General features: G+C 40.7%; 6 protein-coding genes across 7 annotated transcripts in view; 3 read left to right on the top strand and 3 right to left on the bottom strand.

Moving 5' to 3' along the window:
* Positions 1–5,170: 5,170 nt before the first annotated feature.
* LOC119798210 (olfactory receptor 8A1-like) lies at positions 5,171–6,680 on the top strand. The gene has a single exon (XM_038307559.1). It carries the CDS (start codon positions 5,718–5,720, stop codon positions 6,651–6,653), a length of 936 nt encoding a protein of 311 aa, XP_038163487.1. The 5' UTR covers positions 5,171–5,717; the 3' UTR covers positions 6,654–6,680.
* Positions 6,681–8,504: 1,824 nt separating this feature from the next.
* spcs2 (signal peptidase complex subunit 2) lies at positions 8,505–13,644 on the bottom strand. Its single transcript, XM_038307582.1, has 5 exons — positions 13,555–13,644; positions 11,583–11,666; positions 10,492–10,652; positions 9,924–10,058; positions 8,505–9,534 (listed from the first exon to the last, which is right to left on the bottom strand). Exons 1-5 carry the CDS (start codon positions 13,591–13,593, stop codon positions 9,348–9,350), a joined length of 606 nt encoding a protein of 201 aa, XP_038163510.1. The 5' UTR covers positions 13,594–13,644; the 3' UTR covers positions 8,505–9,347.
* A 3,325-nt stretch (positions 13,645–16,969) lies between these two features.
* rnf169 (ring finger protein 169) lies at positions 16,970–25,380 on the bottom strand. The gene is made up of 6 exons (XM_038307577.1): positions 25,012–25,380; positions 19,267–19,337; positions 19,100–19,192; positions 18,930–19,030; positions 18,765–18,858; positions 16,970–18,688 (listed from the first exon to the last, which is right to left on the bottom strand). The coding sequence occupies exons 1-6, from the start codon at positions 25,292–25,294 to the stop codon at positions 17,612–17,614; spliced, it is 1,719 nt and encodes a 572-aa protein (XP_038163505.1). The 5' UTR covers positions 25,295–25,380; the 3' UTR covers positions 16,970–17,611.
* Positions 25,381–27,985: 2,605 nt separating this feature from the next.
* On the top strand, positions 27,986–34,684 carry lipt2 (lipoyl(octanoyl) transferase 2). Its single transcript, XM_038307565.1, has 4 exons — positions 27,986–28,076; positions 29,413–29,727; positions 29,798–29,924; positions 34,318–34,684. Exons 2-4 carry the CDS (start codon positions 29,419–29,421, stop codon positions 34,569–34,571), a joined length of 690 nt encoding a protein of 229 aa, XP_038163493.1. The 5' UTR covers positions 27,986–28,076; positions 29,413–29,418; the 3' UTR covers positions 34,572–34,684.
* Positions 34,685–37,449: 2,765 nt separating this feature from the next.
* pgm2l1 (phosphoglucomutase 2-like 1) lies at positions 37,450–55,222 on the top strand. 2 transcript variants are annotated; one of them, XM_038307592.1, is made up of 14 exons: positions 37,450–37,733; positions 39,150–39,317; positions 44,835–44,941; positions 45,697–45,781; positions 45,945–46,028; positions 46,185–46,381; positions 46,482–46,671; positions 46,754–46,845; positions 46,928–47,108; positions 47,419–47,512; positions 49,178–49,307; positions 52,222–52,411; positions 53,842–53,975; positions 54,048–55,222. In XM_038307592.1, the coding sequence occupies exons 1-14, from the start codon at positions 37,626–37,628 to the stop codon at positions 54,148–54,150; spliced, it is 1,863 nt and encodes a 620-aa protein (XP_038163520.1). In that variant the 5' UTR covers positions 37,450–37,625; the 3' UTR covers positions 54,151–55,222. The 2 variants fall into 2 exon arrangements, with proteins under 2 accessions (XP_038163520.1, XP_038163518.1); XM_038307590.1 differs by having other exon boundaries at positions 37,452–37,733; positions 46,751–46,845.
* A 3,431-nt stretch (positions 55,223–58,653) lies between these two features.
* Positions 58,654–59,205, bottom strand: part of LOC119798222 (olfactory receptor-like protein DTMT) — a 1,282-nt gene continuing 730 nt past the window's right edge. Inside the window, exon 1 of the mRNA XM_038307571.1 lies at positions 58,654–59,205. This exon is cut by the window's right edge and continues 730 nt beyond it. Coding sequence (XP_038163499.1) covers positions 58,654–59,205 — 552 coding nt within the window.

The following is a 59,205-nucleotide window of genomic DNA, read 5'->3' as shown; positions in this document are numbered from 1 at the left end:
ACCACCACCACCAGCCTGAACCGTTGATACAAGGCAGGATGGATCCATGCTTTCATGTTGTAGACCCCAAATTCTGACCCTACCATCCGAATGTCGCAGCAGAAAGCGAGACTCATCAGACCAGGCAACGTTTTTCCAATCTTCTATTGTCCAATTTCGATTCAATTCAATTCAATTCAATTCAATTCAGTTTATTTATATAGCGCCAAATTCACAACACATGTCATCTCAAGGCACTTTACAGTTCAACCAGATCATACAGTCAAATTGATACAAAGTTTTCTATCTAAGGAAAACCAGTTGATTGCATTGACTCATTGACTCAAATACAATCCCCCACACTAAGCATGCTTGTAGCGACAGTGGAGAGGAAAAACTCCCTTTTAACAGGAAGAAACCTCCAGCAGAACCAGGCTCAGTGTAAGCGGCCATCTGCCGAGGCCGACTGGGGTTCAAGGAGACAGAAGCAGAGATACAAAAAGCAGCTGTAAAAGGCGGCCCCGTCCAGGAAACACACAGCCAGGCAGACGAGCTCCAAGGCAGCTCCCATGCCAGAGGACGAAGAGAGCACATCCACTCAGTCACGGTCAGAGAAACAGGACCACACTGGAAAACAGGCCGATCTCCAACATCTATTAACAAGGGTGTTGATAGAAGCAGCACAGCTGATGTTTTTTCCAGGATGACGTCACAGCCAAACAGGAACAGACGAGGCAAAGCTACTCTGAGGAAAAGCAGAGAGAGCAGAAGGTTAGAGATTGAACTAACAGATTCTGCAGAATAGGAGAACAGAGAGAGAATGAAGCAGAATGATGAAATGGGGGTCCCTATGTCCTCCAAAAGTCTAAGCCTATAGCAGCATAACTATAGAGATAGCTCAGGATAAACTGAGCCACCCTAACTATAAGCTTTATCAAAAATGAAAGTTTTAAGCCTAGCCTTAAAAGTAGACAGGGTGTCTGCCTCACGGACTAAAACTGGTAGTTGGTTCCACAGGAGAGGAGCCTGATAACTAAAAGATCTGCCTCCCATTCTACTTTTAGAAATTCTAGGAACCACTAGTAAACCTGCAGATTGAGAGCGAAGTGCTCTGTTAGGAACATAAGGAACAATCAGATCTCTGATATAAGATGGAGCTTGGCCATTTAAGGCTTTATATGTGAGAAGGAGGATTTTAAATTCTATTCTTGATTTAACAGGAAGCCAATGAAGAGAAGCCAGGATAGGAGAGATATGATCTCTCTTTTTCATTTTCATTAGAACTCTGGCTGCAGCATTTTGGATCAGCTGAAGGCTTTTAACTACAGTTTGTGGACTTCCTGATAGTAAAGAATTACAATAGTCCAGCCTTGAAGTAACAAATGCATGGACTAGTTTCTCAGCATCACCCCTGGACAGGATATTTCTAATTTTTGCAATGTTCCTCAGATGAAAGAAGGAAATTCTAGAAACCTCTTTGATATGGGATTTAAATGACAGGTCCTGATCAAAAATAACACCAAGATTTTTTACTTTATTATCTGAAATCAGTTTAATCCCATCCAAATGAAGTGACTGGCTAATCAGTTTCTTTTTCAGAGACTCTGGTCCAAAGACTATAACTTCTGTTTTGTCTGCATTCAGAAGCAGAAAATTAAGAGTCATCCAGGTTTTTATGTCTTCAAGACATGCCTGTAATCTATGTAATGGGTTAGCTTCATCTGGATTTATAGACAGATATAGCTGGGTATCATCAGCATAACAGTGGAAATTAATCCCATGCTGTCTAATAATTCTACCAATTGGGAGCATGTATAAAGTAAAGAGAATTGGTCCTAGCACTGATCCCTGTGGTACTCCACAGGTAACCTTTGAGCGTGTTGAAGATCTATCATTAACATGAACAAACTGAATTCGATCAGATAGATAAGATTTAAACCAGTCTAGTGCTGTTCCTTTAATTCCAACAAAATATTCAAGTCTTTCTAAAAGAATATTATGGTCAACTGTATCAAATGCAGCACTAAGATCCAACAGAACGAGCACAGATACAAGTCCATTATCTGAGGCCATGCTATCGATGAGCTTGTTCAAATTGTAGCCTCAGTTTCCTGTTCTTGGCTGAAAGGAGTGGCACCCGGTGTGGTCTTCTGCTGCTGTAGCCCATCTGCCTCAAAGTTCGACGTACTGTGCGTTCAGAGATGCTCTTCTGCCCACCTTGGTTGTAACGGGTGGTTATTTGAGTCACTGTTGCCCTTCTATCAGCTCGAACCAGTCTGGCCATTCTCCTCTGACCTCTGGCATCAACAAGGCATTTCCGCCCACAGAACTGCCGCTCACTGGATGTTTTTTCTTTTTCGGACCATTCTCTGTAAACCCTAGAGATGGTTGTGTGTGAAAATCCCAGTAGATCAGCAGTTTCTGAAATACTCAGACCAGCCCTTCTGGCACCAACAATCATGCCACGTTCAAAGTCACTCAAATCACCTTTCTTCCCCATACTGATGCTCGGTTTGAACTGCAGGAGATTGTCTTGACCATGTCTACATGCCTAAATGCACTGAGTTGCCGCCATGTGATTGGCTGCTTAGAAATTAAAGCTACAGTGTGTAATAATTACAGGGATATAGTCAGAAATGTAATATATTATACATAACTATGTTATTTATCATCATCTACGAGCTCAGCCTCTTAACCTTAATATTTGCATTGCCTTAGAATTCGTTATTTATAATTACATAGGAGCGGGTCTCGCAGCCATGGAGGCAGACATCTTTGCGCTACGGCAGTGCAGAGCCAGCAAACTAGCGATTGCGAGATCGCCAAAACGTCTCAACGATGTAGAAAAAATAACGGGTATATTTATTATCTTAAGTCTACATGAAATCTATACCCTACACAGACTAATGAAATACTATCTGTAAAATTATCTATGTAAACAAACCTAATCACTTGAGAAGGTAGGTGATGCGGACGTGTTGGAAGACATTTTGTCCTGTAATGCTCGCCGTACTGTTGGGGGGGGAGAAGCGGCGGGGGGGATGTTCATGTTGCTGCAGTCTGCAGTCTGACCGCTAGATGTCGCTAAAAGTTACACACTGTAGCTTTAAGTGTTAACGAGCAGTTGGACATGTGTACCTAATAAAGTGGCCGGTGAGTGTAGATGCTGGAGATCGGCCTGTTTTCCAGTGTGGTCCTGTTTCTCTGACTGTGACAGGCTGGATGTGCTATCTTCATCCTCTGACATGGGAGCTGGCTCGGAGCTCGTCTGCCTGGCTGTGTGTTTCCTGGACAGTGCCGCCTTTTACAGCTGCTTTTTGTATCTCTGCTTCTGTCTCCTTGAACCCCAGTCGGCCTCAGCAGATGGCCGCTCACACTGAGCCTGGTTGTGCAGGAGGTTTCTTCCTGTTAAAAGGGAGTTTTTCCTCTCCACTGTCGCTACAAGCATGCTTAGTGTGAGGGATTGCATTCGAGTCAATGAGTCGATGCAATCAACTGGTTTTCCTTAGATAGAAAACTTTGAATCAATTTGACTGGATGATCTGGTGAACTGTAAAGTGCCTTGAGATGACATGTGTTGTGAATTTGGCGCTATAGAAATAAAGTGAATAGAATTGAATTCAATTGCAGGGTATTTTGCTGGTTATTTGATGTTCCTGGGTAAATCTGTATTAAAGCCAGGGCCACGTTTTAGATGACCTGGGGCCCTTAGGCAAAAGGAACGGTTGAGGCCCTACACATGTGGACAAAGTTGAATTTCTCAAAGTTGAATTACTCCTTCAGAATGTCCCTGAATGGAGTAATCCCAAGGGGTAAATAAAGTTGTCTAGTAGCCTTTTTGTTATTCTGAGAAAAACCCAAAATGCACAAAGGTATAACTTAAATCTAACAAATATAAAAATAAAGAATAATTAAGAAAAATTCTATAAAAATTAACAAATAAAAATCAGACAATACTTTCCAATAATACACAGAGAGAGCCTCTCTTGCTAAAAGGCAAAGCTTCCCTGAGCTAAAAGCTTTAACCCAACACAGCTCCCCGGATGCCGCACAATTGCAGCCCACTGCCACATCCAAGAGAATTTGTTAAATGCAGAGTTCATTTTGTTGCTCTGTGCTTGTGACAGTGTAATGACAAAAAAAGTCTGAAAAAAAAGTAATCAATCCTAAGTAAAAAAAAAAATAAACACATTTTTTTTTATTGTCATGGTGGGATATTATTCCTTTGATCTTGGAGATGTTCTTTAGGTGATAGAAGGCCGACTTTGTAACTCTCTATGTGCCTCTGAATCAAAATCTGAGTTAGGGAGGGCACGTAGATGTTGAATAGGATGGGGTCCTAAGATGGGCTCTTGGGGAATGCCAAATGTGATTTGGGGGAATTTTCATATAAAGTTACCTACTGACACAAAAAAGTAGGATTTAAACCAGTCCAGTGCTGGACCAGAAAGGCTGACCCGGTTTTAGTATTGCAAATTTTGACTGTGTGTGAAGAGTAGTTTATGTGCATGTGTTTTAAACAACACTGTTCGCATGAGTATTTATTACAAAGGTCCACTTTTGGTAGAACTCTGACTACATATATTCTGACTTCATAGCACAGCTGGAGCTGCGACAGTCTTCCTATTGGAGGTAATATTGTTCTAAACCTTATGACCATTTTACCTCATTTCAAATGTACCAACATCTAACTTCTTGTTTATTGTTTGACTTTGTTTCTGATTAACAATTTTACCTAAGAACCTATTTGATACTAAAAACAAAGTGTGCTTTTAACACACTTTGTTAAAAAACACACAAAGTGTGTTTTTTCAACAACTTAAAGGGTTAAAGTACTTTAATGTCTTGAGCCATCCAATCTGCTTGTCTTTATCAGCAAGCCAAAAGAAAAGATTAACTTTCACATTTCTTCACCTTTTTAAACTTTCAACTCTCTAAACTGTCTAATCAGTGCTACTTTAAAACTTTGAAAGTGTTGAAAGGAGTAAAGTGTGATGTAAATGCGGTGGGCGTACTCTTCCTCAGATGTCTCTTCCTTCCATCTTCAGGTGAATAAGAGCTGCAGTTCATCTTCAGCTTGTTGAGTGCTGCTGCTTTCAGGCTGTTGTTGATTTTCCATCAGTTCGTTCAGTCTTAACTAATCTATGTAACTGAAGCTGATGATCTGTCTTATTTACATTTAAGCTTTTCTTTGAGGCCCTTACAACTTTGCATTCATATTTTTATCCATAAATATTTTTTCCACTCTAGAGAAAACCTCCATGGACTCATGAGGAAAGATTTAAAGGGTCTATCTGTGTTTTGAAATGTTTTCCTATTGGTTCCTTAGATTATGGGTCTAATGTTAACAGTTTTTCTTTGAGTAAATAGGTGATTTTCTCTGTTGGTTCGGAAAATGTAAAAAAAAAAGGTTGACTCAAGATCTTTGCACAAGCTGAAATATCTGTGTGGAAGCAGCTTCTAATAAGGGTGAAATGTGTTTTCTTAGTTAATGCTGAGTTAAATATTTGCATCATGAATGATTTGGACAATCTTGCTCTTTTGTTGGCGGGTCCTTGTGGTCTGAGTAGTTTGATGTTTATCTGGTAAAGTTTAGTTTTTTAGGGAGAACTTGGACTTATTTCTGCATACATTTCAGCAGTCATCATGTCATTGTTCTTTTTCTGCAATGGTTTGGAGCCCTTATGAATAGGTAGGGCCTGCTTCTGTCGTTCTAATATTTTCAGAATATATTGGACATGAATGAGAACACAAACGCTGTGTTTGTGCTCCAGGGTCTGAACGACTCACTGACGAACCGTCAGATCTACTTCGCCCTCGCCCTGACGTCATACCTCTTCACCATCCTGGTGAATCTGACCCTCATCCTCATCGTGTGTCTGGATAAAGCCCTGCATCAGCCGATGTATGTCTTTATGTGCAACCTGTGTGTATCTGGGGTATGTGGAGCCTCCAGCTTCTACTTGCAGCTGCTACTCGACCTTCTGGATGATGCTCATATCATCTCATATGCTGGTTGCTTGGCACAAATATTTTTCACATATACTTACATCTTCTGCCAGTTCAGCAGTCTGACCGTCATGGCTTACGACCGCTACCTGGCCATCTGCCAGCCGCTGCGTTACTGGGCTCTCATGACTGTCCAGAAGGTGGCCCTGCTGTTGCTGCTTATCTGGTGTCTGTCACTGCTGGAAACAGCTGTTGGCATTGTCTTGATTGCCAGGCTTCCACTCTGCAGCCACACCATTGCCAGAATCTTCTGTACTAGCTGGGAGGTGGTGAAACTGTCCTGCTCTGACACCACAGCCAACAACCTGTATGGCATCGTGCTCATGTTTCTGCACTCTCTGCAATTCTTAGTCATCATAGTCTCTTACATTCACCTTATCCGAAGCGCCACCCGGTCTCAGACAGACCGCAAGAAGTTTGTTCAGACCTGCATGCCTCACCTCGTCTCACTGCTCGTCTTCTCTGCTTCAGTGTTGTTTGACACACTATACTCTCGTTATGGGATCAAATCCATGCCGGCTCTGCAGAACGTGCTGGCTGCAGAGTTCCTCGTTGTACCGCCCATCGTCAACCCCATCATCTACGGCATGAACCTGCAGCAGATCAGGACACGGATCCGCATCTGGTTCAACTTAGAAAACCCTCAGAGAGCATTCTTTAAGTAAAGAACACAAGGATAAATAATAATTTTTTTTAAATGTGGCATCCTGTGTTCATGGTTCTGCTGGTAGAAAAACTGTTACAAGACCGTTTTCAAAGTGAGTTACAATAAATACAAGCATATAAAAAAAAACGTTTCACTGTCTTGTGCTAAAATATTTATTAATGTTATTTAATGTTTAATCAAATAAAATTTGGTCAGCCCTATTTTCTCTTGTTAAAAACTGCTCAAATAATTTATGTAAGTATGTAAACATATTTTTGTCAAACACTGTAACAACAAGAACCGATCAATTGAAACTACTAAGCAAAATTTGATTGAACAATAAATAACGAACTTATTACACATAAAGGATAAGAGCACAAATAAAAAAATATATATTGCCAATAAAATGATGCTTTGTTAGAATCCAATCTGGATTTCAATGTCGGAGAATGAACAATTTGTTCTAATTCAATTAGCTCTCAGCTAATTTACAGCAACAATTAGTATTTGTTCAAACCATTTCAAAAGGGCAATTAGTGAGGTAAATAAATATCTATATCTATATATATATCTATATATATATCGATATATATATAGATATATATATATATATATCTATATATATACTGTATATAAATAAAACAGCAAAATCCTCCGTCTTCTTTACTGTCGACAGGCTGCAGCCATGTCCAGAATTCCTCGTTTTCTGGGCAATTTTGTTGAAATTGGCTGAGGTTGCCTAGTAAACTAGCCAGACCCGCCAGCGGCCAAAATCATTTTTACCTGAAATGAAATTACACATTTAATCTCATGTTTAGTCTGGTTTATTACCAGGCTAACGTACTCTAGCTTTTTCTCCGCCTCAAGCTTCTTTTCTGAACATATGGCTTTACGATCAACCTGAAGTTGGACAATTACTAAACTGTTTTTATAAACATTTTTTAAAGCATTTTAAATGCCATGGTAATCACATTTAATGAATTTTAATGCAAATTAAGGCCTTAATTTAAATAATAATTGAACGACTTTTAATGACCCTCAGAAACCGTTTTAATAATGACTCAAATATTGAGATGATAGCTTCATGATCCAATAAAAAACTATTTCTAACAGATTAATTTATCAGTTTCACTATTTCTGATTTGATTTAAACTTTTAATTTACATTTAAGATAAGTTATAAACACAAATAAACTCTAAATTATGAATGTAAATTGACTTATTCCAAAACACTTTGCTTGTACCTTTCTTTTATCCTTTTGTAGAGATTTATGCAAACTAATTATTTCAGTTGCTTTGTTGCCTCCAAGGTAAAATACCAATAATTCAGTTGGAATAGCAGACATTTACCTTCATTCTGTGCACTAACGGCTTTCTGCTTCTGCTGCTCGGTTAATATATTTTAAATGAACTATTGCCCTTTTTTGTATCATGCCCTCATTAAAACACCCTGGCCCATCACTAAATATTGTCCAGAGCCAAGATGGCCGCTGGTATATTTATGAACCAAACCACAGTATCTCTGGCTGGATGTCTCAGGTCTTCTGCAGCCTTAAACAGGTTCTTAAACAGGTACATTGCAGCTCTCATTAACTCTATAAACAGCCTCTCTGTCCCTGCTGCAGCATCCAGTTACAAGACTTAATTTAAAAAATTAAAGTTTTGGTCTCATCTGAGCAGAACATCTTCTTCCATGTTTTTTCTGACTGCATTTATACTCGGACTAAATCCGAGCTGGATAATCGATGTGCTTTCCTTGGAGTTTATTGTGGAACATTATGTACTTCACTTTGTAGATCAACACACCAAAGGAGAAACTTCTTGAGACTGAGGTTAGAGCGCCCCCCAGAGGTTTCCAGGCACCAAACAGCTAACCAACTCAGGAAGCCTTCAATAAGTTTATTTTCATTACAAAGATGTAAGCTGTGTTGGTGAAAACCAACAGAAAAACAATGAAACATAAAACATTTAAAATAAAATAACAGTTTGGTCGACATTCAGTCCACTTCCTTCTAGAAAACATTGACATTGGAAAACGATCAAAAGGGATCCGATCAATCGTAATCTTTCCCTATAAACACAAACCAGAAACAACTCAAAGGCTTCATTGGGATTTGGCCTTCTGAGCAGAAAATTAAGCACATTTACAGTTTATAGAAACAGATGTTTGAAATTGAAATGAAACTCATTAGGGGGGAGAGAGGAATTGTATTTATTCTCAAAGTAAACTAGATGACCTGTAGATGGGAACCCTTTGCCTGAAGCTGCTCCAATAATACCTCTCTACAACCGAAGCAGGAAGTTCAGACTGTGAGCAGGAGCATGACGTCCAGAAGGTCGAATTTAACTTGTTTCACAGCGGATTAACTCCTGCTCTACCCGCTGAAGGAGTTTGGTTTAATGGGAAACGTCAATCTTCCTGCTTCCTTCCAGCTGACTGGTTGGTTTCAGTTTGACCCGATTCATCAGATTCTACCTAAACCTGCAGCAGGAGCATCATCAATGAGGTTCCTGGAGCTCCTCAAGGAGGAAACCAGCCAGATTCTCGGATGTTTTAAACCAAACTAAGAAGATGTAAAGGAGGGGTGATGAAAATGAACCGGAACAAAGCTGAAGCCTTGGTGTTCTGACTCAAAAGCTAAAGATCAGGTAGAATCTGATGTTAGAGACCAAAATGAAACCAAAGGACCATCCCTGACGGGCGGTTCGCCGCCTTATTTGGATTTCTTCTCTGTGGCCAGCGTGTCATGCAGCCTGGAGACGTCCTTCTCAAACAGGTCCATCACCAGAGTCCCGCTGTCGTCGAAGAACGTCGCCACAGACTTGGTGAACTCCGAGTCCCGCGACTTCTTCGTCTTCCCGTCCGTGAAGGAAACTCTGAGGGTGTACTGATCGTCAAACCTGGAAACGAGTCGACAAAGAGGGAGAGTCAACAAACGGAGGAAGAACAGAAACCCTTCAGCCCGCTTCGAGTGACTTCACCGTCTCATGTTTCACCATGAGCCTGGAAATTAGTTTCTATGACCTCGTATTGTAGGCTAGCGATAAACTGAAGACGAAATGAGGGGGAAATGGTTGGAAGTATAATAGCAAGCGAAATAACATGTTTTCTAAATGGAGATTAAAAAAAAATATTAAAAAAGATAAAATAAACCAAGAATTTTAGATCAAGGAGGAAAAATAAAAACGAATCTACTATTCTAAGACTAAAACATTAGAATGTTGCGTTATTGGCAGAGTCTGTGTTTGTTTAATAGCAGGATGCAGTGAATCAGCTGCAGCGCTCCAACCGTTTGAGGGACGACGACAGCTGCCAGATGTGATCCGGATCCATCCCGGCTGGATCTTTCTGCAAAGCCACCAGGAAGATGTTCTTCTCCTTGTAGGATGTGTACAGCGTCAGGATGCCCATCATGATGAAGTACGTGATGAAGACGAGTTAGGGAGCACAGCTTCATCCCAAACAAACTATCTAATGCAGAGTTTCGCCTGTGACCAAAAAAATCATCAGTACCACAGGCTGTGATCCCCAAAATACCTATAAATATTTCAGCCTATACGTATAAAGAAGTACAGAAGGAAGTAATTATAATCATTTCTAAATACTTTGGGTTTTAAAATGACATGAAACCATTTGGAATGTTTTTTCAATTAACTCTTGATACATCTGCTTATTTCATTAGACAATTTTATTTATATATTTCATGATATATTTTCCGCCTTTATGAACCTCAGGGATCCCAATAATTGGAAAAAATGTTGATCTGTTAATTAATTAATTAGTGCTATATAAATAACTGAATTGAATGGAATTAATTCTGTCATCTAAGCTGAAGGTCAAATCTGGGTAAAGGATATGAGATGACGCAGCAGGCCAGGACCGGCCTGGACTCGGGGAACGGGTACAGGTAGTCCCAGACCAGCGCCAGCATGGCAAACAGACAGGAAACCGTACAGATTAGCAGCCGGCCGTCCACCAGCTGGAAGTTCTCCAAGTAACAGTACTTCTCCAGCAGCACCTGCAGGGGGCGGAGCAGAACACTTATACCTGAAGCACAAAAAACTACAAGAGGGGTTTCTACAGAAGATTAAAAAACTGGCCTTTTCTCAATTCACAAGAATGATAGTACAGACTCGTGTCTTCGCCAAGTATGTATTTGAGAAGAACAGGAAAAATATGGACTCTGGGAAAATGGCAGCAAGCAGCATAAATATGGGACAATTGAAGCAGAAATGTACCGATGACGTCACCACAAACTCGGCTCGTTTAGAGCTGCATTTCACCTCCTATTATTAATAGTCTCTAGATAATACATTTTTACTTTTTTTATTTAGTGAGGGATTAATAATGAACACAGTTAGATAAACACAAATCAAATGAACATTTTGTCAAATAAAACAAAAAAATTCTCCATAAGAGCCAGCGGTACTTCACATGCGGCTATGCAGAGAGAGGGCTGCAGCAGACGGGCTAATGTTAGCCCTGGCTGTGGTTACCCTCGGAGCTCCGCTAGGTGCCGCGATCATTTCAACTTTCGAAATGTTTTTTTTTTTAATTACTCATTAAATCTGTAAATAGGCCATATAGTGAATCATAAAAATATTATGTTCAAATGATCTTAAAATCTACTTTTATTAAATAACGGCAAGAGAAAAGACAATTTTTAACGTAATACTCTCTACTCATTGGTAGCTGCTGCCGCAGTGCATGCTGGGACAGCTGTCAATCTCGAGAAAACTGACAAGTCTGCTCTGATAGATACTCGCTAAAGAGGGAGGGGCGACAACAACATCCGGGGACTTTGTCTGTTCTCAGTCTTCTTGTGAATTGGACCAGTACTAGGGCTGAGGTTGATGATGTCTCTTGAGTACACGAGAACGCACAAGTAAACAAATTGAGAAATGGACACCGTTAACAAAAAATGGTTGCCATGACAGCAGGCTCAAACCTTCTTTGCAGCATCATCCAGTGAGTTCTTCACCGCTGCTCCATCCCATTTATCGATCTTCACCGGCTTCTCGTCGATCCTCCACTGAAACAACAAAGATGATCAGAATCCTGATGGTTCGGGCTCAAACGGGCCTCTGCTAAATGCTCTGGATTAGGGTTGCATCTACTGTAAACTGTAATGTGCCTTGAGATTACTTGTGTTGTGAATTGGCACTATATAAATAACCTGAATTGAATTCAATGATTATTTTGCAAATGGATTAATCTGACAATTATTTTTTAGATTAACCGATTAATAATCGGACAGTAAAAGGTTCCTTAAAGAAGATTTTTTTTTTTTTACAAATATAAACCAGGTAAAACTAAAAAGTTTCCACTTGAGGAGTTCTGGATAGAGCATATAGACAGATGAAACTGTTTAAAAAAAAAATCTTAAATGCAAAATGTTTCTATATATATATATATATATATATATATATATATATATATATGTATATATTTTTTTTTTTTGCAATTTTGATATAATTACTGCTCTAAGTGGGTTCCTCTGTCAGCTTAAGGCATTTTTTTTTTTTTTACAGTTTCTGTATTCTATTTAATTATTAATCGATTACTAAATTAGTTGACGATTACTTCAATAATTTATTAATCCAATGAATTGTTTCAGCCCTACTCTGGATCACCGGCTTTAACCCTCAGTGTGTTCGCAGCTGGCAGGTCTACATGGTGCTTCAGAAACCGTCAGCCTGCATCTGTGACTTCCTGTTTCCTGAACAGTTTCATCATCAGACCTCGTTCTTTACCGCTTCAGCTGTACCAAAACTCTGAGTCCACACCATCCTATCATCTCAGCATTCTCCTAACATCAGAAAATAATATAATTTATACATTCCAGAGATTACTTCTTGCACCAAGATTCATCCTAAACCAAACCTGAAGCCGTTAAGGTCCTGAACCCTTGGTGACCCTACATTAGGATGGATCTCCATAGGACATTCTGGCTGAGGCAGATTTACAGAACGGTTCCAACTGTGGCTGCATCGTAACAGAAAACCATATCACGGTCTTAAATTTGGGTTAATGCTGATTATCCCCCATTTACCTCCATCATTTATCCATAATCAGTGTTTCTGATATTCTCAGAGAGCTTTAGCATACAGGCTAATAATTTATAAATTACTAAATCTATTTTCCCTGTTTTTTTTAAAGACACAAGAGGCAACGGGAGTCTATAAAAGGCTCCCAATGTTGACCAGATCAGATTCTCAGTAGTAAAAATATCTGATTCTAAAGCAAGACATTTCAGCTTTTGTTTTTTTTTAAGGTCATTAAGTCCAACATTAACTCACATTTCTGTTGACCACTAAACAAGGTGGGAGATTCCTTGAGGATCTGCTGTTAGATCCTTCATCATATCTTGAACTAGTTTTAAAATCAGGAATTCGAGCTAAATTTGACCATTTCGGCTTTCCATACACGTGATAAATACTGATGCAAAACTGTTGCATTGAGCTTGTGTTATCCGCCCGGTTCTTAGAGCAATAGCCGATTGGTTTTCTGTATCGTCATTGTAATGATGATTCTACTACACTCGCATTTTCTAACCTGATTTCAAATCAAAATGAAAATATGCTGTTTCCTTAATGAAGTCTGGCGCAGCCGTTTGTAACAGCTGCACGCATAAAGAGCTGCAGATTAACTGGGAACATATTCGATGCAGGGACAGAGCCAAAACCCTTTCCAGATTTTACAAACCGTTTCACCTTTATCAATAACGACTTATTTATTTCAATTTAATTGAAACGTTTTAGCGCTAGCTTAACGGAAACCGAATATTTAAGAACTGGTGCTCTCAACAACAGAATAAAATGTGAGATCTGTCTGTCTGATTTTTTGAAAAAAAAATTAAAACCATCAAAACTCATCTGAAAGCAGAAGGAACAATAAAACATTTAAACTTTATATCTTACTTTCTCCAGCAGCCCGCTCTTCCCGTTCCGAGCCGCCATCTTTCCCTTCCAAATAAGGAAGTTGTGAGTTGGACCAATCTGATTGGCTGAAAAGCCTCAACCTTCTTCTTCTTCTTCTTATGAGATTTTATGGCGGTTGGCAAACTTGTGAAATGTGCATTACCGCCACCAACTGATATGGAGTAAAGCAAGGAAACAGGAAACGATTCACCCCCCCCAATAAAAATAAATAAATAAATAAATTAAAAAATAAAAAATAAAAAAAATACCTGTGTAACTTAAACCCACATAATACTAAATTATACTAAATTACATTTGCCCGTATAATTTTAATTTACTCTAGGTCATCGTAACTCTGCCAGTTTCTGATGGTCCCATTGGTCTTTCCATCACATCCAGATATTTTTCTGCAGCCTTCACTATTATTTTGATTTTTTCTGTTTTTTTTTGTCGTCTGAGCAGTACAATTAATTACTTCTACCATGAAAAGAACAAAATTTGTCTTTTTAACAATTAGTGAGTCTTCATCAATTTTTGGAGATTTCTCTAGAGGTTTGAAATTTGCCGTGTGTTGAACTGTAGGTTTGGGTTTTTCTAATTGAGATGGGATCCTTTTTGCAGCTTCAGCATAAGTTATTCCGAGCTCAAATTTCATTTTTTTTTATTTCTTCAGACCTTTTGCTTGCTTCACAGCCGCGATAAGCAGCAGTATGTTCTCCACCACAATTACAGCATTTTATTTTAGCTTCTTTTCCACATTTACCATATTCATGTTCTCCTGCACACCTTCCACACCTCTGTTTCCCTTTACAAACTGCTGCAATGTGTCCGAATTTTTGACATTTGAAACATCTCAATGGTGGTGGATTGTAGATTTTGACATTGTAACTGATGTAACCAATGAATACTTTGCTTGGTAATTGCTCTTCCTCGAATTTAATTAGTACAGATAAACTGTCAGATCTTTCTCCGTTTCTTGTTGTTTTTAACCGTTTTACTTCTTTTACTTTTGCACCGCTTATGTTTTCCAGAATCTCTTTTTCAGAAATTTTCAGAGGAACTCCTCCAATGACTCCCCTGCTGATCTTTTTGTTCTCCATTAGGCTGCACTGAACTCTTATCCCGTCAATTTTGTTAATTCGTATTGCTTTGCCTTGCTGGGCGCTGTCTCTGCAGTTAATTAGCAGGTCTCCACTGTACAGAATTCTGGCACCTCTGACTTCTCCAACAAGTTTATTGACGGTTTTTGTTAAGTGAACCGGATTCCAGTTTGTAAAAGAGTCTGCCTGATTAACGACTTTGAATATGACTTTGAATTCATTTTGTTTTGCTGTGGAATGTATGGATTGATCATCACTGGATTGTTCTGAACTAGATTCCCCTTTAACTGATCTCTGTTTTTTCCGCTTTTTCTCATTTTTTGATGCTGCTATCTTCCAACCTTCATTGTCACTATTTCCCTCTTCCATCCCACAAGAATCGCTTCCTGTTTCCTCACTACTCACGGCCCAGGACATTTCTCCACAAGCAGAGCAGCTTCAAAACACGCGCCATGCACCAAACGACCAACGTCTCGACCTCTCTCTCCATCCACCAGCCGGCCGCCAAGCCTCAACCTTTTTTTTTCTTATTAATCTTTATTAGTTTCCACAAATAATACAAACATACCCCAAATGCCAGCAGAAAGCAAGAACAATAAAAAAAAATAGCATCAAAATACAAATTACATATATAAATAAATATGACTGTTGAGAATGTAAATGTTTTTCGTGGGTTTTTTGTTCTTAAATCCTTCATTGTGATGTTTTATATATCAAGTAAAGGTGATTGTGTTTTAAGTTTAACTTCCTTTTTAAGGTGAAATTTTCCCAGAGGGAATTAAGTTGGGTGAAAAACATTAAGCCATGACCTTATCATCAAAGCTTAGAAGTCCAAAATGCCCTGATATTAGTTCACTGAAAAAAACTATAAAACGACTTTAATTATTTCACATATCATCCCATAATAATCAATATCAAACATAAATCTCTAGTTTTTTAGTGCAGGGAATATATTATGTACAATTTTATGTGTTGATGAGACTTATTATTGATGTGTGAGTCTATAAAACCTAAGTCTATTTAGATAGAAAACTTTGTATCAATTTGACTGTATGATCTGGTTGAACTGTAAAGTGCCTTGAGATGACATGTGTTGTGAATTTGGCGCTATATAAATAAACTGAATTGAATTTAATTGAATTAAACCCTAATAATACTGGCCTTTTGTGTGTCAGAAATCCCATTATTTTGTGAAAATTTCTCTTAATTTAATCAGATTTACCTCGTTAACCTCTCCAGTTATAAAAGATGAGAAAAAACCCCCAGAAAAATTATTTAAGCATTTGCTTAAGGTGACCTTCATTATTTCACATTTTGAACAGACGTTAAAATTCCATGTCTGATAAATTCCTAAAAGTAAAGTGACTTGCATGAAATATTCCCATTGTGCCACGTCTCGACAAGTTGAGCTTTAAGTTTCCGAGCCAGAACATAAAATTATTAAATAAGCCACATTTTAGATTTTATAAGAATGCCTATCAGTCATTTACCTACCAGACAACAATAAAGTTAAGGAAAATATTACAAACCACATCCTTTTTTTTTTTTTCTAAACTGAACTATTCAGGATTTCAAAACATAGAACATCTAATCCACCAATCTTTCCGATATTATAAAGAATATAGCTTAATTTTGCACACCTCCTCTGGCATTTCTAACCATAAGGAAGTGTTCACAGCTCTGGAGATTGCTTCAATTTATAAGTGATCATTGGATTTTATTTTATTCAACTTTCTCATTAACAGGAACACAATTAACCTGAATCAGCGTAGACATTGTTAGTGAGAACAGAAGTGATTGATCCATATTTGCAGGGAATGAATTAAGTTACTCATCTTGAGTAAATTAGAAATAAAAACATCAGCTAATAGTTGTAATCGGATGTGTCTATCTAAAGCTAGCATACCCGTAAATTGTTCTTTTTTTTTAACATGTATCGACATAATTTATGTGACCAGAAGATAGTTTGTAAACCAGTGAATCAATGATTAAATACTCAATCTTCTACTTTAAGCATTGCTGAGGAAACAAATGTACAAAAAAAAAAAAACAATGGTGAAGGAATTACAGAATAACTTTTATGTAATATTATCAATAACTCAAAAAGTCTGAAATTTAATTCAAAAGACTATTTTAAACAGAAATAAATAAAAAGAAACACTTAAATAAAGGCAAACTGAACATGTTAACTTAGAAAATTAAAACATTTGCTAACAAAAATTAAGGGAAAAAAACAAAACAGAAATCTAAGTTCATTTTTAAAAATAAAGTAACTTACAAAGATTTTTAGGTCAAGAAATTTTGTACGGGACACATTCCTGTTATATGGTTTTTATTTCGTTCCTGCTCATTTCTTCTTCTGCGGTTTTACATGATGTACAGACAGGAGCATTCGACCAGGACGCAATGCAGCCAAATAAATCGGTTCTTATTTTATTCAATCCAGGAAACAATTTTGTGAAGTGTTAAGAGATGCACCGATTCCTGGGCTGAGGTTCAGGCAGTCATGGCTGCTGCAGCTTGTTCATCCAACAGGCAGCCCTCTCTGCTGCGCTCTGATTGGTTGAGGAGTTTTCAGAGAGATGATGCTTAAAATACTGACATTTCAATAAATACACACAAATATGCAGCCAGTTTACATGATGCATGTTGCGGTGAGGAGCTGAAATGCTTAGCGGATTACAGAGCAGGTTTTAGTTGCGGTGATCTCTGCAGATGTCTGTTCCATCACTCAGGAATCGGTCCATCCCCAGAACTGATCAGCTGATTAGCAGTAATCAATAAATACAGCTTGATTAACATAAACAGGTTGAACTCTTAGGGTCTGTAGGGGTTCTGGTCACAGCTCTGAGAGTTTTTGGTGCTCTGCTGGTGTTTGGAAGAAACAATCTGCTTGTTAAAAACTTTCCTTTGGTCTCTTTGCATATCTGAGTTACTGGAATCTGAAACCGACTCTTTCAGAGCTTCTTGCTGAGTCGGCGGGAGGCCCTCAGGCCCCGCCTTCTACGGTTCTGAGTGGACCTCCAGGACCGCAGGAAGTACCCGTCAGGGCTGCTCCTGCGGATCTCCAGGTCGAACTGTCTCTGCAGTTTAAGGGCGAGTGCTCTGTCCTGTTGTTCCTGTTGGGCCGGACACAGCGCCTCCTGCTGGACGCCGGTCCGGCTCCTCTTACGGTCCAGATTCAGGGCCGGATCCAGGTGTTTGGTCTTCTGGTTCCTCTTCTTGCCCCTCCTTGAGGTAGTCTGGTTGTGGATGCTGCTGTCCCACTCCTTCCTGGGACTCGAAGTGTCCTTTGGCACAAATTTTCCGGGTTGGAATCCAGAGTTGTTGCACGGTGAGAATGACCGTTTCCGGCTGAGCGGCGCCGGCCCGCCACACGGCTCCGAGGTAACGCCTGGCCGCTCAAAGTCTGCGCACCCTCTGAGGTCAGAACCACAGCTGTAGCGGACAGCTGGGACCCGAATCTTCACCGATTGTTTCTGGAAGCTGTCCATGTCTGGAGGCTCAAACAGCAGCCTCCTTCTGTTTGACATCGCTACGGCGCCTCGATGCTGATGCGTCTTTGAGGCTCCGCCCCCTACTTCAGGCTTGCTGTGCTCAGAGACAGGACTAGTGAGCGTGGCCCTGGAGCTGACCTTTAGGCCCTCTCGGTCCAGCTCGATCTGCCTCCACTTCTGCAGGACGGCTGGACTGGCCTCATAGCTGGTGGCCTTGTGCAGGCTGCGGCTCAGGTTCCGCGGCGTCGCTTTGACGATGGTGGGCTCCAGCAGGCGGCCGTCCGGCAGCCGCTTGGGCGGGGTGCACGGCGAGCAGACGATGGGTTTGAAGTGGTTGAGCTCCTCAGAGATGCTGTCGTTGCTCTCAGGGCTGATGGAGCGCTCGGTTCGAGGCGGCGGCAGGCTCAGAGGAGCCGATGATGTCAGCACCGCCCGCCAGGCAAGCCGCCGGTCGGGGGCAGTGATGGGGGCGGAGATGGAGCGGCTGTTCTCTGATGACAGCAGGATTCCTGCTGCGGAGCTGTGACTGATTCCCACCTGAAGGACAGAGACGGAGGAACGGGTCAGAGCAGCAGTGAGTAGGATCCCGCTAGCTTCATCTGGACCAACGTACCCGCTCCATCACAGCCGCTGGCGGGACAGCGACCTTCGTCTTTCCTCCTCTGTCCTCCATCGGGTCGGTGCAGCTTCGACTCCTCTGGGAAACGCTGAGGAAGTAAGAAACGGAAGTCAGAGACCAAAGCCCAGGAGAACCCTGGGTCGGAGCTGCTCTGCTCACCTGCTGACAGCTGAGGAGTTTTTGGTTTTCCTGATGAACGCCGAGATGTTCCTGATCCTCCTGCTTATTGGCTCCTCATTCTCCGAGTCCGACAGAACACCCTGAACACAGCAGCGGGTTAAGAAAATGGCAGGCAGCACAAACAGACGCCGTGGATCCATCAGACTCACCGGCTCCACACCAAGTCGGACTGAACCGGGTTCTTCTTTACCCATCAGACAGTTCCACCTCCTCGGCTCGTCTCTGTCGTCGGAGCCCAGCAGCTGGAACAGGAAATGACAGAAGAAGCTCCTCACCATGTCCCAGGCTCCCTGCTGGCTGGAGAACGGTGACTCACCTTATGTTTCCCTGCTGGACCTGAAGGAGCGTCTGCAGACTTGGTCAGCAGGGCTGGACAGATGAACACCTCTGGGAAGAAGAAGACAGAAAGAACATGAACAGAGATGTCACCACCAGGCTTCTGTAGAAGGTCTCCCGCCCCCTTAGATTTTAGGAGGATCTACAATCCAGGTAGAGGGTCCTATAGGGACATGTCTCTCCTTTGTTCTGTTGTTTCAAAGCCTCTAATTGAAGAACCAACAACCATCAAAACACCTGAGGGTTAGGCTGTAGCGCCACCTTCAGCACAAACACAGCAGGCGTCTTCAGGTACATCCGCACCATTTGCTTTAGCTTCCTCTCATCAGCTGGGATGTGCTCATTCACAGATATCTGGGCTTTAACTAGACCTTCTAAAGCCTCAAACATTTATAACCCCTGAAAGTTTGAAATAAGCATTTTCCCCATTCTTTAGCTTTTCCTCCGTCACCAATCTTCTTTTCCAAACATCAGCTTTACGATCAAAAGTAGTGTAGCTTAATATGGCTAACTGACAGAGCTAAAATAGGTTAAAAAGAAAAGTTCTTCCCCTTTATATCATGGCCATGCAGTTACTTTGTTCACCAGGATAGAGCATCTGGATAGAGCATATTGACAGACAAAAATGTTTATTCTTAAATGCAAAATATTTAGAAATTCTTTTTTACAATTTTGATATAATTATGGCTCTAAGTGGGGCGCTCTGTGAGCTAAAGGCATATTTTACAGTTTTTATACTCCAATTAACAATTAGGTAACAATTATTTCAATAATAGATTAATCGCGATTAATACGATTGTTTGTTTCAGTCCTCGCTCCAGCAACTGATTGCTCTGCTGCGACTCAACAGATCTGAGAAAGACTCCTGGATATAGGGCTGGGTATTGTTCAAAAATTTTCGGTTCCGGCACCAATACCGATACCTTCACTTCGATACCGGTTCCTGAACGATACTTTTTACGATACCAGTTTTACAATCTCAATTCGAAGAACATAAAAAAGTACAAATCTTGAGTTTTATTTTAAGCTCTGATTTTTCCATTTACATTTAAAAAAAAATTCTGTGTCAAATATTCACAGTTACATTGTGAGGACCTTTTTACTTAACAGTTTTCCTTTAGAAAATTACCAAGTCTGACAAACAAGCCCGTTGAATGGGATCCTACTGACAGCGCACCGCTGGTATGTGGGGGTCTGAGCGACTCCGACAGAAATATTGGAAGGCAGGATGAACTGACTGCACTGATTAAGTTTTCAGGTGGACTTTTCCACTTAAAAACATATTAAAACTACTTTATTCCTACTGATCACAGCAAATATAGCTGCAAGGCAAATAAAGGATAGAGTAGCTCCGCCCAACGCGCGTCAGACACACTTTTCAACCGGGCAGCCAGAGCAGCAAAGCTTCTTTAGCCGCGCGTCAGAAGCTGGTACAAGCAGCAAAAAGGAAGCAGCAGACGTGATTTTGCTGCTTCTGCTGCGTCCAGTTTGAAAGCAGCATGATTCACTCCGCTCTGGCTTTGCACTGCCCACGGGCTGCTGAGAGGAGGATGGTCGCGCTGGCTGCGGTCCGCTCTTCTTGCAGTCAAACACCGAGCAACTTTCTGCTCTTAAATTTTTTCTGTGCGCGATGTATTGCATTGCGCACTATTGGCATCATTCTTAATAAAGTGAAGCCGCACTTTTGACCTGGGGGGCATTTTAAAGGGGTTCCACAACGCTCACAACCAGTTCACAACAGATACACAGGAACCCTGGCTGTAGGCGTGACCACCTGTGTATTTTTCCTGGATGACGCAATCACGTTAAGTGTTACAGCCAATCACCGAAACTTGGTACCGAAAGACGAGGCATGTTTCGATACTAGAAGAAACCAAAGCATTTCGGTCGGTACCATAAAAGAACCAAAGTTCGGTACCCAGCCCTACTTGGATAGGTGTCAAACATCTTCAAAACAACTGAGCAAAAGTCTGGTTGCCTTCAATTTTAAGCCTGTTTCCTGATCCTACTTTCAACAGATCATTTATTAGGCTTTGGATTTATGATTGTAGTAGTTTAGAGTTTTATGTTTGCACTTTTATAGCATATAGTGCATAATCTAAAGACCAACACAACTAAAACGGAGATAAACCCGGAGTAATTATGTATAATGGCTGCAACTAACGATTATTTAGCTCGCGTTTAATCTTTTTTTTTTTGATTAATCGATTAATAATGGGACAGCAAAAGGTTTTTTTTTTTTTTACAAAATTACACCAGGTGAAAGTAAAAAAATTTCAACTTGGGTAGTTCTGGATAGAGCATACTGACAGACGAAAACTTTATTTTTTATCTTATGTGCAAAATGTTTATATATATTTTTTACAATTTTAATAAAATTACTGCTCTAAGTGGGTTGCTCTGTCAGCTAAAGCCTTATTTTACAGTCTCTATTTTCCATTTAACAATTAATTGATTACTAAATTAGTTTAAAATTAATATATTTTCCCCGACTGCTTTAACATGTCAGATAATGAAGCTTGTAGCGGAGGGGTAAACCACATAAAATTCTATCCGAAAATTGGTAATAATAGCCATTTAGTTTAACATTATTTGATGATTTATGTAGGAATAATCAATAGATCATTATACCAAAAACTAATACTTTCACAGTGATTTATTGAATTTAGTGTTAATCAGTAAAAAATAAAAGTAACAAATTTTATCGCGATCATTGCCATCATTTTTGCCCAAATACAGAAACAGGGTTCATACAGGAATGAGTAACTCTAATTTAATGCTGTTTAATGCTCTTTTTTGACTTACCCTGAACCACAGGCAGACATAAAGACCTGTCTGTTATTGGCGTCCAGCCAAAAGTTAATAAGGATTAAAATAACTAGGATGATTTAAACATAAGCTATTCCCCAGACGGTCTTCTTTAGAAATGTATCATCATAAATTATTTCTCTTACAGATTCTTCTCATTGATGAACTGAGCTGGCAGTTCGTCTCGAGATGTCATCCACCCGAGGGCAGTCACATGACCTCCATTTATACACACCTGCCTGATGGAGCGCCACACGGCCCAGAGCTGGGCTTCACAGAGAACAGTTTGAAAAATGTTTTCTTTACAAAGAATACACTGAACTTTTTCCAAATCTGTGGAAGAAGAAGTGTTGTGGTTAGACCAGACTCGTGCTAAACTTTAAAGTCCTCATTTCTGGAGTTTTCACTCTGCAGGGACGGAGGAAATGATCAGATCTAGGGAGTTGTCCATTAATGAATTCAGCTAAAGTTGACTGATCTTATCAACCGAATAATGATTCATTTAGAAGCGGACATTGTATTAAAAACCTGAGTTTGAACTTTCATTAAGCGAATCTTTTCTTAAAATTAAGGGTAAATATTTTTAACGATATGCTGAATTAAAGGATTCCAACTTCTGAAAGTACTTTAAATATAAAATTATCATATACTGTTCAATAAATTATGTGTTTTAAATAAGAGTAATATTCATGTGAATGTGCTTTACTGAAGGCATCCATGTTTGTCAAAGAACACTACTGCCACCTACTGGTTTGTGACGTCACGGTGCGGTATCGGCTGTTGATCAAGTCCCAGTGCTGTATCTGGTGTTTGTCACAACGCACTATTATCCAAGTCATCTTGAAAACATTCTTCTTTGAAATGTTGGCTACATATTAAGTCTTTTATTTCTCTGGCCAGAAGTTCGATGGCAAATCTTCCCTCTTCAAGATGGCAATCCAAAGACGATCCCGTCCATGGAGGATCAGTAATCGGAAAGGTAAAATAACTTTTTTTTTTCTCACTTTTATCCGATGTAGTCCTAGCCTCGTGAGACCATCCTGATCTCGCGAGCTTTCAAGATTTCACTCGCTAATCAGTCTGGAGACTCTCCGTTGAAGAAAATTCGGAGCCGTTCACCAAACGAATGTCCAATTAGCGTTGGCTTTAAGGCGGGTTGAGGTGTGACGCAACGAGAAGCACGACAGTTCAGTCTAAAGAACATGGCGGCTTCAGCCGGTGAAACTAGCGTCAGCGTGGCTATCGAGCATGTTTTATTGGAATTACAGAGTATTTCTTCACTGAAAGAAGAGCAAAACACTGCTCTGGAGGCTTTTCTCAGAAGAAAAGATGTTTTTGCTCTTCTCCCGACTGGTTTCGGCAAGAGTTTGATCTATCAATTGGCTCCTCTTCGTCGTCGCTCTGTTACGTCATATGCTTCATCGATCTGATTGGTTTATTTGGCCCGTCTATCACCAACATAGGCCAATCAGCTAACCAGTATTTTCACCCCTTCCCAAAATTACTTCAATGGAAGGTTTCCAGATGGTTATGCGGAGCAAATCCATCTGGCGGAGTCAGGTTAATGTATTCCAACATCCAGCTGCCATGCACGTGGACATTGTCAGTTTCACTATAGCTCTGGTGAATTTCAATGGTGAAGTCCTCTGAAAATCTTCAATAATTGTTGTTGATTGCAGATGTGTCTAGTAGTTCCCATTGATTCTGCTTGTAAAGCGGGAAGAATGGCGCTAGGCTTACCGCACAGTGACATCACTGCTGGAAGATGTCAGGAGTAAAAATGGACTCAGCGATCATGATGAAAATTTTTTTTTTCTTTTTCTTTTACTGATTAACACTAAATTCATTAAATCACAGCCAAGGTATTAGTTTTATGTATAAATAATAATCCATTGAATATCCCTTGCTAACTGGACTTCTCCTTTAACCCGGTGTTTTCTAAAAGGACCAGTGTCTGTTTTCCACTGGGAGGACTGGAGGTCGGAGGTCCTGCTGAGCAATACATGTTGGCAACGCTTTGTTTCCCTAAAGTTTGCTCAGTGCGACTTCACAGCATGACGGTGTCCACCTTCCACAAAGATCTAATGAGATGATATGATTTCCATGGTGTCAGTCCATAAATCTAATGAAATTAAACAGAATTGTGTCCTTATCACAGCAGCAACACATCTTGATTAAAGTAAGACCTAAAAACAAACTTCTTTAAATTAGCTTTATTCTCAGTGGATCTTTCTTTCTGAATCCGATACCTGCTGAGATGTTTAAAGATTTACCCTCTGGCTTTGGTTCTTACCTCCTGCAGGGAAAGCAGGCCTCCCAGAGGCTGCTGGTGCAGAGCTGGAGAAAGATTTAAATCCACCCCATCGCTCTCTGATGCTCAGACAGGTAAACCAGTCCTTCAAAATGAACCCAGCACTACAGAACTAGCAGGACTAAAGCTCCTTCTGCAGCTGTACATGTCTGGACAAGTCCTACATGATGCAAACTAAAGAGACTGACCGAAAACCAAGAATAAAGCAGAAATCTGAGCAGAAATATCCAGAAAATGTGTAGAATAAAGCTGAGAAAGACGACAGAAAAGCTCAAACTGAGTGGAAAGCAGCTCCTCACAGGACAGTCATGTGTTCACCTTTTCATTGATTCATCTCAAACTGATTGGTGATTATCAGCTTCAGAAGCTGTCCTGATTTCATCCTGTCAGAACAGAACCGAACCGGTCCATTCTGGGACACAGCCTCCTCACCTGCTACCATTTTAACAACAGATTCCTGTTTTTTTAACGTAACTTTATAAAAGTTCCTGCCAAATCTGGTGGACTCTTTTTTTTTTTCAGGAGCTCGTTGGAGGAATGAACACACCGGTCGGAACCCGTTGTGCGCTCTATCGGAGCTGTTCTCTCAGCTGTTAACACACTGACCTCTCCGGCTCTCGCTGTCCCTCTTTCCCGCTCTGCTGCTTCCTCTGACGGGGTCACTTCTTCTCCGGATTCGCTCCTCTCTGCCCGGGACTCTCCGGGTCAGGCACCGGGAACAGGCCGGACCGGACCCAGACCGCCTCCCTGAGCAGACGGAACACTTCTCATGCGGACCGGACCCGGCACGGAACCGGGCGGCACCGGCGGTACCGGACCCTGACCGGGAGGTATCAGCGGTGGTGCTGGGCGGACTGGCTCGATGTTCGGCGAACCCTGCGGTCGCCATCTTGTCTCTCAGGTCCGCTCTGAAAACAAACCCCGCCCCCTGGCGATAAAACAGCGCGAGCACAAGCTGGATGAGCGTGAAGCCCGCCAACCACGAAATCAGGACACAGCGGCGCGAGCCTGTTGTGGCGGGAGACCGAATTTTCAAAACAAAAGCACTTGCTCCCAGAAATAAAACAAAAGTTGATCTCAATAAATAAATAAATACATAAATAAATAAATTAACAGAAACCATCTCCAAAAAACAGTGAATTTTACTGTATTTCATCTCCACTTTTAGCATCAAAACAAGCAATAAATAAATAAATTACATAAATAAATAAAAACATCCCTTTCCAAATATCAACTTGTTACTCAAGTTAGAGTAATGTATTTGGTAAAATAGGTTTCTAAAGCACTGAGTAACCCATCTTAACATCTTATATTTAAAGTGATCTAATAGGACAACCCACAATGTAAAGATAATTGCAAAGTCTGGTATTTTAAATATTATAATATACTAATTAAATCAAACAAATAAAAATATATGGTGCAGTTAAACTTCTCCTAAAACATTTTTTTTTTTCAAAATTAACTTAAGTAAAGGAGTAACTACTCACCTCTGCCTTTAACCTTTGAATGGTACCTGTGTGTGCAGACAAAGGACACATCTCCCCATCGTGGGAACATTAAGGGAATGATCCATCAACCTAAAAATTAGGAGCACTGAAAAAATATCAATGCCGCCTCCATTCCTTGTAACATTTCTATTTCAGATGTCAAATCAACAAGAACTTAAATTGGCTCAGCAAATAAATAACGTTTCAGGACGCTAAAGTTGATCCATCATGCTTTGGGAGTTTTTTCTCGGAAAGATGCATTGGACTTGTTGCCACCGGTGCAGAGCTTAATCAGTATCCGCTTCTGGAGGGTTTTTGGATGTAATCTTTGGACATTAATAATGACTATATTTGGGTTAAAGTGAGAATTGTAGTTTTTTTTTTTAGATTTCATAATGTACAGGTGCTGGTCATAAAATTAGAATATCATGAAAAAGTAGATTGATTTCAGTAATTCCATTTAAAAAGTGAAACTTGTATATTATATTCATACATTACATACAAACTCATATATTTCAGATGTTTATTTTGTTTAATTTTGATGATTACAAATGACAACAAATGAAAATCCCAAATTCATCATATCAGAAAATTAGAATATTACCGAAGACCAATAAAAACAAAGGATTTATAGAAATGTTGGCCAACTGAAAAGTATGAACATGAAAAGTATGAGCATGTACAGCACTCAGTATTTAGTTGGGCCTCCTTTGGCCTGTATTACTGCAGCAATGCGGCGTGGCATGGAGTCGATCAGTCTGTGGCACTGCTCAGGTGTTATGATAGCCCAGGTTGCTCTAAGAGTGGCTTTTAGCTCTTCTGAATTGTTGGGTCTGGTGTATTGCATCTTCTTCTTCACAATACCCCATAGATTTTCTATGGGGTTAAGGTCAGGAGAGTTTGCTGGCCAATTAAGAACATGGATACCATGGTCCTTCAACCAGGTACTGGTAGCTTTGGCACTGTGTGCAGGTGCCAAGTCCTGTTGGAAAATGAAATCTGCATCTCCAAAAAGTTGGTCAGCTGCAGGAAGCATGAAGTGCTCTAAAACTTCCTGGTATGTGGCTGCGTTGACCCTGGACCTCAGAAAACACAATGGACCAACACCAGCAGATGACATGGCACCCCAAACCATCACTGACTGTGGAAACTTTACACTGGACTTCAAGCAACGTGGATGAAGTGCCTCTCTTCTTTTCCTCCAGACTCTGGGACCTTGATTTCCAAAGGAAATGCAAAATTTACTTTCATCAGAGAACATGACTTTGGACCACTCACCAGCAGTCCAGTCCTGTTTCTCTTTAGCCCAGGCAAGACGCTTCTGACGCTGTCTGTGGTTCAAGAGTGGCTTGACACAAGGAATGCGACAGCAGAAACCCATGTCTTTCATACGTCTGTGTGTGGTGGTTCTTGAAGCACTCACTCCAGCTGCAGTCCACTCTTTGTGAATCTCCCCCACATTTTTGAATGGGTTTTGTTTCACAATCCTCTCCAGGGTGCGGTTATCTCTCTTGCTTGTACACTTTTTTCGACCACATCTTTTCCTTCCCTTCGCCTCTCTATTAATGTGCTTGGACACTGAGCTCTGTGAACAGCCAGCCTCTTTAGCGATGACCTTTTGTGTCTTGCCCTCCTTGTGCAAGGTGTCGATGGTCGTCTTTTGGACAACTGTCAAGTCAGCAGTCTTCCCCATGATTGTGTAGCCTATAGAACTAGACTGAAAGACCATTTAAAGGCTTTTGCAGGTGGTTTGAGTTAATTAGCTGATTAGAGTGTGGCACCAGGGGCCATCAATTTTGAACCTTTTCACAATATTCTAATTTTCTGATATGATGAATTTGAGATTTTCATTTGTTGTCATTTGTAATCATCAAAATTAAACAAAATAAACATCTGAAATATATGAGTTTGTATGTAATGTATGAATATAATATACAAGTTTCACTTTTTAAATGGAATTACTGAAATCAATCTACTTTTTCATGATATTCTAATTTTATGACCAGCACCTGTATGTTTTATGACGTAAAAAGGTTTTCCCAGTGCTGATAGAATCCCAGATAGAATTGCAGAGCTTTATTTTGAAGAGATCAGTGTTTTTCCGGTTGAAAGTGCGGCTGTACGGAAACTCTCCACAGCTGACAGGTGGAGGACTTTCATGAGAGCGCGCGGTGACTTTTTCAGGTGAGCACCCGGATTAGATGAGAGGTTTAAGCTGGTTCCTGGGGAAAGCGAGCAGTTAAACTCGATGTGAGGATCTGCTGGTAACATTGCCTCACGGAAGTTACTGGAGCACAGAGCAGAGAGAAGCATAGACAGGATCTAAGGAAGTTTTCCTCTCTGATCACATCTGAAAACCTGATGAATGGTACCAGGTAGTGATGGGGAGATGAAGCCTCATAAGGCTTTGGATAATTGCTTCAACAATCCCCACAGTTCAAGAAGCCTCATGTAAACATGTCACCACCTGCTGGTGGAGTGCAGAACTACATTTAGAAATATAATCAGATTTTTTGCAATTGTTTTTAGTTTTTTTCCCCCCATATAAGTTCCTTTGAAATTGTTAATGTTTGGTCTGTATAATAAAATCGTTTGTAAGTTTTTTATGTGTAAAATGTCTTAGAAGAGGAAAATCACAGTTTTTCTGCCATTTTGGTGAAATAAGTTCAAGCAGACAGTGAAAGTGCAAATTGGCCATAGATGAACAAAATGAAAGGTGTTAGTCATTTTATTGAAACATACAGGTTTTTCCATAGTTTTTGGTTTTAATCAGGTTTGAAGTTATGTGTTCAACCAATCTTTTGGTCAAACTAACCAATCTAACTAGTACCTATATTTGTACTAGGGCAAACAATACAAATTAGTCACATTAGCAAAAAAACAAAAAAAACAACAACTTTTAGAAGTCTGATGTGAGTCTTGAACCATCAACCTCAAGACTGAAAGTCCATCTCTTACATGTGACACCACTTGCAAGACAATACATGTTCCTGAAAGCAATACTATATAAATCTCATTACATGTCTAAGCAGTGGACACTCTGATTTTGATCATTACATTGTTTAATTTCACCAGACTAGTTTTAACCAACTAGACCTGTTGTTTTTCCAACCAATCTATTCTTAGAATATATCCAAACTCTATGAAACTGACAGTAACTCTCCTACAAACTCCCACATCTTAAGTGAACACAGGCTGTTTAAATGCCTGCTGAAGTTCCGGGCAAGTTGAACCACTTCCTGAAGCGGTCACCTGGTATGGCGGGGGTAGCGAGGCTTCGGACGTCATCTATTTTGGCTCGTCCTTAAATGAAGCAAGCCTCGATACTCGACACATTCCTCGAAGCCTCGGCTCATCTCATAACATCACTAGTACCAGGTCTATCAGATGCTGACCCAGAGAAGTCCTCCCCTCTTCCAGATGAAACATTTTGGGAAAATCTTGACACAAACATTTTTCTCTTTGAACTGATTCCAATTAAAAATTGTTCAATTAAATTTTGTTTCAATTCTGCCTTCAGTTCTGGATGCAGACCAACAGGCCCCTGGTGGAGGTGGTCCGTCTGGGCCTGGTCTCCTATCAGGAAGGTCTGAGGCTGCAGCAGGTCTTTGTTAACCGACACCGGTCTGGTCCAGCACATGCACTGCTGCTGTGTCAGCACACGCCGGTCTACACCACCGGGATCCGGCACAAACCGTACCCGGGGCCCCTGCTGGAAAAGCTTTGCCTGCTGGGGGCCGACGTCCACCGAACCAACAGAGGAGGACTCATCACCTTTCATGGACCGGGGCAGCTGGTCTGCTACCCGGTCCTGAACCTGGGGAGCTTCAGGAAGGTCAGACCAGAGCAGACTGGGGTCCTTGAGCTTTGTGGTTTTGGTGGTAAAGTGTTTTCTGTTTTCTTAGAGCGTTCGCTGGTACGTCAGTCAGCTGGAGAAGACCGTCATTACCCTCTGCAGCAGGTTAGGAGTAGAAGCAGCAACGTCTCCTCATACTGGAGTTTGGGTCGGAGACAACAAGATCTGCGCCATTGGTAGGTCACGTCACCATGACTACTCTCACCACCTCAGCAGCAGGCGTTAGGTGCTGGAGCTTTGGTGATTGTGGGTGTGTTGGCTCCATAGAGATGGCTTTAAGACACTCCCTGGTTGATTTTCACCTCTTCTATGGTGGTTTTAAGCCTTTTCATAATAATTTTATCCCACTTTAAGGAAGAGTCCAGTCAGCAAGGAATAATCAATGGATCATTATAACTAAAACTAATATGTTCACTATGATTTAATGAATTTGGCGTTAATCAGTAAAGAAAATGAAAACAATTATTTTTGTTGCGATCACCGAGTCAGAGACTGGAACAAAGTCCCCCAATGTTGTTCTCCCCCCTCCCTCTTTACCAAGTACCCATCAGAGCTGACTTGTCTGTTCTCGAGATTGACAGCTGTCCCAGCATGCACTGTTGCTCTGTTGCCGTTGTTCAATAAAAATACGTGTCCAGATCATTTGAGGCGAGAACATTATACTTTTAAGGTTCATTATATGGCCCATTTACCGAGTTAATGCGTAATAAAAAAAGATAAAATAAAAAAAAATTCCAAAGTGGAGAGGACCGTGGCAACCAGCGGACTTCCGAGGGTAGCGGCAACCAGGACTAACATTAGCCTTCTCCTGGCTGCTGCAACCGACCCATATTTATGCTGCGTGCTCCTGTTCTCCCCGAGTCCACACTTTCCTGTGATCTGCTCAAGAACATACTTGGTGAGGACACAAGTCCATACTCGCATGCTTGGGAATTGAGAAACGGCCATTCTCCCCGCTTTACAAGCAGAATCAATGGGAACTACTAGACACATCTGCAATCAACAACAATTATTGAAGATCTCCAGAGGACTTCACCATTGAAACTCACCAGAGCTATAGTGAAACTGACAATGCCCACGTACATGGCAGCTGGATGTTGGAATAGTTTTAAAAGTTAAAATAAATTGCTATTTTACCTTTCCGATTTATGATCCTTCATCGTTGCATTGCCAACTTGAAGCAAAGGATTTGCCATCTAACTTGTGGCCAGAGAATAAACAAGTAATATGTAGCCAACATTTGGAAGAAGAATGTTTTCAAGATTACTTGGACAATAGTGCGTTGTGACAAACACCAGATACAGCACTGGGACTTGACCAGCAGTCGATGCCGCACCGTGACGTTACAAACCAGTAGGTGGCAGTAGTGTTCTTTGACAAACATGGATGGATGGATGGACCTCTAGTTTGGCTGAAGGTGATGTTCAAGAGCTGTGACATCCTTTCCTTTCTATACATTCATGCAGATGGATAGAAGATCAAATATTTGAAATAAATGCTAAGCTGCTTAAATAAGCAGTTTTTTAAGGATATAGTTAAAAAGCTCCCTGAAGAAAAAAGAACCCCAAGAAACTTCCAGACCATTTTAGCTGTTTTGTTGTGTCTTTTATGACATGGAAAGGGAACCTCGGCAGGTAAACTGACTGCTTCTACAGTGGCTGACGACACAAACAATGCTGAAGAATCGGATGTTTCCACTGATATATTTAAATCATTATCAGACAGAAAGGACGCCTATTCAGAGGAAGACAGTCAGCTGTTTTCAGAGATTTCAGTTCAGAAACGAAACTTAAAAAATATTAAATCACCCAAAGGTTCTGAGAATAACTTTGTTGTTTTCTTAGATTTTATTTTCTTATCATTTTTTATTTTTTTTAAATAATTCTTTTTTAGACTTAATTTTTGTTTTTAGACTTAGACTTGGACAAACTTTATTGTCTTTTTGTTTACACAGAGTGTACACTAAAGGAAAGTTCGTTTTGTTTAGCTTTCATGACATTTCCATTTTTTAAACTGCAGCACTGATCAAATCTAAACATTGGGAGGAAAAAAAATGGTGCAAAAAAACAAAACAAACGCCATGATATGGTCAGTTTGATGCAGAGACTAAAACATTCAGTTTTCTTTTATTTTTATATGTTGTAATTTCTTCTTTTTAGATTGAGTTTTACAATTTGTATTCTTTTTAAATAGCGTTCATAATCACATCCTCTCTACTTTAAGTAGAAAAAAACGAAAGCTCACTCTTGACCAATAAAAAGCCAACATCCGTTGGACTAATGGAAATGCATCTTCACTCTTCATTCCAGAGGAAAGACCACCCCAGGATGGAAATAGAGAAATAAAAAAAATAGAAATAAAATATAAAAAGAAAGTTATTCTCAAAGCTTTTTTTTAGATTATAAAGGTTATAATAGCAAATTTCAATTGACAGAACAAAATTCACTCCATAAATCAGGACTAGCAGCAGACACAAAGCATGATTTTAGAACTTGGAGACTCTGCCTGATTTGTAATTTATTTCAGCCTTAGAATCCTTAGTATCATATTTATTCCAATATGCCCTATGCATATTGTCTTTCCGTCTTGTGTGTTTTTATTCATTTTCAAAGAAACTGTTAAAAGTTAGCCTGAATCAACAGGGTTTTAGCGGGTTATTAAAAATCATTAAAAGTCATTCAATTATTATTTTGTTTAAATTAAGGCCTTTGTTGCCATTAAAATTCATTAAATGTGATATTGTGGCATTTAAAATGCTTTATTTAAAAAAAAATGGTTTTAAAAACTATTTCATCAGATATATTATATCGCAATATATTTGCGCGGAACTGCTTCCGCTTGATCGTAAAGCCGTATGTTCGGTAAAGAAGCTCGAGCCGGAGAAAAAGCTAGAGAATGGGAAAATGCAAATTTCAACAATAGTGGCTGGAAAATGAGGAATTCGGGACATGGCTGCAACCTGTCAACAGTAAAGAAGACAAAGGATTTCACTGTGTTTTATATATATGTATATATATGAGTCATGGGTACTTGTTGATGGCATTAACATTATATCTAAGAGCAGTAAAAATCATTAAATTTGAGTTTATCATTCCTGTATTAACCCTGATACAGCTTCTATCTTTAGAATATAATATACAGTGGATAAGGAAAGTATTCAGACCCCTTTAAAATGTTCAGTCTTTGTTTCATTGCAGCCTTTAGCTAAAATCAATAAAATTCATTTAAATTAGCATTAATTTATACTCGGCACGCCATCTTGAGAGAAAAAAACAGATGTACAAATTTTTGCAAATTTAATAAAAAAGAAAAACTGAAATATCAAATGGTCTTAAAGGAATAGTACACTCAAAACATGATTAGCCTTCATTTTCTACTCACCCCCATGCTGAACAACACTCTGGAGTACTTTTTTGATATCTCAAATGCATCTGGAGATCTGGGAGGCTTCTTGCTGTCTGCTGACATTCAAATAATGGAGGTCTATGGTGCCTGAAGCAGAAAGGTCCATAAAAGTCCACAAAAAACGTGTCAATATTCCTCCATACTGCTCGTCCAATGTATTCCAAGTGTCCTGACTGGGTAGCATCCAGAATTTACTCGAAACAAAGTCATTTAGAATGTTTTTAGAGCATAAACAGTAGTGTATAGGATTTCCTGAAAGCGCGCGCGCTCACGACGCTACGGAAGCCGGCAGACCAAACCAGATGAAAGTGCGCATTCAGCGTCTGCTCTTCCAATAATGCAAGCGTAGAAGAAGAAATGTGCCTTCTACCTGTGCAAAGAAAGAAACAACGAAAGAAAAATGTCTGAGGACTTCAGTGTTGAGGAAGAGCATGAGTTCTTTGCTGAGCTGAATGCGCTGGTTTGGTCTGCCGGCTTCCGTAGCGTCGGGATCGCGCTTGTGCGCGCTTTCAGGAAATCCTATACACTACTGTTTATGCTCTAAAAACATTCTAAATGACTTTGTTTCGAGTAAATTCTGGATGCTACCCACTCAGGAAACTTGGAATACATTGGACGAGCAGTATGGAGGAATATTGACACGTTTTTTGTGGACTTTTATGGACCTTTCTGTCTCGGTCACCAAAGACCTCCATTATTTGAATGTCAGCAGACAGCAAGAAGACTCCCAGATCTCCAGATGCATTTGAGATATCAAAAAAGTACTCCAGAGTGTTGTTCAGCATGGGGGTGAGTAGAAAATGAAGGCTAATCATGTTTTGGGTGTACTATTCCTTTAAGTAATCAGTTCTTAAGAATCAGAGTAATCAATTTGCAACATTTTCTGTCTTTCTTCTGAAGGTTTTAGCCTATTAAAGGTCATTTCAGTGTTTTTTTTAAAGTATTTTTTGATTTCTTGTTCTGTGCCTCTTCACTTTTTCACCTTTTTGATCAACTCAGTGATTTTTATACTTGTTTATTACACCTCAATTTAAAAGTTTTAAGTCAAAAGCAGGTTTGAGGTTGACACCAATATTAAAGACAGCTACACATAATTTCCTCTCCTCGGTCATTTCAAAGATGATTGGCGGGCCTCGGTTTGACGCAGAGTTTCTCTGATTTCAGGAATCCACTGTGGCCGCTACATCACGTCTCACGGTTTGGCTCTGAACTGTAACACGGACCTATCGTGGTTCAGCCACATTGTTCCCTGTGGGATTGAAGGGAAAGGCGTGACATCGCTGAGCAGAGAGCTGCAGAGAGACGTCAGTGTGGAGGAGACCATCCCTCACCTTCTGGACGCCTTCGCAGAACATTTCCACTGTCAGCAGACTGAAGGAGAAAGGCCGGAACAGAACAGTGGGGTGTCGTCTACATAAAAACTGTTAAAAAAAAGACTTTTTATTGAGTACCAGTTACACTAAAGTGGGAAAGTATACCTCATTGTGTTTTAGTTTTTTTTCTTTTGAAATAAAAATTGCCATGACTTTATTTTGATACCGTTTTGATTTTTCTGAGATGTTTCAAGTGGATTAGATTTCATTAAGAAAAGGCTACTTGGATCAGTGGTGCATGAACCTAATCATCTTCCATATCTTTTTTTTTCTTATTTTTGAATTGCATTTTTAATTTTGTATCGTAAAAACATCCAGACAAAGTATGTACAAATAAATTATTACTTTTACATCCTTAAAAAAAATAATAGTTGCATTTAGATTATAAAATACAACAAGTAAAGTTCTTGATAAATATTATTTAAAAAAATATGCAAACTTACAGTTATGAACAGTAAAAAATAAAAAATAGAAAGATTAACAGAACAGTGCAAGGACGCTGTATTGGGGGGAAAATTAGGAAATTCTAAGGGCCTTTGATTGAGGTGGGGCCCCAAAAAAAGAAGAAAAGATATGTCCCAATAGATATTGCAAGTATAAAAAGTAAGCAAAGCATGAATAAATTGACCAAGTTTGTTATCCATCAGTTAATGCAGCTTAAAGTTAAAGGAAAATTCCGGTTTTTAACACTTTTAGCCCATTTTCTGTAGTGTCCAGGATGAAATCGAATGATCGACACCAACATTTTGACAATTGGTCCTGTCTCTGCTATTTGGCTCATGCAGAATCCCCCCCTGGCTGCTTCAGAATGGCTTCCATAGTGCATGTCCGATAATGTCCTTAAAACAACCTTAAACGTTCTTTTTTTTAAATATGCTACTTACCGGGTCGTCAGCGCTGTTCAATGACGTTCCAAAAAAAGTTTCGTAAAGAAAAAACGTTCCTGTAGTGTTTTATTTAGCATTTTGTAAATCCCATTGGCTACGTTTACATGGACACAACTAATCGGATTGAAGGCCTGATCAGATCAAAAATGTTTCATGTAAACATGTCAGACTGAAGATTCTAATCCGATTCGGTCCGATCGGATCTAAATTTAATTCCGAATGAGAGAGGTGGTTTTTGCCGATCGCCATTCCGATTGGCGTCCATGTAAACACCCATTCGGATCTGAAGAGTAAAATAATCTTCACTGCGCATGTGTGCGACGTCAGCGTGACGTTTTTCCGCCTCGTCAACAACAGGAAACCACCGGTCGCTCTCGCTGTGAACAACATGGCGGGGGGAGTCTAGGAACGCCGACTTATACACTCAAGTTCATTTAAAGCTGCAGGAAGCAGGAATTTATCCTTCTCCTCTTCCTCTTTTCTCTCTCCACAGCCCACTCGCTCTCCCACGCCGGTTCAATCGCTCATTCTCTACATTTTCTCTCGTACATTTCGCTGCCAAGTGCTTTTTTCCTCCTCTCTCCTTTTTTCTTTCTGCTCGCTCCGAGCGCATTGTGTGTCAGGCCTCCCAAAAACCAGACGCAGACAGAACTGCCAAGTTTGGCAGGAAGTTGTGCGCATGCTTAAAAGATTTAATCTGATCCAACGCTTGGTACATGTATACACACGTCATGATCGGATCATTTCATTTAGTGTCCATGTAAACGGAGATTTTGAATTTCCGATCAACCAAGGTTTGGATCGGATCGGGGAAATTTTGCGCATGTAAACGTAGCTATTGAGTTCTGTTGGAATAGTCAATATCCCTCCGCCACCGGAAACGGAAATGGGGCCTTTTTACGCTTAGTTGTAGTCTTTTCGCAAGGCCCAAGTGTTTCCGCTTTACTCTGTGTACTCCGACGTCGAGGTGCTAACGTCTCTGTTAAACACTTTAAAAAACTCTGAAAATGGAATACGAAAGGTGGATTCTTGAGGAGGACATATTGGACTTTGAGTTTGACGGTAGAGGATACCGTCGCCAACTAGTGGTCTGGAGTGTGCAACGCTTCAGATTCGAACCGGAAGCGGAAGTTTATAAGCGGTTGTGATGTATCGGAAAAAATAGTTCTGGGATTTACAAAATGCTAAATAATACAAGGCAGGAACGGTTTTTTCTTCACGCAACTTTTTTTGGAACGTCATTGAACAGTGCTGACGACCCGGTAAGTAGCATATTTTAAAAAAAGAACGTTTAAGGTTGTTTTAAGGACATTATCGGACATGCACTATGCAAGCCATTCTGAAGCAGCCAGGGGGGGATTCTGCATGAGCCAAATAGCAGAGACAGGACCAATCGTCAAAATTTTGGTGTCGATCATTCGATTTCATCCTGGACACTACAGAAAATGGGCTAAAAGTGTTAAAAACCGGAATTTTCCTTTAATGTATATTTAATTTTTCTCATATTCTGATGATTTTACTTTGTAGAGATATGTAAATGACAGCCTTTAGTGCATCTTAATAGAAGTGTTAAAGCTATAAATGCATTTTTTGGGGGGTGGGGGGGGCGTATCAATGTCTTTAATGGGCCCCCAAATTCCTGGCGGCGCCCCTGGAGCAGTGCTCCGTTTGATGCACAGAAGTTAGTATTTGTTTCACACGTGGGTGGGTCACTGTTTTGAAACAATTTGAACAACATTTATTAAGCTAAACTAGACAGAAAAAGACTGGATCTTTCCACATTCAGTGGTAACATATTTTTAAAAAACAAGCTCAGTTTTCTGAAATCTAATTTTATAAAACAAACTGTTTCCATTGGTATATTGTTCACATAACCCCATAATCTAGTGAAAATAAGACACTTCGGTTTTGATTAGTCCAACAATTTTATATTTTAATCCATGTTGTCTGGATTATTAAACAAACGGGAAAGACTTTTGAGCTCCGATTCCGAAGCCAGCTTCAGTGGTGGTGCTAACAGCGGCTAGCTGCTGCTAACGGCTTCGGTCCGGAAGAGGCGGACGGTCAGAGGTGACGCACTGCAACCGCAACAACAAGCCGGGGGTGACTGAGCGCAGCTCGGTATAGAAGAGAGCAGACTGCCAGCAAACAGACCAGCTGATGCCTCCTTTCTGATGGGCTAGCGTGAATTAGCCTGCTCCTGTGTGTCAGCATGGAGGACACCGCGGAATCTGGGGACTGTAACGCGAACCTGCGCTGGCAGAGCACCGGGGAGCAGAAAGTGGACGCGGCTGTGCAGCAGTGGTTGGACTGGGACAGGGTGAGTGTCTGTTAACCCGGGTCACGGTGACAGAAACTCTGGCTTCAGCTGTTCCAGCCTCCGGTCTGCACCCAATAACCGTTATCTCCGACTTTCTTTACAAACACAGAACTCTGAACAGAGCATATAAACCTAACAAAAATACTAAAATAATAATAATAAAAAACATTTTATTAATTGATATCTGTTGGAGACATCGGCGCACTTAATTTCCAATAAAGAAACAAATATTTCCATTAAATCCAACTTTAATGGCGGCTGGATTAACGGGTCTACATCAGATGTTCATGGTAGGACTGGGTCACCGTTAAAAAGTAACACCTGGGCTGAATCACGATGAGCCGAATTTATCTTCACATTAAGTCTCATACAGATAATCCACCCGCAGATCTCATTATTGTGTTCTTTTTATTTTGTGTTGTGAAATTATTGAATCACCCTATCTGAACACGGAAGATCTGTTAGGGTTAGTGGGCTACTGCAGGTCCACTGGCTGTCTGCAGAAACTGAACAAATGTGGGTTAACTTATAAGCCGATTTATATGGCAGCATGACTCAGCTGTTTCTGCTATAAACGGCCCACAACATGCATGGATTTATTCTAATCTCCAGATAGAAATCTGCATAGAAAAACATGGAAACAGTCCCATCAGAATTTGTTTAATAGGAGTGAAGGTGGGTTTATGTGGAGGCTGTAAGCAAGCAGGTCCACCAGCTTCATAGATCTGCAGAGAGCCCAGTCATGGTTTAGGATGCGGAGCATTAACCTGTTTCTTTCAGAGTTATGCATCCATCGGTTCATGGCCTAATCCCATTTTTAATCTATCAATGCAGGAAACATTTTTGCTTGTCTGTATGTTTTAAATGGTACAAAAGCAGAATGTTTGCTGCTGCAAATCTGTGTTCCTGCTGTTAAACTAGATTATGTAAGTAGACCAAATTAATTTGAATATTTTTCCTGATATTTTATCTGATGCCCAACCTGCTTCCTGCTGTGCGTTGTGTGGGTTTAAAGGTTACCGTGACCCCGCCTGTAAATGTCAGCAGCTGGGAAAAGATTCCCCCAAGTTAAGATTTCTATCTATATCCACTGAGCAGAAACAGGTTGATGAAAATGATTCGTACATCAGATATAAAGAAGAGGGGAAGCAATCTATATCCAAGACTAGACCAGAGCCACCTTTTTTTTGTTTTGAAAGTGAATACACAAACATATTTAACTCAACCTATCTGACTATTACTGTGAAGGCACCTGATTGTGGTGATTTATTGGATCCTATGGTGGATCCTGGTGATGAATACAGACCGAGTCCCAAAACAGAGCAGAAAATCATTCTGCTTTCAGTGCCATTAGTCTATGTGTGAAAAAAAAAAACACAACATATGGTATGCTGAACTTGCTCTGCCTTTCTGTAGAACCCCTGGACTCGGGCTCAGGTGGAATCTCTGGTGGCCGCAGGGCGTCTGGATGATCTGAGGTCCAGGCTCTGTAGCCGAATGAGCTTTGGAACAGCTGGACTACGAGCACCGATGGGAGCAGGATTCAACCGGATCAATGACCTTACTATTATCCAGTACACACAGGTTAGACTTAGACTTAGACTTAGACTTCTTTATTTGTCATTTTGTATGCACAGGGTGCATACAGAACGAAATTGCGTTACATACAGCTTATGAACGTTGCATTGATATTTCACAATGGCACGAGTTATAGAAAAATAGAAAAATAGAAAAATACTAATTAGGTACCTAATAATTAGGTACTACTAATTACACCAGTAACACTACTCCAATCAGGTATCAGAACTATTATGATATTAATAATAATAATAAAATAATTGAACTTTATTCTTCTCACATTGGAGAAATTGACCTCTGCATTTAACCCTTCCCCTTGGGGAGCAGTGGGCTGCAATTGGGGTTTAAGGGTCTTGCTCAGACACCCAGATTGGTAGTCTGTGGGTGTGGGGCTCGAATTCAGAACCTCAGGATTCCAAGCTCTAAGTCCTAACCACTAGGCAGCCACTCCCCAAGAACTGGTAACACCTGTCCAGTCAGGTTACAGACCAGTTATTACACCAGTAACACCAGTCCAGTCAGGTTACAGACCAGTTACTACACCAGTAACACCAGTCCAGTCTGGTTACAGACCAGCTGTTTCATAAATAAAACCAGTCCAGTCAAGTTACAGACCAGCTGTTTCATAAATAAAACCAGTCCAGTCAAGTTACAGACCAGCTGTTTCATAAATAAAACCAGTCCAGTCAAGTTACAGACCAGCTGTTTCATAAATAAAACCAGTCCAGTCAGGTAACAGACCAGTTATTACACCAGTAACACCACTCCAGCCAGGTTACAGACCAGTTACTACACCAGTAACACCAGTCCAGTCAAGTTACAGACCAGCTGTTTCATAAATAAAACCAGTCCAGTCAGGTAACAGACCAGTTATTACACCAGTAACACCAGTCCAGCCAGGTTACAGACCAGTTACTACACCAGTAACACCAGTCCAGTCAAGTTACAGACCAGCTGTTTCATAAATAAAACCTGTCCAGTCAAGTTACAGACCAGCTGTTTCATAAATAAAACCAGTCCAGTCAGGTAACAGACCAGTTATTACACCAGTAACACCAGTCCAGTCAGGTTACAGACCAGTTAATAAAACAGTAACACCAGTCCAGCCAGGTTACAGACCAGTTACTACACCAGTAACACCAGTCCAGTCTGGTTACAGACCAACTGTTTCATAAATAAAACCAGTCCAGTCAAGTTTCAGACCAGCTGTTTCATAAATAAAACCAGTCCAGTCAGGTTACAGACCAGTTAATAAACCAGTAACACCAGTCCAGTCAGGTAACAGACCAGTTATTACACCAGTAACACCAGTCCAGTCAGGTTACAGACCAGTTAATAAACCAGTAACACCAGTCCAGCCAGGTTACAGACCAGTTATTACACCAGTAACACCACTCCAGCCAGGTTACAGACCAGTTACTACACCAGTAACACCAGTCCAGTCAAGTTACAGACCAGCTGTTTCATAAATAAAACCAGTCCAGTCAGGTAACAGACCAGTTATTACACCAGTAACACCACTCCAGCCAGGTTACAGACCAGTTACTACACCAGTAACACCAGTCCAGTCAAGTTACAGACCAGCTGTTTCATAAATAAAACCAGTCCAGTCAGGTAACAGACCAGTTATTACACCAGTAACACCAGTCCAGCCAGGTTACAGACCAGTTACTACACCAGTAACACCAGTCCAGTCAAGTTACAGACCAGCTGTTTCATAAATAAAACCTGTCCAGTCAAGTTACAGACCAGCTGTTTCATAAATAAAACCAGTCCAGTCAGGTTACAGACCAGTTAATAAACCAGTAACACCAGTCCAGTCAGGTAACAGACCAGTTATTACACCAGTAACACCAGTCCAGTCAGGTTACAGACCAGTTAATAAACCAGTAACACCAGTCCAGATAGGTTACAGACCAGTTATTACACCAGTAACACCAGTCCAGTCAAGTTACAGACCAGCTGTTTCATAAATAAAACCAGTCCAGTCAAGTTACAGACCAGCTGTTTTATAAATAAAACCAGTCCAGTCAGGTAACAGACCAGTTATTACACCAGTAACACCAGTCCAGCCAGGTTACAGACCAGTTACTACACCAGTAACACCAGTCCAGTCAAGTTACAGACCAGCTGTTTCATAAATAAAACCTGTCCAGTCAAGTTACAGACCAGCTGTTTCATAAATAAAACCAGTCCAGTCAGGTAACAGACCAGTTATTACACCAGTAACACCAGTCCAGTCAGGTTACAGACCAGTTAATAAACCAGTAACACCAGTCCAGCCAGGTTACAGACCAGTTACTACACCAGTAAAACCAGTCCAGTCTGGTTACAGACCAGCTGTTTCATAAATAAAACCAGTCCAGTCAAGTTTCAGACCAGCTGTTTCATAAATAAAACCAGTCCAGTCAGGTTACAGACCAGTTAATAAACCAGTAACACCAGTCCAGTCAGGTAACAGACCAGTTATTACACCAGTAACACCAGTCCAGTCAGGTTACAGACCAGTTAATAAACCAGTAACACCAGTCCAGCCAGGTTACAGACCAGTTATTACACCAGTAACACCAGTCCAGTCAAGTTACAGACCAGCTGTTTCATAAATAAAACCAGTCCAGTCAAGTTACAGACCAGCTGTTTCATAAATAAAACCAGTCCAGTCAGGTTACAGACCAGTTAATAAACCAGTAACACCTGTCCAGTCAGGTAACAGACCAGTTATTACACCAGTAACACCAGTCCAGTCAGGTTACAGACCAGTTAATAAACCAGTAACACCAGTCCAGCCAGGTTACAGACCAGTTACTACACCAGTAACACCAGTCCAGTCTGGTTACAGACCAGCTGTCTCATAAATAAAACCAGTCCAGTCAAGTTACAGACCAGCTGTTTCATAAATAAAACCAGTCCAGTCAAGTTACAGACCAGCTGTTTCATAAATAAAACCAGTCCAGTCAGGTAACAGACCAGTTATTACACCAGTAACACCAGTCCAGCCAGGTTACAGACCAGTTACTACACCAGTAACACCAGTCCAGTCAAGTTACAGACCAGCTGTTTCATAAATAAAACCAGTCCAGTCAAGTTACAGACCAGCTGTTTCATAAATAAAACCAGTCCAGTCAGGTAACAGACCAGTTATTACACCAGTAACACCAGTCCAGTCAGGTTACAGACCAGTTAATAAACCAGTAACACCAGTCCAGCCAGGTTACAGACCAGTTACTACACCAGTAACACCAGTCCAGTCTGGTTACAGACCAGCTGTTTCATAAATAAAACCAGTCCAGTCAAGTTTCGGACCAGCTATTTCATAAATAAAACCAGTCCAGTCAGGTTACAGACCAGTTAATAAACCAGTAACACCAGTCCAGTCAGGTAACAGACCAGTTATTACACCAGTAACACCAGTCCAGTCAGGTTACAGACCAGTTAATAAACCAGTAACACCAGTCCAGCCAGGTTACAGACCAGTTACTACACCAGTAACACCAGTCCAGTCTGGTTACAGACCAGCTGTTTCATAAATAAAACCAGTCCAGTCAAGTTACAGACCAGCTGTTTCATAAATAAAACCAGTCCAGTCAGGTAACAGACCAGTTATTACACCAGTAACACCAGTCCAGCCAGGTTACAGACCAGTTACTACACCAGTAACACCAGTCCAGTCAAGTTACAGACCAGCTGTTTCATAAATAAAACCAGTCCAGTCAAGTTACAGACCAGCTGTTTCATAAATAAAACCAGTCCAGTCAGGTAACAGACCAGTTATTACACCAGTAACACCAGTCCAGTCAGGTTACAGACCAGTTAATAAACCAGTAACACCAGTCCAGCCAGGTTACAGACCAGTTACTACACCAGTAACACCAGTCCAGTCTGGTTACAGACCAGCTGTTTCATAAATAAAACCAGTCCAGTCAAGTTTCAGACCAGCTGTTTCATAAATAAAACCAGTCCAGTCAGGTTACAAACCAGTTAATAAACCAGTAACACCAGTCCAGTCAGGTAACAGAACAGTTATTACACCAGTAACACCAGTCCAGTCAGGTTACAGACCAGTTAATAAACCAGTAACACCAGTCCAGCCAGGTTACAGACCAGTTATTACACCAGTAACACCAGTCCAGTCAAGTTACAGACCAGCTGTTTCATAAATAAAACCAGTCCAGTCAAGTTACAGACCAGCTGTTTCATAAATAAAACCAGTCCAGTCAGGTTACAGACCAGTTAATAAACCAGTAACACCAGTCCAGTCAGGTTACAGACCAGTTAATAAACCAGTAACACCAGTCCAGCCAGGTTACAGACCAGTTATTACACCAGTAACACCAGTCCAGTCAAGTTACAGACCAGCTGTTTCATAAATAAAACCAGTCCAGTCAAGTTACAGACCAGCTGTTTCATAAATAAAACCAGTCCAGTCAGGTAACAGACCAGTTATTACACCAGTAACACCAGTCCAGTCAGGTTACAGACCAGTTAATAAACTAGTAACACCAGTCCAGCCAGGTTACAGACCTGTTACTACACCAGTAACAGCAGTCCAGTCTGGTTACAGACCAGCTGTTTCATAAATAAAACCAGTCCAGTCAAGTTACAGACCAGCTGTTTCATAAATAAAACCAGTCCAGTCAAGTTACAGACCAGCTGTTTCATAAATAAAACCAGTCCAGTCAGGTAACAGACCAGTTATTACACCAGTAACACCAGTCCAGTCAGGTTACAGACCAGTTAATAAACTAGTAACACCAGTCCAGCCAGGTTACAGACCTGTTACTACACCAGTAACACCAGTCCAGTCTGGTTACAGACCAGCTGTTTCATAAATAAAACCAGTCCAGTCAAGTTACAGACCAGCTGTTTCATAAATAAAACCAGTCCAGTCAGGTTACAGACCAGTTAATAAACCAGTAACACCAGTCCAGTCAGGTTACCGACCAGTCATTACATCAGCAAAACCTTTCCAATCAGCGAAAATACCAATTATTTCACCACTAACACCAATCCAACTAAAACCAGTCCAGTCAAGTTACAGACCAGCTGTTTCATAAATAAAACCAGTCCAGTCAGGTTACAGAGCAGTTATTTTACCAGTAACACCAGTCCAGCCAGGTTATCAGAATCAGAATCAGACATACTTTAATAATCCCAGAGGGAAATTACTTTATTACAGACCAGGGAAATTACAGACCAGTTATTACACCAGTAGCACCAGTCCAATCAGGTTACAGACCGGTTGTTTCATGAATAAAACCAGTCTAGTCAGGTAACAGAACAGTTATTACACCAGTAACACCAGTCCAGTCTGGCTAAAGACCAGTTATTACATCAGTAACATCAGTCAAATCAGGTAACAGACCTGTTCCTACACCAGTAACACCAGTCCAGTCTGATTATAGACCAGTTATTACACCCGTAACACATATCCTTTTTGGATACACCACTAAGGTAGGGCCTTTCCAACTGGTTGCAGCCAAGTCTCCCAGCTGTGTCCATCTGACCTCCTTCTTCTCCTCTCAGGGTTTATATGCGTACCTGTTCAGGTGTTTTGCTGATCTTAGCAGCAGGGGAGTGGTGGTTGGATTCGACACCAGGGGTCAGGAGGAGAGCGGCTGCAGCAGTCAGAGGTGAGACCACTGATGAGGTTGTGGTTCTGGATGAAGATTTGGTTCATGTTCTAACAGGAGAAATGCATAAATAGATATTTCTAGATGAAACCCACGGTGGACTGTCAGTCTGATAAACAGCAGCATGAGGAGGAGAGTTTAATGCAGGGAGGTGAAAAGAGTGAAGAGTGTGGCTTCCCACCAATCATGGATTACATAGAGAAAAATGCCCATTAGAAATGGGAGAACATTTATATCCTATGTCCCAAAATAAAGTATCTTTCATCAAAGCATTTTTGTCCTAACTGGAAGGCAGTATTCTAACGGCAACATCTGACTTTTGATCTGATTGTAAGTTTGGTGCCAGAGATCTGAATTCACTCACAAAATAATTAAGTCCTGAAAAAAATCCCTCGCCCTGCTTAAAGTTGTTTGTGAGAACATAGTTTTTTCTTTTATGTTTGGGACAGATGTTTGTGTCCCAGTCAGACGTTTGTTTTCATCCTAAAAGTGGGTCCAAAAAATAAGGACTGGGTCCAAGGAGGACATTTTTTTTCCTGTCCAAAAAGTTAGATTAGATAGACAGTTTCTATCCAAACACAATGCCCTAGCATGCTAAGTCCCAAAGTGCTGTCTAGAAGTTTTCAACCTGAAAACTTCCAGACAGAACACTGCTTAAGAGTCCTAAGACCCAAGCAGAAAAGGACGTTTGTCCCCAGTAGGTTTCCTGTCTTCATCTCAACCTAACGAAGCCCCTGTGTCTCTGTCTCTCCTAGACTGGCCAAGCTGACGGCAGCTGTGCTTCTCAGCAGAGACATTACTGTCCATCTTTTCTCCAAGTTCGTTCCGACTCCTTACGTGGTGAGCATTGCATCCTCTGCAGAGTTTTTACTGCTGTTAAAGGAGCATTCTACTTATATTAAAGCGTATGGGCTGACATTACAGAAAGAGTCTCCTGCTCTCTGACCCCAGCTGAGCGATTCTAAATCAATGAAATGTTTCCTTTCTATGTTTTGTATTCAAGCCTTACGCTGTGAAGAAACTTGGAGCAGCAGCTGGGGTGATGATCACTGCGTCACACAATCCAAAAGAGGACAACGGTTACAAGGTCAGGCTGTGGGATTAGAGAAACCAAACAGGACCTCCTGTGGTGCTCATCCGGTCTGTGCTGAGTGTACAGAGCCTCAGAAGGTCCTGAAGTAAAGCGATGGGAGTGTCTGAACCAGCTTAGGTTCTAGCATGTTTCTCCCCCCTCCCCCTGCAGGTGTACTGGTGTAATGGCGCTCAGATTGCCTCCCCTCACGATAAGGAGGTGTTGCGCTGTATTGAGGAGCAGCTGGAGCCCTGGAACTCCTCCTGCTGGGATGAGGAGCTGGTGAAAAACAGTTCGCTCAGGACCGACCCTCTGACCCAGATCAACAGCTTCTATATGGAGGACCTGACTTCTCTCTGCTTCCACAGGTAGCTCCTGCTCCACTCCTCTCTGGATCCTCTCTTTTTTTTCTCAGGTTCTTTCATTCTGGACGGAATCAGAAACCAGTAGCCGTTCTGTGTCTTTTAGGGATCTGAACAGCAGCTGCACGTTAAAGTTCATCCACTCCTCCTTCCACGGAGTCGGACACGAGTTCGTGCAGCAGGCCTTCCGCGTGTTTGGCTTCGACCCCCCCATCCCTGTTCCTGAACAGAAAGACCCTGACCCAAAGTTCTCATCTGTTCGCTGCCCAAACCCTGAAGAGGGAGAGTCTGTCCTGGTAAACTGGATCTCACTTAACATCCTGTTTGTTTTTTGTTTCTTTCATATATTTTACATTTTTTTTCTCCGTTTTATAGAAGTTGTCTCTCCTCTTGGCTGACCGGGAGAACGCTCAGATTGTTCTGGCCACGGATCCTGATGCCGACCGGCTGGCTGTGGCTGAGCAGAACGGGTATGTGGGGCCTGCGGCAGTCAGGGGGAGTCATTTAGAGAGTTTCACGCCTGTAACAAAAGTCTGTCTGCTGGTTTTGCAGGCGAGGGTGGAAGGTGTTCTCAGGAAACGAGCTGGCCGCCCTGCTGGGATGGTGGATGTTCTTCAACTGGAAGGAGAATCATCCGGATCCAGCGGAGACCAAGAGCGTCTACATGTTGGCCACCACCGTGTCGTCAAAGATCCTGCAGGCGTTTGCTCGCATGGAGGGCTTCCACTTCGAGGTCCAACGCTAAATCCTCTTACTGGTCGTTTTTTTTCTCGGTTCCTCCTGCTGCTGCTTTTTGATCAGCTCTCATAATGCACTTTAAGAGTTGTTGTTTCATTTTAATGTATTTAATTTATGTTAAATGTTTTAAAATAGAAGCCCAAACAGAGACTGGGTCTGCAAATAATCTGGTAGCTTCAAGTCAGAGCTGCAGAGAAATAATATAACAATGAAAATGAAACGAGTTGGTTCTTCTTTATAAAACTACTGCATAAACAAACCTTTGAGCTATTTGAGGAAGAGTCTTTGTCTCTGTTCTCCAACAGGAAACTCTGCCTGGCTTCAAATGGATCGGGAACAGAATCCACGAGCTCTCTAAAACTGGAAACAGGGTGATATTTGCCTTTGAAGAATCCATAGGTGAGAACTTTGATTCCGCTGTCCCTTTAAAGTCTATATCTTTCTGAGATTCCAGGGGAGCCAGAACACATCAGAACTCAGGACCCAGTTATCAGTGATGGAAACAGCATTGCCTTAAAATGCCTGCTGGTTCAGCTTGTCTTTAGCAGCAGATTTTTTTATGCTACATTCACACCTCATGTGCTTTGGGCAGCAAAGTAGAGCCTGCTGTTTCATTTCTGATGCTTGTCCACATTCCTTTTGTATCTCTGCTTATTTCTGTATCTCTGCTTCTGTCTCCTTGAACCCCAGTCGGCCTCGGCAGATGGCCGCTCACACTGAGCCTGATTCTTCTGGAGGTTTCTTCCTGTTAAAAGGGAGTTTTTCCTCTCCACTGTCGCTACAAGCATGCTTGGTGTGAGGGATTGCCTCGGAGTCAATGATTCAATGCAATCAACTGGTTTTCCTTAGATAGAAAACTTTGAATCAATTTGACTTTATGATCTGGTTGAAATGTAAAGTGCCTTGAGATGACATGTGTTGTGAATTAGCGCTGAAGAAAAGAAATAAACGAAAAAGAAAAGAAGAAAAGAAAAGAAATAAACTAAATTGAATTAAAGCCAGACGCGTGTCAAGAGCATCCTTGATGCTCCTGAAGAGCGTCCAGTAAAGTGTGTCCAGATGAAGCTGATGCTTCTGCTGCTCCTGTGTTCAACTGACAATAGTGCCTTTGCTAGTTGTAGTTTTAATATATTTTTAAGTGAGAAAATCCACCTCAATACATCCTCTGTGCAGCCAGTTCATCAAGATTACGATCCTGCCTTAAAATGATCACAGTACTCTGTATCAGCAATGCTGTGTCCGTCTCCCTGCAAGCTCCCAGATCAGCTTCTCTGATTGGTGGATGTGGCACGTCGAGCAGCAAAAGTTAAATTTTTCCAACTCCAGCAGCTGCTGCTTGTGAAGCACGTCACGCACGTCAGATGCTCAGAAGTGCTGCTTCGACTGCTCAGATGCAAATGCGCTGCAGGATCTTTAGATCAACCATATACTTTGCATGTAAACGAGCTGCTACTGTTGTCTCTATCAAATGCAGTCTGAACATAGCATTAGACAAAGCGATTTTTTACACTTGGCAGAGGATGATCAGCCACAGGGTTCCTTTCCTACCCACCATAGTTTCCTCACTGTTGACCCCAGGAAAGTTGAAGGAAAAGGAGCTAGTGGCTACAGTATTCAAGTTCCACTCATTTGTAGTTGCATTTATCCACCAGGAGATGTCGCCATAAATACATATTTCTCATTAATACAGCCCACTTTCTTTAAAAGTGGGCTGCTGCTGAGAAATTAGGACCTGTAAATATATTCCCTGCTGGAGAGAACTCACAGTGCCGGTAATGTCGCATAGTGAATGGAAGAAAGAGCTAAAAAGCTTAGTTTAGGTTTTAATAACATGTCCTGGTGGTATTAAAGTTTTTTTTTTTAAATATATTTTTGCAGTCATTGTCTGACTTCCATTTGTAGGGAAGCTTAATCAGCTTTATGGTGACATCTACTGACAGGTATAAATTCTGTTGGCTTGTTGTTAATTCTGTCCCTTTTCAGGCTCCATTCAGGTAAATGTTGTGAGTTTATTTTTGATTTAACTGTAGATGATCTCACTCAATGACAGTCTTGTTTGGGCAGGTTTCCTGTGCGGCAGCATGGTCCCTGAGAAAGATGGCGTCAGTGCAGCCGTGGTCGTGGCAGAAATGGCGGCGTATCTGCAGACCCAGAAGCTGAGTCTGAATCAGCAGCTGCACAACATCTACAGGACGTAAGATACTACGGGACGAGGCACAATGGGGCTCAGAGGTTAAAATCATCTGGGAAAAATAGGACGTAACTGGATTATAATAGTAGAAACTTGCTTCGTAGAAGCTTTCAGGAAATACTCTAATCTGGAGAAATTATTTGTAAAGTGCAAAAAAAATTCTGAATACAATTAATTGTCGGTTAGATTAAAATCTGCTCCTTGTTATTAATGTACAGGTTTACTTTTTGTACATAATTGTTTCCCTTCTGAGGCTTTGTGAAGGCATATTTGTGTTTACATGGTCCAGTATGATGTCACAAACATAAAAAATAATTTAGCAGTTTAACAATGGAGAGGCTATTAGTGAGCTTTATATGTTTTTATGATATAAAAGCTATTTTTTTGAGAATGTGTTTAGTTAAAAGGAACTATGCAAATTAACAAACTCCTTGAAAAAAGTGCACTATATTATATTATTTTTCCATGTGAATCCCTGATTGTTCATTCTTCTTTGCCTTTTCTGAAAAGTGCTTTAAATCAGCCTACCTGTCTTCATCCATGCTGGATCAGATCCTGACTTTTGAAAAAAGGGATGAAGAAAGGCAGGGAAAGCAGAATAAAGCATTAGCCTCGCTGCATGCAGTTAGCCAAGCCTTCTAGCTAAACCAGATCCTGGAAAAAGACAGAGTGAACTGTCTCCCTCTGTTTTTGGACTGCTGATTAATTTTGATGTTCAGCTGATCAGATTCAAATGCTTTCTCCTCCAGCTTCTCTTGGTAAGTTTGCTTTAAGGGACTTCACCACCGCGACTCGACCTGTCAATCAGCCACACCACGACTGTGATGACAGCTCCTGTCAGCTCGGTACGAGCCGAGGGTGCAGCTCTCCTGAGCTCCCCTATCCTTTTGCATCGCAGAGGCGCTACTGCGCATACGTTTCAAGAGAGTCAATGGCGAAAGATTTTTGTGCCCTAGGGCGGAAATAGTTCACCAATCCGACCAACAAAACAGCTTTACACATCTAAAAAATATATTAATATATTTCGAAATATTTTAATATTATAATTTAATTTTTGTTTTGTTTTTTTATGTCTTAATCAAGGTCATTGGGTTGGTGGAGCGGTGCACTAGCGCCCTCTATTGACCAGCCGCCACTGCTTTGCTGCTCTATTCTGAGTTCCTTCTGGATGACTGAGCTTCTCACCCAGTCTTTAAGAGCCCAGACACCCTACAGGGAAAACTCATTTTGGCCACTTGTACTCAGGATCTTGTTCTCTTGGTCAAAACGCACAGCTCATGACCATAGATTCAATTCAATTCAGTTTATTTATATAGCACCAGTTCACAGCACGTCATCTCAAGAAACTTCACAGTTCACCAGATCATAAAGTCAAATTGATTCAAAGTTTTCTATCTAAGGAAAACCAGTTGATTGCATCGACTCATTGACTCAAATACAATCCCTCACACTAAGCATGCTTGTAGTAACAGTGGAGAGGAAAAACTCCCTTTTAACAGGAAGAAACCTCCAGCAGAACCAGGCTCAGTGTGAGCGGCCATCTGCTGAGGCCGACTGGGGTTCAAGGAGACACAAGCAAAGATACAAAAAGCAGCTGTAAAATTTTGGATCAGCTGAAGGCTTTTAACTACAGTTTGTGGACTTCCTTTTAGTAAAGAATTACAATAGTCCAGCCTTGAAGTAACAAATGCATGGACTAGTTTCTCAGCATCACCCCTGGACAGGAGATTTCTAATCTTTGCTAAATTCCGCAGATGAAAGAAGGAAATTCTAGAAACCTCCTTGATATGGGATTTAAATGACAGGTCCTGATGTTGTGTCAGCATGGATGTTAAAATCCCCCCACTATGATGACCCTGTCAGTATTTTTAAGCAAATAAGAAAGGAACTCTGAAAACTCATCTAAAAATTCAGAGTAAGGACCTGATGGATGATACAGAGTTACAAAAAGAAGAGGTTTTCTTGCTTTGCAATTTGGATGAGGAAAACTAAGGGTTAAATGTTCAAAAGAGTTGTAATTATTAACTTCCTTTGGAGTAATCAGTAAGTGAGCCTGAAAGATTGTTGCCACTCCTAATGGAAGAAGGAACGTAGATCTACAGGTCTTTCTTCACTACGACAGACTGATATAGCATCTGCTTCACTAAAACCAGTGGAAAAAGTGTAAAACCAGTCTCCCACTACATTCTTCCCTCATATATGAACAAGACCCAGATATACTTCAATTCTTGGAGCAGGAGAGTTCACTCCATCAAGCAGCGGGGCCGTGCCATAGAGGAGCTTTTTAACCGGCTCTTTCAGCACCAGAGTTTGGGGACGTCTTCAAAGTGCTCCAGCCATCGGCCAAAAACGCTCTGAGTCGAGGTTATTAGCATCTTCCCCACTAAAATCACTTATTCTATTTCCACATTATGGAAGTTTTTTTTTTCCAAGGAACACAGTGTGGTTGTACAGCTGTTTCACCACCAGAGGGCGGCACACAGCAACAGTTCTGACTTCAGGTCAGTTATTAATCAGAACTGCAGCTGGAACAATAAAGTTAACTATAATTATAATCAATTGAATAAATAGTTAAAAGCCTTTTCAAATTAGTCATAGAAAAATTCAATCTCGGGAAGGAAGTCATAATAAAAAAATGAAAGGCCTATATAAAAATAAGATGAAATTATACAACGATGCGTGAAGAGATATTTGCCATGAATGAAACGTCATAATCGATAGAATCTGCTCATTTTATTTTCCAGGGGTAAATTTTCTAAGGGTTGAAGATGTTCTTGTGATTTAATAATATTTGAACCTATTTATTTATAGACTCTGCCTGAGATCCAGTGGATGATTTTATCCGTGTGTTGCTGGTCCTCTGCAGACAGAATTCAGTCCACAGTTGGTCTAATCCTTTTTCACTCCTTCTCTGCAGGTACGGTTATCATGTGTCCAAGACCTCCTACGTCACCTGTAACGACCCCCCCACCATCCAGAGGATCTTCAGCCGGATCAGAAACTTTGAGAGCGATGGTTCATATCCGAAGGTGTGCGGCGGCGTGCGGATCGTCCACATCAGAGATGTTACTACGGGATACGACAGCAGCCGACCCGACCTCAGATCAGTGAGAGCAGCTCTTCTTCTTCCTCTTCTTCTCCCACATAATCAAACTGTGCTCCTTAGCAGGTTGTACAATAAACTCTGATCAAACAAAACAGGATGTTTAGAAACTTCTTATTAATTTTCCATTACTGGATGTATCCAGTCCCGCCTCACTTGTCCTGCTGTGCTGCTTTCTATAAACAACATGCCGTTTTCAAAGCAATAAAGAAACCCATGGGATGAACTATGGAGCCGGAGGTAAAGGCATGGTGATGTGGGCTTGGTTTTAAGCCACAGGGCCTTCCTCACGTTCCTCTATCCCAGTATAAGCCTTTCAGATCAGTCGATATCGATCAATTTTGGTTTTCTTCTCCTTTTTTTTTTCTGTTTTGAAAAAGGGAAAATCTAGATTATAACCCCAACCCAATTAACCTTAACCTTTATTCTTTAAAGGAGTCATAACCAGTTTTCTTCTTCTGAAATTGTCCTTAAATTTATGTTTGATCAGTTTTAGGAAATAAATATTAGGAGCACCCTTGTTTCCATGAGGCATTGTAATCAAAGTTATTAAACGCTGCTTTCATTTTCAGCTCTTAGCCAGGAGCGATCGCTGCTTTTAACCTCGCTTTAAATAACACTTCTTAGTAAAGTATATAAAGCAGGACTTCAGATTTAACAGAATTTAATCAGTTAGACAGGATTCTTTGACACGATAGGTAAAAATTATACAAGCAGCAACACTTAGTGAGTCCCTGATTGTTGGCATAGTGATGGGAGTGGTGTGATTGGAGGACAGGCTAACGTTAGCATCCTTCCAGGACTGATTTGACTACAGAAGTTGGAGCAAAATCTATGAAGGTAGATTTGTCTCTTTATCATTCAATCAACAAAAACTTTTCAATCAAAGAAAAAAAGTATTTGAATGCAAAAATATGTTTTGAGACTCAAAAAAATACATTTGAACAATGCTTTTCTTTGATTGAAAATGTTTTTTTTTTGATACAAGTCCAGTCTTTTTTTTGTTCTAAAAAACTTTTTTAATTGAAGTAACATTGTTTTTTCATTGGACCATATAATGGGTAGGGTGTCTTTATTATTCAATCGAAAAAGAAGTTGCCTCAAACAAACAAACAAACAACAGAATCAATAAAAAAGTAAAAGTGTTGCTAGTTTAGATCATTGTTTGTTTTCACTTGAGGTGAGACAATATTTTGTTGTAATGCGTTTAAATCTGGAAAAGAAAGAAGTTGGACTCTTGTAAGGTAGATTTTAGAATTTTCGTTTTTAACTTTAATTGGAAGTGTGTTTAATTAAGCCCTACCTTTAGTTAACTTCACGGCGGCACCTTGGTTTAAGCGGGTTTTGATTTTGATCCAAGCTTGTTCTGACCTCAGATCAAGTTAACCTGAAACAGGAAGGAGTTCCCTGTAACTGTCGGTGTTCCCCCTACAGGTGCTTCCTGTGTCCAAGAGCAGTCAGATGATCACCTTCACTCTGCAGAACGGCGTTGTGGCGACGCTTCGGACGAGCGGTACCGAACCAAAGATCAAGTATTACACCGAATTCTGCGCTGCACCAGGAGAAAGGTCAGCAGACATCATGACATCATGGTAGTGGGGGGGTCTCTATGACATCACTGCTCTGTCTCTGTCCTGCAGCGACGTGTCGCGGCTGGAGGAGGAGCTCCAGAAAGTGACGGGCGCCCTGCTGGACGAGTTCCTTGAACCCGACAAGAACCACCTGATCCGACGCTTTGTCTAACCCCGCCTCCGACTTCCTGTGGTGACTTAATTTCCTGTCAGTGTCGCTGCTGCTTCACTTAGCTGAACTCATTCATTCAAAGAAGACCACCTGTAGAGTCTGAGCTACGGCGTTGATGCAAAGATCCCCTGTCAGGCCGAACGAACCACCAGTCAATCAGTTCAAAGACGGAAGTTTAAGGTTTAGGTTTGTGTTTAAAAAAAAAAAAAACTTAAATGTCTTTTTGTAAATTATTAGCTCTTATTTATTTTTCAGGTTAGTTTTTTATTTTAAACAACCTTAAACAAATTTCTGTGGAAAAAACTCACAAAACCGAACAATTTGCTGTTAATTTAAAAAAAGTTATTTGGTTTTTGTTTATCCAAAAACTTTTCGTGTCGTCATTTTCTGTTAGTTTTCTCTACTTTAAGCCTTTTTACTGAATTTGAAGCTGATGTGCAAACCAAATACTGAGGAAAACCTTTCTCAGCTGCTGAATGTTTCTGAGCTTTGTTATTCTAAAGCTCAAAGTTTAACAAAAGAATGTTGAGAAATTAGAAATTTGTGCTTAAAAAAAACGTCTGTGAAAAACCTTCTGGCTGTTTTCCTGCTTAAGATTCAAACAAATTTACAAAAAATATTTGATTTCCTTTGTCACCCTTAGACCAGTGCATTCTGGGACGCGTAGTACACTCCTGAATCGTTAAAAAATTAAGAGGAGAATGACTGCTTCCTGCTTTTTGCTGCTGAAATACAAGGAGAGTAAAATCCATATTATCTGGATGGATTTTTTTTTTGAGAAATTGTTATGAAACTAAATCTGCAAAGATTTACAGATTCAATGTAGAATCTGTTCAGTAAACAAGCAGAATGTTTATTTTTCAGTGTTTGGAGCTTTAACTAGATGTTGATAGGTTATGTATTTTTCTACTGGCAGAGATGCAGATATATTTATGAGGAGCAGGAGCTTCCTGCTGTTGATGACTTTTATTTTGGTAAATATTTAGCTCCCTGTCACAACTTCACTCCATTTGCTTCAATGAAAGCTGAAGTTCTTGTGTTCTCCTAAGATGCAATAAAATATAAAATCTCAGTGTCTGGCCTTTTCTTTTTCTTTTTGGATCGGGACGTCCTGCTTCTGTGCCTCATCTTGTTTTGAGTCGTTAACTTCTTATGAGATGTAAAGATGAGATATAAATAGCTCTTATGAATGATCTGGTGTAAAATTCTATATTTCTAATCTAAAGTACTAACAAATTTTTCCAATTGATCGAGACTTGATGCAGAAGTCTTGCTCAATCAGTCAGCTGTTATCCAAATGCAGTTTTTCACTAAATGTTTTAATTTTGAAGCAATTGTCCATTTTATTAGGCTGCATCATTACATATTACGCAATTCTACAAATATAAATTACATTTCAAAATGTCAAAAATAGCGTTGAGTTTGTGTCTTTATACAGTGGACCAAAGAAAAAAACTTGTTTTGGCTTAGAAGACGTGCAATTTGAACCTCATGAACAGGTCAGTCCCTTTGGAATGGGGGTTGATGGTTTTTTTGTTAGTCTGTCTATGTCTCTGAAAGGGAGGTCGTTTGGTTACAGGCTAACAAAGAAACCAAATGACCCACATTCCAAAGGGGCGAACCCGTTCCTGAGGTTCAATTTGCATGTCTTCTAAGCCAAAACAAGGCTTTGTCTTTGCTCCACTCTATAAAGCCTCAAACTCAACACCATTTCTGACATTTTGAATTGAAAAAGCTTCCTGGATGCAAAGCGAAACATCTTCAAACTTGGAAACAAAGTCCAGTGGATGGTTGTTTTTTAACTTTTTTGGAACGACTATGACCTGAATGACTGAGAATATTCACCAGAATAAACTACATTTATATTTTCTGATGACAGAAGTATCGGTCACTGAACCTGCAGCTGGCATGTTGGTATCCTGGAGATACAGGTTTACGGTAATTTGTTTTCACTTCGTCAAAAGAGAGAACTCTGTGGGATTAAACTACTATTGAAATAACATCTAGAACAGAAAATCAAAGTTTAGAAACATCTTGCTGCTTGAAACCCTTCTAACAAGAACATTTGCATTCAAATTCAATTCACCTTGGTTTTGTTATCACAAAATGTGGAATGCTTAGATCTGTCTGAATGAATTAACTTATAGTTTTGCTGTTTTTCATGATTATGCGTTGTATGAAAGATGGAGAATGAAATGAAGGAACAACAAATGGTCTGGGGATATGCAGTGCAGAATGTTATGTCATGTTGGTTGATGGAAAACTCCAGATCAAATAATGTTTTTTGTAATCATTTTTTATTTTATTTTTACTTCTGTAACAGTAAAACCATGCCATTTACAAGTCTCGTCATTTATAACAACTGCTTGGGTTTAAATACTGCTGCTCAGCACAACCTCAATGGTCCAAACTGGTAAAGTCTCTCTTCTTCGCCTTCAAAGCCATTTCTGAGAATTGACACCATCTGGCAAGCCCTGGAAGTTGTAGCCTTATATAGAATTATTGGAGCAGTAATTATTAAGATTTAAATTTCTTGCATGTTAACATTCGCATAGGTGGACTGCATCAGGTTTCTATGGTCCATTTATGATCATTTACTGAAGTTAAGAACATTTGTTGAATCAAGAAGCCCCCAGTAGGAGAAAAAGTAAAAAATTGCAACAATAATATGAAAAGGTTGTTGCATGAGGCCCAGTGATCCATAAATACTTTCTATGTTAGAAAATATAACGATGAACTAGATTAATAGGTGGACAGTTAAGCAGATGAACTCTGAGCCAGTTTTCATGTCAAAAGCATGAAATAGAGAACATCAGCACATAGTGCAGGAGAAAAATGGGACAAAACACTGAAAAAGAAGACCTAATTCTATTTACTATAATCAAAGGTGTTGATGGGTAGCCTCGTGAGACCATCCTGATCTCGCGAGCTTTCAAGGTTTCACTCGCAGATCAGTCTGGAGATAGCCTGACGTAGTCCTACCCAATTCTAGTCAGAATATGAGTCTGATACTGCTCCATAGAGCTGTGATTATGGGGCGTGTTTCGAACGAACCAGGAAAAAAAATGCCTCTGCACTCAATTGGATAGACCTACAACCAATAAGAGCAACGGAGTGCGTGACGTATGTTAAGCCAGGCACAGTTGTTGTCAACAAAAATCAAAGCGTGCAGTTGCACGCCTATAATAAGAAGATGAGCCTTGGTCGCGTTTCTCTGTTCCTCTTTAAAATTAATTTGCTGTCGATATCTTCTAGAACAGACCTAATAGCAGAATCTACTCACCTCAACTCTCCAGCGGCAGCCATTGTTGTTGTCACCCATGCGCGCTTAACATTGGTTGATTACGTTACTGTTGATCATCTGTCCATCATCGTATAAAGCCCACCCTGACAATTTGATTGGCCCGCCAGATATTGTCTCAAACGTTGTGGGCGGGACTAAGTTCGGAATGGCACCCAGGCTAGTCTGGAGACTCTCCGTTAAAGAAAATTTGGAGCCGTTCACCAAACTAACATCCAATCAGCGTTGGCTTTGAGGCGGGTTGAGGTGTGACGCAACGAGAAGCGCGACCGTTCAGTCTAAAGAACATGGCGGCTTCAGCCGATGAAACTAGCGTTAGCGTGGCTATCGAGCAAGTTTTATCGGAATTACAGAGTATTTCTTCACTGAAAGAAGAGCAAAACACTGCTCTGGAGGCTTTTCTCAGAGGAAAAGATGTTTTTGCTCTACTCCTGACTGGTTTCGGCAAGAGTTTGATCTATCAATTGGCTCCTCTTCGTCGTCGCTCTGTTAATACGTCATATGCTTCGTTGATCTGATTGGTTTATTTGGCCCGTCTATCACCAACATAGGCCAATCAGTTAACCAGTATTTTAGCCCCTTTCCAAAATTACTTCAACGGAAGGTTTCCAGATGGATATGCGGAGCAAATCCATCTGGCGGAGTCAGGTTAGTTGATGGGAGCAGCTGATATTTCTCTCCATCAGGGTGTCACAGCTCAACAGTAATAGACCTTAAGTGCCAGACGGGGGGGGCTAGTTAAGTCGACTTTATTTGACACAAACATATTTATTTTAATATGGACAAAATTGTTGACACTCCTTGTTTAAAAAAAAAAAAAAAAAAAAACAACCTACAATGCTAAGAGAAATTACTTTAATCTGACAAAAGTAAAAAATTCTAAGTAGTTGTTGACAATTTTGTCCAGATCTGTATTTTCGCCAATGCAGCAACACATCAGTCTAATGAAGGTCATACAAAGACAGGAAAACAAAACATTGGTCTGCTACTGTAATGCTGGACTGAATCTGAATTTGATAACCTTTTTCATGCAATTAGGATACTGTCCTTTTTGTAGAGCAGATATACCCTGATACCTTTTTTATATGCTTGTATTTATTATAACTCACTTTGAAAACGGTCTTGTAACAGTTTTTCTACCAGCAGAACCATGAACACAGGATGCCACATTTAAAAAAAATTATTATTTATCCTTGTGTTCTTTACTTAAAGAATTCCCGCTGAGGGTTTTCTAAGTTGAACCAGATGCGGATCCGTGTCCTGATCTGCTGCAGGTTCATGCCGTAGATGATGGGGTTGACGATGGGCGGTACAACGAGGAACTCTGCAGCCAGCACGTTCTGCAGAGCCGGCATGGAGTTGATCCCATAACGAGAGTATAGTGTGTCAAAGAACACAGAGACAGTGAAGACGAGCAGCGAGAATAAGTGAGGCATGCAGGTCTGAACAAACTTCTTACGGTCTGTCTGAGACCGGGTGGCGCTTCGGATCAGGTGGACGTAAGAGACTATGATGACTAAGAATTGCAGAGAGTGCAGAAACATGAGCACGATGCCATACAGGTTGTTGGCTGTGGTGTCAGAGCAGGACAGTTTCACCACCTCCCAACTAGTACAGAAGATTCTGGCAATGGTGTGGCTGCAGAGTGGAAGTCTGGCAATCAAGACAATGCCAACAGCTGTTTCCAGCAGTGACAGACACCAGATAAGCAGCAACAGCAGGGCCACCTTCTGGACAGTCATGAGAGCCCAGTA

The sequence above is a fragment of the Cyprinodon tularosa genome, unplaced genomic scaffold, assembly GCF_016077235.1.
Source record: "Cyprinodon tularosa strain WSP-4 unplaced genomic scaffold, ASM1607723v1 ctg614, whole genome shotgun sequence".
In the NCBI taxonomy this organism is placed as follows: Eukaryota; Metazoa; Chordata; class Actinopteri; order Cyprinodontiformes; family Cyprinodontidae; genus Cyprinodon; species Cyprinodon tularosa.
This window is presented reverse-complemented; position numbering and strand designations above follow the sequence as displayed.

Excerpts from the sequence above, each read along its gene's own strand:
- LOC119798210 (XM_038307559.1), top strand. The coding sequence starts at position 5,718 with ATGAATGAGAACACAAACGCTGTGTTTGTGCTCCAGGGTCTGAACGAC.
- spcs2 (XM_038307582.1), bottom strand. The coding sequence starts at position 13,593 with ATGGCGGCTCGGAACGGGAAGAGCGGGCTGCTGGAGAAA. Across the intron at positions 11,667-13,554 it reads AGAGCGGGCTGCTGGAGAAA|TGGAGGATCGACGAGAAGCC; the intron begins GTAAGATATAAA and ends TTGTTGTTTCAG. Across the intron at positions 10,653-11,582 it reads TGGATGATGCTGCAAAGAAG|GTGCTGCTGGAGAAGTACTG; the intron begins GTTTGAGCCTGC and ends CGCCCCCTGCAG.
- rnf169 (XM_038307577.1), bottom strand. The coding sequence starts at position 25,294 with ATGGCGACCGCAGGGTTCGCCGAACATCGAGCCAGTCCGCCCAGCACC. Across the intron at positions 19,193-19,266 it reads GTCCAGCAGGGAAACATAAG|CTGCTGGGCTCCGACGACAG; the intron begins GTGAGTCACCGT and ends TTCCTGTTCCAG. Across the intron at positions 18,859-18,929 it reads AACTCCTCAGCTGTCAGCAG|CGTTTCCCAGAGGAGTCGAA; the intron begins GTGAGCAGAGCA and ends TTACTTCCTCAG.
- lipt2 (XM_038307565.1), top strand. The coding sequence starts at position 29,419 with ATGCAGACCAACAGGCCCCTGGTGGAGGTGGTCCGTCTGGGCCTGGTC. Across the intron at positions 29,728-29,797 it reads ACCTGGGGAGCTTCAGGAAG|AGCGTTCGCTGGTACGTCAG; the intron begins GTCAGACCAGAG and ends CTGTTTTCTTAG. Across the intron at positions 29,925-34,317 it reads CAACAAGATCTGCGCCATTG|GAATCCACTGTGGCCGCTAC; the intron begins GTAGGTCACGTC and ends CTCTGATTTCAG.
- pgm2l1 (XM_038307590.1), top strand. The coding sequence starts at position 37,626 with ATGGAGGACACCGCGGAATCTGGGGACTGTAACGCGAACCTGCGCTGG. Across the intron at positions 46,029-46,184 it reads AAGAGGACAACGGTTACAAG|GTGTACTGGTGTAATGGCGC; the intron begins GTCAGGCTGTGG and ends CTCCCCCTGCAG. Across the intron at positions 46,672-46,750 it reads AAGAGGGAGAGTCTGTCCTG|AAGTTGTCTCTCCTCTTGGC; the intron begins GTAAACTGGATC and ends TCCGTTTTATAG.